The 71,244-nt window shown below is 39.7% G+C and overlaps 2 protein-coding genes across 5 annotated transcripts; both read left to right on the forward strand.

Annotated features, from left to right (window-relative positions):
- Positions 1–4,627: 4,627 nt before the first annotated feature.
- RIPPLY2 (ripply transcriptional repressor 2) lies at positions 4,628–7,493 on the forward strand. Of its 2 annotated transcripts, XM_065056444.1 has the most exons (4): positions 4,628–4,989; positions 5,225–5,300; positions 5,448–5,512; positions 7,197–7,493. In XM_065056444.1, the coding sequence occupies exons 1-4, from the start codon at positions 4,916–4,918 to the stop codon at positions 7,360–7,362; spliced, it is 381 nt and encodes a 126-aa protein (XP_064912516.1). In that variant the 5' UTR covers positions 4,628–4,915; the 3' UTR covers positions 7,363–7,493. The 2 variants fall into 2 exon arrangements, with proteins under 2 accessions (XP_064912516.1, XP_064912515.1); XM_065056443.1 differs by lacking the exon at positions 4,628–4,989 and having other exon boundaries at positions 4,996–5,300.
- Positions 7,494–9,966: 2,473 nt separating this feature from the next.
- On the forward strand, positions 9,967–48,656 carry LOC102088968 (cytochrome b5 reductase 4). Of its 3 annotated transcripts, XM_065056445.1 has the most exons (17): positions 9,967–10,163; positions 11,391–11,544; positions 14,334–14,434; positions 16,487–16,571; positions 20,315–20,356; positions 25,725–25,779; positions 27,357–27,414; positions 27,538–27,631; positions 28,219–28,251; positions 28,925–29,047; positions 39,713–39,853; positions 41,013–41,165; positions 41,822–41,972; positions 45,261–45,407; positions 45,512–45,598; positions 46,979–47,143; positions 48,049–48,656. In XM_065056445.1, exons 1-17 carry the CDS (start codon positions 10,089–10,091, stop codon positions 48,101–48,103), a joined length of 1,719 nt encoding a protein of 572 aa, XP_064912517.1. In that variant the 5' UTR covers positions 9,967–10,088; the 3' UTR covers positions 48,104–48,656. The 3 variants fall into 3 exon arrangements, with proteins under 3 accessions (XP_064912517.1, XP_064912518.1, XP_064912519.1); XM_065056446.1 differs by lacking the exon at positions 45,261–45,407 and having other exon boundaries at positions 9,968–10,163; XM_065056447.1 differs by lacking the exons at positions 45,512–45,598; positions 46,979–47,143; positions 48,049–48,656 and having other exon boundaries at positions 9,968–10,163; positions 45,266–45,407.
- Positions 48,657–71,244: the final 22,588 nt, after the last annotated feature.

A 71,244-nucleotide genomic window follows, 5' to 3' on the forward strand; every position in this document is an offset into this window, starting at 1 on the left:
CACACAAATGTATTGCTTATTCCCCAGCAGATACCAACAATCACCCGAATGTGCTCATGGGTGTAACCACAAAACTTATAATGGCATCAGGGCTGGGATAAATCTGGGAAGCTGGAGGTTTTCAGCCTCATTGACAAAGCGGATGGTAGAGCTGTTCCCCTTCAAGTGAGGCCATTTGCTGTTGAATCCTCTAAACCCAAGCGATGGTGCTCCCCAAGTCACCAGGAACCTGGTTCCCAATAGCACAAAGGGGTTGAAAAGATGTGTGCTTTCCTGGAAATATGCCCCTCTTTCTCACAAAGTTTTCCTTCCAGTATCCCTGCAACCCTTGACGTCCAGTTGAATAGAGGAAGGAGAAAAATAGTTTTCTCCATAAAATGAAAGAATGTTGTTTAATACTATTACAGCCTAATCAAAATCCAGAGAGATGGGAAGAAGTAGGATGGATGTCTCCACAAAAGAGCATTTTGTCTTTAGGCCTCCAAACACACCTCTTGGTAGGAAACAACAAGCACTTTGGCTTAAGTGGAATTACCCTGTTTGAATATGTGATGCATTTTTGTCTATAAATAAGAGGGAAGAAATATGCAACAGCAACAGGACAAGCACCATCTTTATTAGCCAAGCAATGGTTTTATAGCCATTGGTAATATGAATAGACTGACGTACAGATTAAGTTCTATTCCTTGTTTTTTCCTTATAAGAAAACTTGTATATATTTTATTTCTTAGGACCTAGTTTAGATCTCATATAATTTACTGATAAAAAAATCCATTTTGTGGAAATGTTGAACCAACCCCACTTTCAGGTACATTAGTGATATTGAAAATACTGTATCAAGAACAAACAATGGTGAGGACAGAGGCTGGTAAAACCAACTATGCTGTTCTTTGCACTTTACAAACTGATGCTTTACTTTCAAAGTATAGCAGAAAAAGTGCCCTATATGTCATACCACAACTAAAAAATGCTTGATGCCTCATAAGACACTACTGCAAAGTTTTCAGTAGTTATAATTGCACACGGATGAACATCTACCAAGGCGGTGCATATAAATGTCTTATGCAAACTTCGCATTTACTCGCAAAATTGACTCATTTTTAAACTACTAGAACAAACGTGTAAATAAATGACATATGCATGTACAGTCAATATCTGTATGTAAACACCATACATACACTTACTTTCCAAAACCCATCCCTAAAATATTGCAAAAATTGGATGCAACAGGATGAAGCGAGGCTATAAAATACTCAAGATCAAATTTTGTCTGTTAATCAGTTTACTCAGTCTGGTCTCAGTAAGCAGAGCAGTTCCATGTGGTTGACCTTGTCTTTCTCACTAAAAAGAAACACTAACAAGATCAAGCCAATTCTCTCCCTGTATGAACTCATGCAATAATTTTCAAACAACGTCTCTTCTTTACCAATAATTGAGAGTTACCGTGGCCTTCGGAGGGGCTAATACAAAGCCAACTGAGTGTCCCCTGTCCAGATATTCCCATGTCCAAGTGTGATTAGCACTATCTTGTCAAATTTAGCTCTAAACCATTTGTGAACACCTACTTTGTTTATAGTAGCCCACTCAAATCTGCACAGACCTCTTGTGTTTGCTCTTCTGTGTATCCTATTAACAGTGCATCACATTTCAAGATGTCATACTGCAGAAAGCCACTAAAGCACTTTTAATCAATTTAAACCAAACCAAGTGAATTACTTTAATTCTGGATAAATACTGCTAGGTATGCATTCTGAGAAAACAAAATCAAGTGTTTAATTCTACTGTTGTAAATCCAGAATGACTGTACAAGAATTATTTGTACTGCATTTGAAATTGTTCAATTGCAATTATACAAAAATCCCTATAAAAATCAAACTATGGATAAACAGAATTGAACACTGTAAACTGCCAGCTATGACCTACTTGAAAAGTTATATAAGGAAATTCTTAAAATCTCTGATCTTAAGATAAATTTTCAAGCAGCTCAGAACTGATGCAATGCCTAGATATTTTTATTATTGCATAAGAGAGTAAATAAAACTGTATGACACCGTATTTCAGTTTTCATTTCAGTATTATATTTACAGCACAGTATATTTGATCCTGACCCCCTTGCTTTACTAGAGGTAGTCTGGTTATACACATCCAACCAAGGACAACCTTCAGCTCAAAAGTTATACTTAAAAAAAAATTAAACAAAACAAAACAAAAAACAAACACCAAATCTGAAATACAAAAAAGCAGGAACTAAGGCACAGAGAATATTGTTTTAATTAGATGAGTCAAGAACACATGGGGGGTCTGCCTCTATCAGACTTTGTGCTGAATTCAGAACTATGCTTTCCACTACCATATGCAAAAAACCCACACAATTAAACCAAGGCTTGGATAGTCACTTACCAATGCACTGTTACTCTTGCTCTGTGCACAAACTGAAGAAGAAAAAACAACCATGACAAAGAATCTTCTAGCCTCGACTTAATGATTTCTAGCCTATATTTCAAAGTCAGTGGGAAGATAGCAAAATGCTAGGGTTTTGGTGTTTGTTTATTTGGGGTTTTTTTTAATCGCGTCAATAAGAGTAAGTTATTATTTCAAATACAGACATTTGTATTTCTCTCAATAAACAGGACTGTACTACTAAACTATGCAGCCAAGAATAGTCATACAGTGTGAAAACATGTAGAGGAACAACAGCTGTTAGTCATTATTTTCTCCTTATCCTTTCAACACCTCTGTTTCAGTTTGCTCTCTAATGGGTAAATCACACTTTCTCCCTAGGACTTTTTCTCATTTCGGGCAGGTACTAAAAAGAATCCTGAGACAATTAAGAGTAATTGGCTAAAGACACCTCTTTTGTTGCTTTTACTGTAGATGTTGAAACACATTTTTACGCTTTCTCAAACAGATAAAGATAATGTTGTGTTCTCTTAGTCCTTTGCCACTACTAATGTGATAAAAGATGTTTCTGCTTTTCTTCTTTGGACAATGAAGCCTCTATTCTTCTTTTTTTTTTTTCTTACACAGCCTGTGTTATATTTCTCAAAAGAGAAATACCATCTACAAAAATTATTGCTCTCACTTCATTTAGGTAAAAGAAGAATCTATCGTCAAACAGCTTTTAAACATCTGTTTTATGCTTTATCTCATCTGACAAGGTTTCACAACAGCCATTTGCAAACAGAAAAAAATAGATAAAATTTCGCTTATGATGAAACTCAACTTTGTTGTTTTACTTTTCCAAGGTACTTTGCTCTAACCTTGGCTGTAAGATGAATATTTACTGGGAGTTTGAGTCCTCTGTTCATTCTGATTTTAATTAATCTGACTCTATGTCACAGTAAAAGTGAGGCTGGAAAAAATGCAAACAGCTACAAACATCTCAGTGCAGTAAAAATTACTCTGGGAATCTTGTTATTTTAAACATTTGGCTTAAACCTAATGTCCTACTAAGTCGGGTTTTTTACTGTGAAATACATTTTCCTTTAATAACTCCTGAAGTCATAATAATTATAATTTTTTCTAAGTGGTTAAATCTCAGAACCTCCAAAATGACAGAAGGCATCCACTGATGAAGCTGGAATGTATCACGGCATGAGCAAGCTCAAATGTGTTCACTCTTCATCTGTTTCTCTTTCAAAGAAAGATGTTGTTTTCCTTCAGAAAGGCAATTCAGTGCACATCTGGTTTTGACTTACAAGATCTGAAAAAAAATGCTATTGATCTAATGCTATTAATCTGATTACATTTCCCACACAGCTTCTAATCTGTAACATTTTTTACAACTGGTACTGCTGATACTGTTCAGTGGAACAAACTGTGCTGAAGATATTGTAGAGAAGGCCCAAGTTACCTTCTATCTGCAGCTGTTTTTGGATAGTGGTAGGGTAGACGCACTCTTTATAGCTACACTCAAAAAGGCAAAATATTATTCCAAAGGGTACAGGGCCTCTCTCTTTGTGGTGCCCAGTAATGTGAGTAATGGGCCAATAAATTAGCGGGTTTGAAGACCTCCTTCAGAATCTAAGGCAGCTCCATCCAACCAACGCTCCTAGCTTCCCTAGGACTGATATTATTAATGTTTACAAAATCTTATATATGATCACTCTACTGTTTCTGCCCCCCTCACATGCATCAGTGATTGCAATGTCGAAAAGAAAAGGGGAAAAAAAATAATGAAAAAAAAAAAGCTCCCTTGGTACCGGGAAACATGGAAATGGTACAAGTTTGGCATAAAACCTTGTGCATGTAGCAACAGCATCTGATGCTGGCAGCAGAATAAAGTATCGGGACCACGTGAAAAAGACGAAAGGAAGGCATGTCTACTCGGTAAAAATACCCTACCAAAAAAAAAAAAAAAAAAAAAGCCACCACGCTAACTAAGAAAGCAACGTTATCTTGGGGGAATATGTCACAGAGCGTATTGGGGAGTGATGCATTATGAAACAAGGACCCCTCTAAAGAGCGTAATTTCCTCCCCCATCCCTTCGCCCGAGGGGGGAAATTCCTTTGTCTGTGCCCGGGAAGCCCTGTCCCCCTCGTCCCCTCCTTACACCCCCATCCCCCTGCAGCTCCGCTCCCGCCGGTTCGGGCGCGGGGCGCGCCGGGTGCTGCGGGTACCAGCGCGGGCCGCGGTGCTGAGCGGAGTGGAGGCGCTGGCACTCTCTTCTCACACGCCTCGCCGTGCCGCTCTAGGGGAATCAACACATTTTTAACAACAAAAGGCCGCGCTTGCGGCTGCTTTAGTCCCATCACCGGCGCGGGAGGGCGGCCTGGGCACGTACCCGGCGCCGCCTCGCCCTGTCTCCCGCCCCGTTCCCACAGGGGCTCCCCCCCTCCCGGCAGCAGCCATGTGTCTGCTCAAGTGCGATTAACACCGACTTGCCAACTCCCCACCCCCCGGGCCATTTGGGGCATGCACGCGCCCGCGCCCCGTGTTTACACAGCGGAGCCTTTTTGTCGATGGCGCTGGCAAATGAGCCGGGGGAGGTGGGCTCCGCGGCGCGCAGCGGCCGCCGGCGGCTATAAAAGCCTCCGGGGCCGGGGTGTACAGGGCTGGGCGAGTGGCCGCAAACCGGCGGAGGATGGAGAGCGGTGGGATTGGGTGCTGCTGCCGCCCCCGCCCGCTCTCGCTGCTCCCGCAGGGCTACTCGCCGTTCTCCGCCCCCTCCCGGTGCCGGGCGAGGCCCAGCCCTGCTCTGACTGTCCTGCCCTCGGCCCGCAGGTCTGTGCCCTTCTGGCGACCCTGGGTGCCCGTGCCGGACGAGGTGGGACAGCGGACCGGCCCCAGACCCACCGCGGTAAGTGGGACGCAGGGCGGGGGGTGGCACCTCCCGCCGGCATCCCTGTACTAGCGTTTAGGGAGTTCTTGGGGGGGCTGCTCGGGGTGGTCCCCCCGAGGGCTGGGTGCCGTGCCGGCGGGCTGATCTCTGCTCTCTCCCCCCCAGCATCGCAGCCCCTGCGGGCTAGCGGAAGCCTCCCAAAAGCTGGCGCAGTACACGCACCCCGTCAGGTAAGTGGCTGCCCCGGGCCGCTGCCGCTTTCCGCGAGAGAGCTCCGGGTTCCCGCGGGGGAGCTCCAGGCACCCGGTCCCCGCGCTGCCGGGGCCTGTGGCGCTGCATGGCCAGGGGGTAAGAGCTAAGCACTGGTTCCCCCACCCCTTCCCATCCCACCCATGTATTTGTGTAGATATCGAAGTGCCTTCAGCGCGATTTAGCCGTTTAAGTGCTGTTGAACTGACAGATCCTCGGGCAAACGATTGGCAACACTTGTGGATTTACCAGGTCTTTAAGATGTTGGCATGCTTTTGTGGTGTGGGACTTTACGTATGTTTACATAGTTATGTGGGTTGTTGTGTTTTTTGTTTTTTTTTTTTTTTTTGTGGTGGCAGAAGCAGCTTGCTACTCATTCCTGTGCCCAGGATTAATAAAGGGAGAGGAGAGGTAGTTCCTAAAGCTGTCTTGCTGTGCAAACCTCCAGTGTCCTCCTGGGGCAGAGAAGCAGGTGCAGGCATTGGGAAAGAGTGGCAGGAGGAGAGAGTACAGACTAAACCAGCATTGCGAAGAAAAATACTCGTGTAATTACTGCTCTGTCAGTTCTGAAAAGGAAATAAAATATCTGCAGTTGAATCTGCAGGAGAATCTGTTTTCAGAAGTACTAGTAGGTGTTGCAAGGTGCTTAAAATAATTGCATAGGTAATTAATTCTTCCAGACAAGATGCAGCTTTCTCCCAAAACTAGGCTCCGATCCTTCAAATACTATACACAGACTACCTAAGCAATTGCATGCACTCTGACTTCACTGTCACTGCTCTGGTGCTTAGATATGAACAAATACTGCAGGGAACACTGGGAATGAAGAGATGTTATAAAACAAGTGTCAGATACTTTGTGCTGCAAAGAAGGCAGTGTTCTGTTAAACAGTAGCCTGGAAAGCACTTTTTGTAGTTGCTAGAAAATCATCTAGTTCTGTTTCTTAATGTATTTCTATTATAAACAATCCGTAGTCAGCGTTTGTGTTGCAATGTCCTCTTGGGACCTCTATTGTCTGTTTCTTCCTGCTACTTACAAACTGTAAACAAAAGAGGATGCTAGTTGAAAGGAATAGGAGCTGTGAAGTATATTAATTGCAATCTGTTATCTCATTAGCTGATAGCTCTTGCTAACCGCTGTATTATCAGCAATCTTTATATTAATTTCTGGATATAACACAGACTACTTTAAAAACTGGACTTATGGGGCATCTTCCATAAGGAATCTGTTAGGTGATTGTTCTTGGAAAGACAGGTGAAGTATCAAGGTCCTTTCCTCCTAGACCTTTATCATTCCTTTCACTTTGATATTTGTCTTGCGCCATTGTAAATGACCACCTAGGTTGGCAGCCTTTGGTAACAAAACTACTAATGTAATCAGGATATATTGACACCCATTATCTTCCCCAGGAATAGTTTCAGTGAGGGCAGTGTTACTTGAATCGGATCCCCAGGTAATACTGTTAGTGAGACACTCGAGTGGGAAGTTTCAGATGCAGTGAATCTTGGTTTTTAAACCATTTTTGCTGCAAAACTAGCTCTTTAAGTTCATCCTTATCTATGTAGGAAGCTTGTTGTAACAGAATTTCACTGCTGTTTCTTGTTAGTCAACCTCCAAGTAAAATATGTAATAACAATATGCAAACCTATTGTATACCTGTTTCAGACTATTTTGGCCCAAATCAAGGTGCTATGATTACTTATATCAGGAAGCCGAAGCACTTCTGAAAAACTTTCCAGTTCAAGCTACGATTTCCTTTTATGAAGACTCAGATAGTGAAGATGATGAAGATGAACTGGAACATGATTCAAGAACAGAATCAGATTGCTGATTGCAGGGAAGGCCAACACAACTTCTAAGACTTAATTTGAACTTAATATAAAATTGTATTATAGTATTTTTAAAGATAATTTATTTGTATGTAAGTTATTCTTAATAAAATGGAAATGTTTTGTAATTTTATCTGAGCCTTTTTCATTTGTTTTATTCCTGTCCTGTTTTAGGCAGGGAAGGTATTGATTAGTATCTTTAACTAAGGTCCTATATTTTGTGGACTATAACTTGGACATCAATTTTAGGAGCAGAGAATGGCTGCCTTGCTTTAAAGTGCTCTATTGTTGTGTGACTTCCTCAAAGTTTGAGGACACAAGGAAAGATCTTTTGTTGTGATTTAGCAGGCTCTGTGTAGGAAGATACAAAGAAATAATTGGGTTAAGTATTCTAATTATGTGCCTGTTGTAACAATAAGGTTTCAAACATGGGAAAGAAACAGTATAGCTGTTTACCAGATGGAGAAAAGGATCCAAATTCTGCTCTAGTTATACTTTTAGAGAAAAAACCACCAAAACCAAAACAAAAACTCTAGTGTGTTTTTGTCATTGATGCTCTCTCATGTACATGAGCTGTATTGTTATGCATACAGTATGAAACTATCAGTTTTGCTTGTAAAGTGGACATCAAGAACTGAGAGAGTTGTGATGTGAGTTGTTTTGATCACAGAATGATTGGGGTTAGAAGTGACCCCTGAAGATCATCTAGTCCAACACACCTGCTAATGCAGGTTCATCTGCAGCAGATCACACAGGAATGTGTCCAGGCAGGTTTTGAATGTCTCCAGAGGAGATTCCACAGCCTGTTCAGTGCTCTGGCACCCTCAATGTAAAGAAGTTTCTCCTCATTTTCAGATGGAACCTCCTGTGCTTCAGTTGGTGCGTGTTGCCCCTCATCCTGTTGTTGGGCATCACTGTAAACAGTCTGGTCCCATCTTCTAGAGCCACTCTTGAGGTATTTATAAGAATAAATAAGATTCCCCTCTCAGCTTCTCCAGGCTGAACCAGCTCTCTCTGTTCTCATAAGAAAGATGCTCCAGACTCCTTATCTTCCTAGCCCTCTGCTGGACTCCCTCTGGTAATTCCCTGTCCTTCTTAAACTGGGAAGCCCAGAACTGGACACAATACTCCAGATGTAGCCTCACCAGAGCAGAGTAGAGGGATTGTTTGTTTGTGGACTGATTGTTTTGATAATCAAAGCCAAGTTTGATACCAATCATCATGCAGACCAAAGCCCATAAAGGGACAAAAAGATCCAAAATTTTAATTCAAATGCCAGTTGCTACTGTAACCAGTACAGCTTCCCTACATACCTGAACATTTCCTTGCCTGAGTGCTCATGAGTGTTGCTGCAGGCTGGGCTGGCTCAGTGTGGCAGCAGCAGCAGCCCCAGGGTGCCTGCCCTGTCCCACCTTCCCCTGGCGGGCCTGGGCCAGCCCAGCAGGAAGGAGAGAGTCTTCACACACGGCCCTTCTCCCCATCCGACCTTCAGACCGTGGGGACAGCAATAGCGCCCCTTGTCATAACTGTCTGGCTCGAGGAGTGGCTGACACGCCAGAAGGCTGTACTGCCATCCAGCGGGACCTGGACAGGCTGGAGAGTTGGGCAGGGAAAAATTTAATGAAATATAACAAGGGCAAGTGTAGAGTCTTGTATCTGAGCAGGAACAACCCCAGGTTCCAGTATAAGTTGGGGAATGACGTATTAGAGAGCAATGCAGGGGAAAGGAACCTGGGGTCCTGGTGGACAACAGGATGACCATGAGCCAGCACTGTGCCCTTGTGGCCAGGAAGGCCAATGGCATCCTGGGGTGTATTAGAAGGGGGGTGGTCAGTAGGTCGAGAGAGGTTCTCCTTCCCCTCTACTCCACCCTGGTGAGATCACATCTGGAATATTGTGTCCAGTTCTGGGCCCCTCAGTTCAAGAAAGACAGGGAACTGCTGGAGAGGGTCCAGTGCAGTGCAACCAAGATGATTAAGGGAGTGGAGCACCTCCCGTATGAGGAAAGGCTGAGGGAGCTGGGTCTCTTTAGCCTGGAGGAGACTGAGGGATGACCTTATTAACGTTTATAAATAGGTAAAGGGTGAGTGTCGTGAGGATGGAGCCAGGCTCTTCTCGGTGACAACCAATGATAGGATAAGGGGCAATGAATCCAAACTGGAACACAGGAGGTTCCACTTAAATTTGAGAAGAAATTTCTTCTCAGTGAGGGTGCCAGAGCACTGGAACAGGCTGCCCAGGGCAGTTGTGAAGTCTCCTTCTCTGGAGACATTCAAAACCTGCCTGGACGCCATCCTGAGTAACTTCATCTAGGTGTTCCTGCTCCGGTAGGGGGATTTGATTAGATGATCTTTCGAGGTTCCTTCCAATCTTTAACATTCTGTGATTCTGCGAGCACCGTACCTGGCGCTGGGGGACCTGGATGTAAAACCAACCTCACTGCAACGGGAGACAAACTCCCGAGGGTGAAACAAGCGGGCGGACGCGCTGCCCTGGGGCAGCCCGGCACCGCTCTGCAGGGTAGCCCCGCGGGCCCGAGATGTCAACAGGGACGCCCAGTCCCAGGCGGTTCCTATCAACACCCCCCCCGCGCCTGGGCAGATGCCACCTCCACCGCGCCTGAGCCCCGCCCGGGTCTGGGCCCCGCCCGCCGCCGCGCCTGCGCTCTGTGCCGGAGCGCTCCGCCCGCCCGGCCGCCGGGGCGCAGGTCGCGGCCCGGCCCGGCAGGATGCTGAATGTGCCCCCGCAGGCCTTCCCCGCGCCCGGCTCACAGCAACGGGTGGCTGCGAGCGGCCGCGCCAAGGTAAGGACAGCTGGGCTGCCGCCGCGGGGGTGCAGATCACCCGCAGCCGGGGCCTTCCCGGTACCGCGGCCTGGCGCCCTGCGGCGCTGCTTATGCTCCGGCCGCGGGGCAGTCGGTGACCGTCGCTTAGGGCGGGGGGTGTGGAGGGCGCGGGTGCGTGCTGGGGCCGCAGCCCGGTGGGGTCGGCGGCTCCCCCGCTTCGTCTCGGCCGGCTGCGCGGCCTGGCCCTTCCCGGCGGTGCTGCTGTGCTTCGGTGGCGGGTTCCCGGTGGCGGCTGGGGAAGGGCTGCCTCTGCCGCTTCCCCACAGTGACCGCCGAGAGACCGCGGCGGCTGGGACAGGTTCCCCGGGCGAGCGGCCGGTGCTGCCGCGTCCTTGAAAAATACTTCGTGCTTTTCGTTTTTGAAGCCGGTGATGGCTGTGGCACTTCCCGGTCTGCCTGCCCCGGCTGGCGCGGGGATTCTCCTGTGCAGAGACGGAGACTTTCATCTTGAAATTACCGTGCACAGCTTGCATTTCGTGGGTCTTCATCTTTGGAGTAGTTTTGGGGGCACTAGATGCCTCCAGACCTCACTTAGAAGGCAGACTCAGAGTAAAGTCAAGTGATGGGGGTCTATGTGCCCTTTAGTTTTCTCCTTTCTGGTTGTGCTGTGGTTTTGTGAGACTGTGGTTCTTTAACCCTGCTCCCTGCTGTGAGAGCCAGGATCCGAGGGGTTCCCCGTCTGTCATGCTGTTGAAAAGGAAGGTGCTTAAGACACCCTGACGATTTTGCTCTGCCTTTCAGGCAGCTAGAAGACTTTGGCTCCAGCTTTCTCTGGGTGAGACTTCCAGTTTCTGTAGCACTTGCAGAAAGCTTTTATGAATGCTGTGAAGGTGAAATCTCCTACCATGTCCTACCTGGCCATGATTTTCAAATGTCTCTTTGATGCTTGTAGGTTTCCAGGCCATAACTGAAAGGTTGCTTATAAAACTTTTTAGCGACACAGGAGTACTTGCGATCTGTGGTTTGCTTTGGGATAAGTCGTCTAAGTGTTTGTTGATGTTCAGTAATTCCCTTGCCTGCTTCCTTAAGCAGCCTCACTGCTGGGTAGGACTTCCAAGTGTTGGTGAAGAATACAGGTTGTGCTATTTCTTGTTTTGCCCAAGTCCTTCTTGAGAGCTTAAAAAAATAATATTGAATTGCTCTTTCTTCCTTTAGAGTTAATGTTTGTATGCTTTTATTTTTCAGGTACCTTTAAAACCAGGAAGGAGCCTTATGGATTGGATTCGACTAACTAAAAGTGGGAAGGACTTGACTGGTTTGAAAGGGAGGCTAGTTGAAGTGACTGAAGATGAGCTGGCTAAGCACAACAAAAAGGAGGACTGCTGGATATGTATAAGAGGTTGGTTGCTGTGATGTTGCGTTGCTTTGTTTGTTTAGTGTCTCTCTTCTGTACTTAAAGAAGCAACAACAAAAGCCATGCCTCAAAACAAACTATATGCCATCTGATGTTTAGGGCAAGTGTAATCTTGACGTGATAGGACACAACTTTGTTCAAGTTAGAGATTTTATGTAACAGAACTTTTCTTTGCTCTCAAGCCTTTCTTAAGAAATCTTCCAAGTGGGCATATTTTACCCCATTTGCATATGTTTGCATATGAAAATAACAAAACACAATATTGTAGGTGGTGCCTTAAACAACAAGGGCTTAGCAAGAATAAGGTATTGAAAATTCTGATATGTACTTATACTCCTTAGTCTTGGAGAGTTTATTAACCCTTAGCAGTTAAATATTTTTAGGGGTTGCTTTAAAGCATCTAGAGACATGAATACTAATAATGTTACTTGAATTACTTGCTACTTAGGGTTTAATGTTACTCATTACTTTATGTTACTTAAATGTTACTATAGAGAATGGTCTTTGGGAAATAAGTGTGTAAACGCATAGATTGTTTAGTAAGGCAAATGATAGTTGCCATGCAGAGCAATTATAATCTGTATCTTGCATAGCAAACATCTGTGGTAACTCAGCCATTCTATTTATGTTGTTATTTTTATGAAATTTTAGCTCAAGAGTTGAAAGTTTTATATAACAATGTTTGAAAGGTGGTTTGGAGCAGTAGCCTTGGCTAGAAGAGTATTTTCAGTGCTGAAGTTCCTAGTTGCCTTACAGAAATGAGTAATATGTTTACTTTCTAGTTTAATTATTTAGAGGCTAACATACATTAATATCGCCTTAAATTTGTTATGAGTTAACAGCATTTCCTGTGAAGATAGATTAGGAAGATCAGAGCAGCTATATTGTGGCCTTACTGTAGGAAGAGTGCTTCATGTTAGTGGTAAGAGTTCAGAATTTCTTTGTGAGGGCAGCTGTGTTTTTGTTGGGCGTTAAAGGGGATGAAAGTGGTGGTAAAATGTCATTCAGTACTGGCTTTTGAACAAAATAATAGGATTGTTAATGCTCTGCGTTCTGCTCTTGCACATGCTAGCAAAGCTGTAGTGGGAGGAGAGCTAAAGAAAGCTTATTGACTGTGGATGTCTGTTCTTTTTTTCCCCTCACAAAAAGGGCCATCTGCTACTGCAAACAGAATCACAGGTTAAAAGCATTTATGTTTTGGTTTTAATATTTTTCCCCCTCTTGATTGCATCTCTGAGGTTGTTTTTTATAAAAACTCCATCGTGCTGCTTCTGTATTCATCTTTAAACTTTTCCGTCTAAGTCTTGTCTTTGTTCTAGAACCACTGATGAAAAAAACAGCATAACTGAGAATCCTGTTAGGTTATCTGTAGACCTGATATGTGGACAGGTAGTAAAACAACACATTGTGGAGAAGATAAATTAAGTCTTTGCATTGGTAATTAGGCTAGCTGTACACAAAAGAGCAGAAATTGATGAGAGGAATGTGAAGTAGAAGATTAGCAGCTAAATTTGTTCAAAGACCAGTGATCGTCAAAGCTGTCAAACAGGCCATAAATATATAAATTGGGATGTCAGGGGAGCTAAAAAAGTGTGAGAGATACATATATGAGATTTGTTTTGCTCCCGCAAGTTTGGTAAATTGAACATTTGGCTAATATTCAGGAAGTCTTAACTATGCAGATATTAATGTACATTTTCTTGTGTGCAGTAATCAGTGTTGCACACAAGATGGCATAGCAGATACATAATTTAGAAGATCAGGTCAGTAAAATATGCAAATATCCTTCCTTTGTTGTCTGGGATAGTTGTTTTTACCAACTAGGATTGTCCCAAGTATGTCTCCCCCTGGGCCGGTGCTGGATGTCTACCTCTCCTTATGACGTAGTTAATTTACACTTCTTGATGTGTTGAAAGCTTCTTATGGAAGCAGGGGTGCAGTTCCTATTCTGGTAGCTTCCTGTTTTGGTAATGTTGTATATCTTCAAATATTCTTCTAGGTGGGCCTGCAATAGCAGCATTTCTGTGGTTAAATTTGTTTATAGCTGCATTCTCCAGGCTCTAATTACAGTGCTTGCATAGCAACAATAATTAGACTTTGTCATTTCAGGCCTATGGAGTAGCATTGTTTTGTCTCCTTGGAAATACCAAGAATAGTATTCATGTAGAAAGAATGCTGAGCCCTTTTACTGGGTCAAATCTGATACCAGAGTTGTAAGCCTTAGGCTATGTTTAGTTTTTTTGTATTGCTGAATCTGGAGAGTAGGAGTTTTGTTGCTGATGGTAGCAGTTTTTCTTTATGGGAGACAGTACATTCAATAGGCATTTTATTCCGTAGGTGATAGGGAAACAACTGACAGCACTTAGGGAGTAACATGATTGGAAGGGAGACTGAAGACTGTGTGCTAACTGGCTCCATTTTATGTATTTAAAAGAACCAAAGGCTGGTTTACCCCCTAGCTAGGATCCATCATGTTCAAGATCAAGGGTTTATTTTGTTAAAGTCTTACCCCTGCAGGTTTCCCCAGCCGCTCAGTGGGACAAGTAGTATGTCATTGTAGGGTTGTCCTCTCTATGTACTAAGTTACCTCTTGTGCTCTGTATGATTGTGTAACTTAAACTTCTGGTTCTGGAAAGTCATACTATTTGTTCCAATGATGTCTACTGTTTGCCATTACACTGATATGCACTAACCTTTTGGCTGGTTTTGAAGATAGGAGTGGCTGTAGTGGTAGTAGAAATGCTGCTCACATTTTTATATTCCATTTTCTGCAGGGTTTGTGTATAACGTCACACCATACATGGAATATCATCCCGGCGGTGAGGATGAACTAATGAAAGCAGCAGGAACTGATGGTACAGATCTCTTTGATCAGGTGAGAACAACTGGCAGCAAATGACACTTGCTCACTAACAGGTGTTTTGAAAAATGCATGTTTTCTGGTTAAAAATAACTAGGGCATTCCAGTGGAAATGATGATTTGAAATTTTTCAGATCTAAGGAAAGACTATGGGCTTACTGCTCAGAATGGCACCTATGTGTGCTGAAAGGGGCATGTAGTTTAAACTTTGTACCAAAAGGCAATAATGAAAAAGTCACTTTATGTCATTGGAATGGTGCTTCAGTTTGACCATTTTATTAAATTAATTTTTTGGCAGAAATAGCAATAAAGCTAGCAACAACTTGAGATACCACCTTCTTAATAAATTACTACAGTGACTAATTGCTGTCATCTGAGAGGTTTTTTCTTCTCAGAACTTTCTCTTTTTGAAAAATACTTGTCGTATTCTTTTGTGTGTTCACTTGGCCACAGCATTATCAGTGAACAAAGTGCTAAGGAAAAAATGCTGGAGCCACTATGAATTTATTGTGAACAAATCACAAGATGGCAGTTGCTCTCTTCTTTGTTTACCATTTCTTGAAATTATTTGAGTAGACTCAGGAAATAAAAGGTCTGCAGAATAAGTGTGCTTTCTGTAAGGAATCACTTGCAAACCTGGTGCTCTACGAGATGGTTCACTGAGTTGGTATTTTTTACAAACAGACATTCTTTGAGTCTCCTTGGCTCATAAGGTTTATCTGAGAAACTGCGAAAGAGCAGAAAGGAAACTTCTGTTTCTGAAAGGAAATCTTTATCTCTTTACATTTCCTGCATCACAGTGTTATGCCTTTATTTGCAAAATATTTTTAACAACAAATGTAAATAAAGATATGATGATGTTTTAGCTTTGTTAAGTTTCTCTTTTGGGTAATCCTTTCATAAATGAAGTCTTGGGTTCAAGCATAATTCTCTGGTTTCAAGGGATTTTGTGCTAAAAGCTTGTCCAGTATCAAGTTGTGGTCTGGAATTCTGTACCTGGGTCACTGTCAAGTATTGTATGATGTACTCAGAAACAGGAGCCTTGACGTCAAGAATATTTGGGGAAGCCCTCAAGTTGTTATTAAGAGCAGATACATACTTGTTACTCTTTAATTTTGTCATGAGACTAGAAAGCAGTGTTCATATCATTAAAATATGCTATGCACATTTTTGTTTCTGGCTGATGTCTTTCCTGTTCTGGTGGTCTTATCCCCTCTGCTTTAGCATTCTGTGTCTGTTGGATACTGATCTCTTTAAAAGTTTGTTTTTCTTAAATTTCTGGAAAAAAAACAACTGTAATTCAAAATCCTTAATTTCTTTGTGTTATCTGTATACGAGGAGACTATAACTTGTGGATGGGATTCTTTATCGCATCTCCTTAGCTTGTCCAGTTTAAAGTTTTCATTTTTAAATGTCTGCATACCATTCACATTTGTCATGCAGCACTTTGTTTCCTTTTCTCTTCTTGTGCTGTTATCCTGGGTGCCCTTTCAGAATTGGCTATTCTGCCATCCATTTCCTCTGCAAATTGTCCAGTTCTGGTTTGTAAAGCTGCTGCTTTTTCTTCACTTTATTTGACTTCCTGAGATAGGTAATTTCCAGATAATTTGGTGATAGTAAGACAGAAACAAACAGAAATACACCAGCTTGGTAGGAGGTGCTTATGTGTCTAAACTACTATTCTTTATCTCTGTTTCCTTCATCCTTTTTCCCCTCAATTGTATCTAAACAGGGCTAATTACCCTTGTTGCAAAGACAATGCTGTTAATTGCATAGCATCCATCATAAAAATGCTCTTCTGAAATATTTTCTGTAGCTCAAGATTATGATGTTCAGATACTGCAAAGCATAAAATGAATCAATTAAACTATTGTCACTTTTTCATGGTCCTATTCTATTATTTAATTACATGCTATCTGTAGTAGAAGTGAAAATAAGTACTGAATTATGGCAAACTGCTAAATGAACTACATTAACCACTGTACAAAAATGAACTTTTCTATTTCAGTGTGTATAACAACATAGTAAGAATTACAAATTTTGTGAAAACTGATTTTGTTAATATAGGTTCATCGTTGGGTCAATTATGAATCGATGCTGAAGGAATGTCTTGTTGGGAGAATGGCTGTCAAGCCTATTGCTGCTCCGAAAGGTGAGGGGTTTAAGAATTAAATGATGTCTATTATGTTTTATTCCAAAGCTATCTCTTAAATCGTATTTATGAGGAGAGTCTCTTTTTCTTGCATAGAGATGAAGGCTGTTGCATATATTGTCTTTTTACAGCAGATACCTGACGATGAAACTGTTTTATGCATGAAGACTTTTATAAGTAATGTACTGCTACATTTCTTTTGGTCTTAGTAATCAGAAAACAGATGTGTGTGTGTGTTATATGTATACAGAATTACATATATATTTTTTTTTTTTTCCCCTCAAGATCCCTCTTTCCTCTTCTGATCCCAGGGGACAAACTGTCATAGACAGCGCTCTCATCCTGAAATAAAAGTCAGTTTTTCAGTCTGGTGGTTTTAGCATCAGAGATGGATCTGTCAAGTTGCATATTTATTGAGATACATGAATACACTTTATGGACATTTATCCTTTCCAGAACACTATATTAGGCCCTTTAGTTTGAATTTACTTGGAGAAAATTTTGCTGATACAACAGACTCCTGTGAGCCAGGACAGCCAGAGATGTAGTGTGTTGTCTTAAAATGCTTGTGATGGTTTCCAGAGCCTTTAATCTTCAGTATTTGTTTTGGTTTGTAGGCCACAGGAAAAATTTCCCATACCTAGGAAGCAGATGCTATTACTGAATATTGACCCTTAGCAAAACTGTATTGAAAACATGAAGGAATTAATCTTTGCAACTATTGTTGTCTTCTTTTTAATTCACAAATTCTGTTGTTTCTTGTAGCACTTCAGCTTCTGACAAGATGCTTGCTTAGTGCATACTTGTGTAGCGCTTAGATCGCATCGCCCAGCAGTTAGGTTGTGATTGGTCTGTACATGAAGTGGAATAGTATTTTACATTTCCACGTTGCTAGGTAGCTAATTCCAGGTAATTAAGGTAAATGCTGCAAAGTATGAAGAAACCTTGGCAGCACAGCTGCTTCATGGAGGTGAGGTGTTTCAGATAAGTTACTGCCACTTTGTCAGCTGAGTTAGAAATTTAAAAGTAAACTTGACTTTTGCTGATTTTATTAAACTAACTTTTCTGCAACTAGAAGGAATTCTTGTTACAGACAGTTGGTTAAAAAAACCCCAAGTCTTTTCCCCTGCCAGCTATGACAGTCCATTTTCTACTGTTCACTCCTGCTTTCTTCTGAAATAGGACTGCTCTATCTGTTCTACTGTAGTAAGATTTGCAGGAAAAAGAGTTGCCAGCTGGTGTAAAAATGGTTCTGTTGTCTGCATCTCTTTTGGCCACTTCAGGCTTGAAGAAAAGGTGGTTTCATTAATTAGGAGTAAAACTCATTAGAGACTGGATTTGCTGAAGTTCTTAACTGTAGAATTCTTGAAGTTTACTGTGATTCCTGGTATATATCCTCCTATTTGATAATTCACTATTCAAAAGATGTGATTGACTAACCTTATTCTCAGGCAGTGATAATTCTTGTTTTGCATCCTTCCAGAAGACTGAGTTTAGCCAAGTTTGCATTTGAAAATGGAAGAATGAAATACAGCGTTAAGGTGCATGGTTTTGAATATAGGATTAAATGGGCCCATAAGTACAGAGGAAAGACAGGATTTCAAATTATGGAATGCATTGCTTGCTTTTTGTGGCAGAGGGTGAGTGTTTGGCAGTAGGGCAAGCATCAGTGCTTAATGTTTGGTACAGTCTCAGTGCAGTGCAAGTCAGTCACACGTGGGCTTGTCGGGCTGTTGCTGGAAGATTTGTGATTGTTTAGCTTAGTTGTGTTTCCTGTGTTCAGGTGGTTTTTTGGAAGGTTGTACAGTTATTTGCTCGCTTAACTGTTGAAGGAAGCTGAACTTTGTCCTTGCATATTCAAGTTTCCTTGGTTGAGTTTTTTTGTGTTTTGTTTTTTTTTTTTTTTATTATTTTTAAGAAAATAAGTCTTCTCAAGATGCTGATGATAGTTAATGTTTTGTCAGCTTGTCTTTTGGGAATGCTGCCTGATGGTACGGTAGGAAATTCTGATGTGTCCCTTCTGCAGTGTTGCAGAGCAGTGGAGCTCTGCACTCAAGTATGTAGTGTTTGTACTTGCTGAGGCGGACAGTGCAGCAACTACAACAGTACCCAGGCGCATAAGAGATTATTTCAGTGTCTCCCTTCTCCTTCCATGTCCTTTGGCAAACCTGTACAGCAATAAGCTGCTTGCCTTCCCTTCAGGGTACTCAGCTGTAAACATCAGCACAGACATTACTTTGTTGTCTAGTACCCTTTACTACTGCTAATTTTTCTCACAGACATACCTTAGTATCTACGTCCCTATGTTACTTTGGCAGTAACGTAACTTGGGAGTTGGAATATATGTTGTGTTATTGTTACATCAGTGGGATTAGGCTGAGAGCTGTGGTACAATATGAGGAAGAAAGGTAGAGCTGTGTCTGAGAAACGCCTCAAACCATCCTTAAATTTGCAATGCCAGTTTCAGTGCAGTGTGTTAAAATGTACTGCAATGTGAGTAGACTTTTGAACATAAAAAATGGCCTTTAATCAGAAACAGTTTTTTGTGAATGACTTGCCTATCCTGGCAGAAAGCTTGAAGTGGTGTATAGCAGGATACGCAGACAAATACAGCCTCACCAAAAATGTTTGGTGGACTGTCCCATTCATCTTGTGGAGTGTTTTGTTTTCACCTTATAGTGGCACAAACCAAAAGCCTCTGATTAAGGCAATTCTTGGTCAGCTCTGAAATAATTTTGCAACTCTGTATGTTTGCTGCTTTGTTCTGGGAGCCATTCCTTCATTTCTCTCACTGGCATTTTTCCTCTAAGACTGGCTGCTGCGATACAGGGTGCCAGGAGGGGTTCAGAAGGACAGAGGGATGAAACACATGTTGGTTTTCATAAAAGGGAGCAGGAAGAACACACTAGTTTCTCCCACTTCCCCAAACCCAGCTCCCGTAAAGTAGAATATAAAATGGGCCTTCGTACTGGGACATTCTGAGATATGCACATAGAGGAGACAGAAGGGGACCTGCGTACATGCAAAGCACTAGTTTCCCCGCAGATTTGCTATGAAAGGAAGGATATGTGGCTGAGAGGCATAATACCTTTGCCCTAGAACTGGGTGCCATATGTGTGAATTGACAGTATGTAATTCACCTGCTTGGTCTTTATCTTTTTCCTGTTAGTACTTGTTTGTTTGTTTGTTTGTTTGGGAGTAGTTGCAGCATACTGTAGGTTTAATGAAAAACTCAGAAAGTAACTTGTCAAATAAAACCATTTGTCAGAAGGAGCCTCTAGAAAGATTTTCTTTTCACTGGGTTTCTGCCAAGGATTAGATTTAGATAGTTGTACATCAGATTCAGTGTCTGCTATGTGTTGTCTTGACAAATGTCATCTAACGTCTGACAGATTTAGCCAGCTTCTTAGCTTATGAAGTTTAGAATTTCACAAGATAACCTGTGATGTTTGTTTCAAAGTGCCAGATTAGAGTTCTTGTGTTTCCAACCCTTTCGTGCTGTGAAAATTTTGCAATTTTTACCATAGTGTTTTTTAAGATTATACATCATCTTTTGGAATGGAAATCAGTGCTGCAATTTAGTTGCGTCTTCTTGGTGTCTGAAGCATCCTGGCCAATCTGTTAATGTTTTGGAAGATTTGTTTGGAGAACCGTACTTTGGCTTATTTCTTTAGCATGATGTGTGCAGCTGCTGTGCCATAACTTCTTACTGTCATGCTTGCTTTTTTTCCTAATGCTTATAGAGATTTCTTCTACTCTGTCTGAAGAGAAGAAACAGCTTAATGGTAAGTATTCACCTGGAGTGAGGTGAGGAGTAAATCTTAAATTTGTTTGAATATTATTGAATGAGCAATGTCTATCCAGACTTTTGTCTGTCTGTATTTGAACTGATCTTGAGACTGTAGTGATCTGTGGAAAACAGAGAAGGCAAAATCCTAATTTGGTATTGTGAATTCAGTGTTTAAAAGTATTACAAGATGGCAGTAGGGCAATATAGAAAAGAGAGGTACGAAATGCGGGAGGTTTCTGCTCGAGTCAGACGAGATCACAAATAACTGTGTGCTACAAAATCTGCCACTATGAAATTGCCACGCTTTCTGATCTTTCTGTCAGAAAAGCTAGGAGGCCATGGGGCTGCAGTAGCAGATATGGGAAAAAATCTTGGGGAATAATTATGACTATTAAGTCTCTACTAAAAGCTGAAAGGTCATCACTGGTAAATGAGTTGAAGTGGAGGTGAATTAGCTCTTACAGCATGACTGAACTACTTGGGATGTAACTGCGAGAATGACTGGACTGTCTTTTGGTATAGCTCTAGGAGAAGCAAGCGCAGTTCTTTGAACATGTCAGAAGGTTGACAGTAGTCCTCATAGAGACGGGGAAGCATTCAAGCTTTGCACAAGCCTTCACTGAGCCCTTCGTCAAGTACTGGAGGTAGCTTTGATTGCTAGTGATCAACATCTGTGTGTTTGGTTTTGATACTTTAGGGAAATCTTATGGAGTGATTAGTCATCTTAGTACAAGAGTCTTCCTAAAATAATATGGCTTATGGAGTCCCATCAAATGAAGTTGGATGGGAGTGTGTTGGTGAAGGAAATAAGATGAACATCTGTGAAAAGAAATAATACGTTTCAAACTGAAGGCTTACCTTTTGGTGTGAGAGGGAACAGGTGCAAATTGGTCATGGAAAATTCAAGGCTGAAACTTTGGAAGGAGTCTACAGCAGTCAAATTTTGGAGTGGCAGGAGGAACAGAAACCTAGATATGTCTTAAGATGAAGCCAGAGAAGTTTTTCAGGGTGGTATTCCAGCAAGTGCAGGCACAATGAAGGGAAACTTATGCGTTCATGCTTTCTTTGGTGAATTTGAGTTCCCATTTGTTTTTTTCTGTTCTTATACTGTCTTCCTTGCCCTCCCTTTGTGTTCTGTAAAGGTTGTATTTGTCTTCTAAAAGGCAGTTTACCTGTTAGCTTGTATGAGCATTGAGCTACACAGAAAGGTAAACAGAAAAGTAAGCAAGACTGATTTTAGTTGCTTCTGTTTTGCTCTATAGTCTTATAAGACGCTAAGCTGAACTTTGACAAGGTCTGTTGCCTAAACTTTGACAAGGTCTGTTGCGAGCAAGTTGTTGGAAGCTGTTAATCTTGCTTTGAAAGACAGGGAATGAGAAAGCAAACTCTGCTTTATCAGAATTGTAGCACTAGGCAGTAGCTAGTAGTTGTTAAATACGTCATAAATGTTTTTATTCAAGTAGAAGACTAGCTGTACCATATATTCCAGTGTCCTCTTCTTGGTTATGTTGGTTCATGAATTTCTTACTTTTTGTGCTTGTATAGCTGTCCAGAGCTTTCCTATGCATCTTTCATATTCACAGTGGATCCAGGTAAAGAGAAATAAGTGCTATTCTCTTTCTCTTCCATCCTGCTTCCCTTCTTGCTCCTAGCAATAACTTTCCTTGTCCAGGTTATATGACTTGTTGAGAGACATAGGAAATTATTCTTATGGTAGTTTCCAGTAACATTTCCAAAATACCGGTGGTTGCTTGTTGTATTCAGTTTACCTGCCTGGCAAGACTTTACTTTCCAAAATAGGGGAGGTCAGTTCCTGAGGTTACCTTCCATGAGGTTTTTCATATTCAGTTGTTGTGTTCTGGTGCTTAGTTCTTGTACATTTAAGTCAAAATGAGACTAGAAATAAGCATTGCTGTCTGAAAGTGGGAAAGAGAAGCCTATGTCATGGACTTTTGATGTCTTGGAAGTTGTTGGCACTAGTGAAGACATTTTTGTCCAGTCAATCTAAAATATGCAAATAATTGTATTTGGAGTGTGCTCAGATCAATCAACCTAAATGTATCCTTAATTTTATGAACATCAATTCTATATTGCTTGTGATAAGTCAGTGTGGGTGTAGCCTAATGTGCTTTCAACATCTGTTCATAGTTGAGTTTCAAACAAAAGATATAAAAATTTCAAAATGCTGCTATTACTAAAGCATGCCTGAAAAACTCATATTTGTTTGAGCACAAATATGTATCAAATACTTATTTTAAAAAGTGTCTTGCACTGTTGAGCAAAACTGAATTTCTCTTTCACTGAAACAATGATGATGATGGTTTTTGTATTATTAATAGTAAAAAAAAATCAATTACTTGAGCACTTCCGTCATTTGAAAACAAGCTAATGCTTGAGTATATGCACATCAGACCTTGAAAATCTTATGTTGTAGAAAAGGGTGATGGGAGGAGAGTTTGAGCTAGTGTCAAGTACAGAAAACTAAATCTTAAGGTTCAACAAGCTGGAATTCTTTAGGTTAAATAATATAAATATAAATGTTCCTGTTTTTTCTTAATAATATTTGGATTTTACAAATATGGGTCAGGCTTGTTCTGGGCCTTTTAAGAACAAAGAAAACAATAGGTACAGAAAGCTTTCAGGGCATCCTAAAATAGTTTAGATTGGAAGGAACATCTGGAGCTTGTTCAGTGCAGTCTGCTGCTCAAAGCAGGGTGAACTTGCATACTGGATCAGATGAGCAGCCCCACTCTCGTGGGAAGGGAAGAGATGTGGTGTTTTGGGTTTGTTGTTGTTGTTTTGATTAATTTGTTTTTTTTTCCATACACATAACCACAATTTTTGCTGCCGCTTGTCCGTTGCCTCTGTCCTTCTGTGCCCCTCTGAGAAGAATGTGGCTATCTTCCCTCCCATCCCCTTCTCTTTAGGTAGTTGAAGACTGCAGCTGGATTTCCCCCTTAGCCTTTTCTTCTGCAGGCTGAACAAACACATTTTTCTCAGCCTCTTCTCATATATCCTGTGCTCCAGCTGCTGACCATGTTGGTGGCCTTTCCCTGGACTTGATCTGGTCTATCAATATCTGTCTGGCACTGGGGAGCCAAAACAGGATACAATATCCCAGATGTGGTCTTAAAAATGCTGATGGAGAGGTAGAATTGCTTCCTGTGAACTGACTGCTGTGCTCTTGCCCAGGATAAAGTTGGCCTTCATCATCACAAGGGTGCAGTATCTGCCCAACTTTGGCTTGTCTGCTAAGCCCCTGGAAAATTTCCTGCAAAACTCATGTTTAGTCAGTCAGGCCTCCCAATTGCTTTGTTGCATCAGATTTTTTTTTTTTTCCAGGTGCAAAATTTGGCATTTGCTTTTGAGCTTCATGGAGCTTTTGCCAGCCCATTTGTTCAGTCTATTAGGGTCCCTTTTAATGGCAGCCGTGACCTTCTGTGTTTTGACCACTTCCATTGATATGTTATTGCTTACCTGTTTCCTGACAGTGGGACAGCACGTGCTCTTCAGGTTGCCAATGATGATATCAAACAGTATCAACATTTCATGTTTCTGAGGAATAACAGCTATAACTAGTCACCAGTTGGACTTTGTGCTATTGATCACACCTTTTGTGACTGGCAGTCCTACTAATTTTCTCTCCAGATTGTAATCTGCCTGTCAAACCCAGCTGTCTCCGGTGTGGCTATGAGGATAGCGTGAGACTCTGTCAATAGTTTTGCGTCTCATCTCCCACGGGATTCTGCAAAGCAGTTCCCTGAACAAGCTGAAGTTTGATCTTGTGAGGTGCAGAGTTTTAATTCTGCTGGTCACTTCTTTCAGGACCTTAAACTCCCTAATTTCACGCCTGCCATGAGCTTTCAGTTTCACTACCAGTTCTTCTTTATTTGTGACCACCATTACCAGTAGAGCACTTTTCTTAATTGGTTCTTTGATCTCCTGAATCATTGTCTTTTTTTCACATAGTGTCTTACAGTATTTCAGAATAATTCATAAATAAGTTGGTTTGCTATAATGTTCTATTTTATCATGGCTGTTCATTTCTGTTGACGTGCAACAGCAAATAGCAGTGTGTATGACCATGAATTCCTCTACCTGTTGAGGCCAACCTAAGCATTTGGTGTATGTCCCCAAAAAAAAGCGTAGGCTTTTATCATTGGGTGGTTGATTTTCTGACTGCTCTGCCTTTTAGCTTCCCTGGCGGCTGCAGGTGGTGTGTATTTAGGGGTAATTAAGGATCAAATAATAAGTAATTCCAGTGAGTTTTAGTTGCTTTGGGTTAATCTTCCCAATCTGGATGATCAAATAGTTTTGACAGATTGGATTAGACAGAATGGCTTGCTTTTTTTTTCTTTTTATCTACTTCCCACACGGTGGAACCACTCAATTACTGTGTTTAAACTTGTGCTCATAGTACAAAACTTACTGGCCTTTAGAAGATAATGACCTAAGTAACTTAGAATTCATACATTAATTATTTTATGCATAGCCAATTCAGGTTTGCAGGGTTTGCTTTTGGATGGGCTTGAAACTAGCACTTGCCAACTGTTATCTTAGACCTCTGCCAGGAAAACTCCTGCTCTTCATGTGGTGCTACAAATCATATTATATTTCAGCCTGTGCAGCTTTCTCCATCATGATTCGATGTAAATATCTTGTATTAAAATTTATGAAAGATTGGAGTTGCTTTTATCTGTCATCTCTGCTCAAGTTTTTGCCAGGTATGTTCAGTTTCTATTACACCAGAGATTAGTAGGGTTGATGTTTTCAGAGAATGACCAGGTGTTTTCTCCCAGCAAAAGCTTTTTCAGGCTGTTTTGTGTTGTTTAATAGTTAAAAGTGAGTAGTTGGTTTAATGTGAAAATTCCTAGCGAAGTGCAAAATAGATTAAGCCTGATATCTTTGATTAACTGACTGATATGAAATTTTACTTGTGAATTAGGTTAGACTAGACATCCCAAATTGAATTAGTTCATCTGAATTGTATAAGCAAATAATTCAGATAACCTTTTTTTCCATGCTTCACTGTCACAAAGTATGAAAGCACAAGCTAGTAACAGATGAAACTGAGGCCAGGCTACATGTACCAGAAGGGCTGTACGCACAGTGGTATATGGAACTCTTAATTTCTGAAGTAGAACTTCATGTTCTAGGAGCCTGCTCTCCAAGATAAAGTGCTAAATAAAAACAAAATTTAAAAAGTATGTGGATACTTCTGGCTGCCTCTGAAAACGAATCCATTAAATATTGTGGAGAGGTATGTAGGACATTGAATTAAAAAAATAAAAACCCACCTCTGGTTATGATTTCTATTAGTGAGCCTTACAGCAAATATTTTAATGACTCTCTGTTTTTTGTAGGCATGCTTTCTGAGAAGGGAGTACTGGGTGCTTCTACTAAAGATGTAATGCTAAGGTAAACTTTTGTCTTCCATTGTTTGAACATTCTATTTAATGATTCTGTGCAGTTCTCAGTAAATGCTGGCAACTTCTTCCATGGTTAGTTCCTGATAGTTCGGCTAAATGAGTATATATCGTTGCCGTACCCTTCAAGTAGGAGAGTTGAGGTTCAGGTTTAAATGTCTTTCCAAAGGTCATATTATCCCTATAGGCAGATGATGGTGGGAGTTTCTTGGCTTGGTCTGTTGTTTTCCAACACTTGTGCTGTCTTGCATTGTATACAAATGTAGGGCTTGTATTTGCAGGCTCCTCAGCCTTGCTTCTTGAGAAAACTCTTGGAAAGTGATTCCAACTGGGCTGATTACTTTTTTTATTTCAGTTAATTTGAGAGTCAGTGTGCCTTGGAAAAGTACTTCATTTCAAGCTGGAATATATTAAGATGTGATAGCCATATTCAAGCTTCTACAATATGCAAAGCAGGCCCTAAACCCCTCTGTGATATGCCTGCTGTTGTCACTGAGGTATCATTTTACCCCATGATGCCTTGAATCGCCAGGGTTCGGTTTCTCATTTTGCATCAAAATCTTCTGTGAATGTTTAATTTCTAGGATAATTACCTGCAGCCACATAAAATATTGGGGCTTGTGAACAACAGGCATGTGGCTTATCTTCTGGAGCGCTCCCCAGACCTCACTGCCTTTCTTCCTGTGTGTGTCTGTCGTGTCCTGGTGTGTGGCTGGAAGGTATGCAGCTTAGAACATGCTGGTTGTCAGGAGTGTCTGCTGGAGGGGGCATCTTCCCTCTCTGCCTTCTTTTCTCATCCGAGACTCCAAACAGTAGGCAGAAGTGGTTAGGACATTGGGGAAGGTAGAAGATACAAAGGATTAACCTTGTTGTGGGCAGAGAGTTGACTGTCCCTTGCTAGGATTGCAGTCTTCAAGGCACTGGAGTCAGGTGAGAATTGCAGATGATGTATGGTGGAGAGCCACGCATGAGATTGTCAGATGTACGGTCCCCATGGAAAGGGCTAGAGAAAGGAACAGATTTTCTGGGGTTGGTGGGTAAGTTACTTCTTGGCAAGTGTAAAGCAATACAAGCAGTGAGCATTTGAAGGCTTTTTGTTTGTTACCCTGGCTTTATTACAAGGTTCGGGCAGCTTGGGAACATGGGAATATAAGATCTTGATTTGGGAAGATGAACGGAACTGTGGTTTTGTGCTATGTGTATGGAATCTATAACTATTGGAAGTCACCCTGGCTATTTCATGCGTTTGTCTGGAGTCGAAGATTTTAATCATCTTGTTAGGAAGGTTCACATGCTGCAAAGAGGATGCGTATGCTTTTTAAATAAACCCAATGCCATATAATTTTAGCTACAATGTGCTGGCTATCAGAATGCATAATTAGACTGTTCTTATATTAATATTCTTTTCAAAATCATTGGCTCTGGACTTAATCTCTTCAAAAAATAGTAAATAATGTATTTGGCTAGTAAATTTGGAAAGAAACTCTTCTTGAAAACTAGTAGTTAAATATATTAGGGTATGCTCAAAGAAAGTAGATATTTTTTCTTTACTGTATTTTTGTTTTACAGTTATGACTGGTTCCAAACAGACAGTTTGATCACCATTGTCATATATACTAAGCAGAAGGTAGGTCTATTTTACAAAAGAGAGAATTACAAGATCCAGTTCGATCCAGTTTGTATTCCAGGAGAACTTTATTAAAGTGGGTTTTTCTGTCTGTCTGTTTGTTTTTTTCGTTGCCTATGAAAGGATCTGAATGCAGAGTTGGTGATAGTTGACTGTCAAGACAAACGATTGAGGGGAGAGATCATCATAGATGACCACTCATATCTTGTAGAAGTTGGTACGTACTGTGATTTTTGCAGTTGAAAATACTGAATTTTTATTCTATTTTATTTAAACCCTCTAATCAGGCCATATGTGTTTTACATATACCAATTAATATTTTATTCCTCTTTCATTAGACATGAGTACTTTAAAGTACCTTTATGTAAAGGAATTGCATCTTTTATCAGCTCACATCTTCATTTGTTCAGTATGTACTTAATTTTTGATGCATGAAATAAGGTGTAGTAAGAAATTGATGTAGAAGTCATGTAAAGTTTTTCCTCACGTGTGTTTTAGATGGTTATTAAAATGTCCTTATGCAAAAATGGCAAGTGGAATGATTTAGGTAAATGCAGGTTGTTATCTTTACTTGAGTCATGGTTAAAAGTAATGGGAAAACTGATGCCTTTCTTAACATTATATGTTAGGCCTGCAGAATTCCCTGGGACTGATATGATGCATGGGTGAAATTTCAGGGCCAGATAAAGATGCATAGGGTTTTAGACTTATTAGTTAACTCTGTATTTCTAGCTTTAAACTATATATAGAATGGGTAGGATGTAATTTTGGTTTTGCTTAAAGTATAGTTTTCCTCTATTTCAGACTTGTATCATGCAGTTCAAGAAGACTTGGCTGGTAAGTTCTTGCTCTTGCAGCATTTCTGTATTTCTTCTAATATCAGAACATGGAACTTCAACTGATTTTTCTGACTGATCAGACGCTTTAGTTTTGCTTACCACCAGGTTCTGACACATCAACTGAATCAAACCATAACATTAACAATTTTTTTTTTAAATTCTGGCATTTAGGCATGTGAGAGTGATAAGTCGATGTTCCTCTGAAACATCTGAGTATGACTAAATGTTAAAATAATTAGTTCTGTTTTGTACTCATAAACTGTTTGTTGCTTAGACTGGGATTTTCTTGGATTTAGTTATTCATTCAAATGGCCTTGAAAAGAAAGGAAGAAGTAAATAGTGATAGTTGACAGTTTCCAGTAAATGAGGACTCTCTTTAAGCATTCTTTTTGACCAAATGGACTGTGAAGCATTTCACAAAGTATTTAGTAAATATGTTATGTTAATTATGCATATTAAGTTAATGCTTGTTGTCTTAAATTCACTGTAAAACATTATAAAGAGATATCTGGCAGTACTTTTAATTTGATATTTTAATTTACTCGATTAATTCTGTGTGTCTCAAGAAATGACTAATCTTACTAAAATTTCATTATAAGGGAAGAGGTTGGGTTTTTTTTTTGTACAAAATGCAACTCAAAAGTAACAGTGTGAAACCTTTTATCTTTTAGTGAATATTACTGAAAAAGTTGGGAAAGTAGAGATTATACTAAAGAAAAATGATAACATTCATTGGAAAATGCTGGGACAACCCTTGGAGAATCATAATACATTTATCAAACGCACGGACAGAGGTAAGCATTTTCATGGCCACCTTACCAGTTGTTTAAGACTTTTTGGAGCATGTTAGGCATATTTAGTTTCTCCCTGGATTTTCTTTTCCTGTAGTCATACTTTTCTTTCAGGAGTGTTCTCTGGTTTTGTTGGAAGTTTCTCAGGACTTCTCCTGGAAACAGTTCAGCTTAGAGATGTGTTTTTGCTTTGCTTTGTTGATTTGTTTTGTTGTGCAGTAGACTTGGAGGTCATGCAGGTGTGTGGAAAGACTGGAAGAACCTAGTAGGGGAAAGTGAAGACTTGGGTGTTGTTGCATGTCATGGCTGCCTGTGTGCTTAATATCCATTAATATCCATTCTGTCCATATGAAAACCTCAGTGCATGGACTTGTTTCAGTCATTATGGGAGTAACTGTAGTGAAGGAACGAAAGCTTCCACTTCCAGCTGTTACTGCAGATGTAATGACATCTTTCAATGCTGTAATGTTGTTCCAGCACCCTGCATCTTGTAACTTGGGCTGTGATTAAATAAGACACTTCAAGCCATGTATAGGTATCAAAACCAGCTCTGAATAAGCTGATGTTTGTGCAAGAGTCAGTAGATGTTACCTACGAGTTCATTTTGTGGTAACAGAGTAGTATGAATTTGATGCAGCACTGAAGTCTATTAGCCTGATCAGTGTGCTACTTTTTTTTAACAGCTAAATTATAAATTTCTGCACAATTACATTACATTACATTATATAAGCATGCTCCTGATGTTATTGCAGCTGCCCAGTTTCTAAAAATCCCTCTTGGCCCTCAGTCTAATAGCACTCAAAAGTTGACTGACATTAGTCTACCTTATTATGTGTGAAAGAGAATCTGTACACTTTTAAGAGCTAATTAAATGTTGATTGCCATGTCATACACCTCTTACTGTCTCTCAGTTATGCTACTTAGGTCATTAAATTTGAGAGATTACTGTGGTACAAAAAGCAAGACCAACTACATGAAAGCACATCTCTTTAGCTACCTTTAGCTTATGTGGAATGTAATTTTCCTTCTGAGAGTTTCAGAAACTGTTGAGTCATCCACTTTAATATTAGATTGTTCAATACAATTCTCTTTCTTTAAGGTGATACAGCCTGAAGTAATATGTTGTCCACTGTCCGTTGTTCATTTTCTCCCTTATTACTTTTCATGATTATGGAAAGCAGAAAGAGAAAACAACCTGAAAGAACAAGATGTGTAGAATATAGTGGCTTTATAGGTCCTTTGCGAATGAGGAAAGTGAGAATGATTGGAGCTATGCTTTCTAGATTATTATTCTGCATTTTTTTCTAAGAAGTCATTCTCCAGCATAGCTTTTGTCATGTTATGCAAAGAAGCGTTACAGGTGTTGGGTAACTTTATTATGTATCACTGACTGACCGAGTTTAAGTTGAATCCCCAGAAAAGTTAAAGGGCTTGCTGAGCCTGAATTTCTTCAGCTTCCTGATTACCAAGGTGATGAATCTGGTAAATACATTGATATCTATGGCTTTTCAATCCCTACTCCAGAAACTTTTATTCTGTGGTTTTTCAATTTTAAACCCCTCAAATTTAAATTGGATTTGCCAGAAGGTTTATACAGGAAGAATGCTTAAGCTTAGATGTCTTTCCTTTATTCCAACCCTGTGCTTTCAGCTTAGCCCTGAAATCTATGTGTTGGAGCCTTCTCTTTACTCGGTTTAGTCTTAAGTAGCCACTCTCCGTTTCTGCTTAGAATTGTGCTCCCTTACTCTGAATTGCAGAGTTTTCAGTTTTGCTTCCACTTTTGTAGGAGCAAAATAATGTTATGGGTGAAGAAACTCATACCTTGTGCAGTGTGAGCACAGAAATAGTAATTAACAACTCTGGATAACTTCCCTGTCTTTATTGGGTGTGCAGTTGGTTTTATATGCAAAACTACTTTTTCTGAAGCAAAATAACTTTATTCTGGAAATAAAATAATAAATACCACTAGCCTGGTAAGTAATTCTGACCTCATAAATTCATTGATGCAGTTTATATATGAAGTTAAATAGTTCTTTGAAGAGAAGGTTAGATTGTTCTTTGCAAAACTAAGCAAAAACGCTTAGTATGAAGTGTGTTGCAGATACAGAGGTTCTCCTTAATACTGCTTACACTTCAGTTTATTTTGCATCAAGATTGTACACATGTGGTTTGCCTGTTAACCTGTGTCCACACTAGGAGCACTTTTAGTACAGGCAGAACATAATGTCAAGTACTAGTAAAGTACAAGTAAACCCTGCAGCAAGATAGTGTAAATGTGTATGCTGCTGACCAGAGTGTGATTCACATTAGATACTTGATCTCTTACACTATTTCAGTGTGTAGCTGTGCTGAAAGATGAGTGAGGACTACAACAGGGCAGAGGAAGGACATAGTAGCTTTGTAAATAGCTGCACTTACATGATGTATCAATTGCTATTAAAAAACCCCAGTGATGTGTGTGACATAAATGAAGTAACTTACACCCGTTTCACAGAAAAGTAAAGTTCCGCAAATGTTATTGTGGCTGAAAAGAGCAGGTAGAACTTTTGACACAAGGTATATTGGAATTTGAGTATGAGCAGGAGAAGCAGAACCAGTGTTGAAGTAGCCCCTTGTGGGAGCTGCTTTACTTTTACTTTTACTAAGCTGGCCAGTTAAAGCTATTTTGTATCTTTATACCTGGTATTTCTGTGTGGCACTACATAAATGTATATATAGGGTAGCACAGATGCATTGCCTTAAATATTCTTATTGTTTTCACTTGGATTTATGTATCTTCCACTGCTTACTCTCAGCATTACCTTTTGTTTCCCATGGCTGTGAGAACCTTGTTTCAAGACAGCATAACTGATAATTTTCACTTCTTGAAAGTACTGGAAAATCTGGGAACAGATTGGAAAGTACTTATGTAATATTGTTATACTCTTTATTTATTTATTTAAAAAAAATATTTGTAGTTGTTTTGCTAAGTTAGTGACACTTTCTGAATAAAATTATTACTTTTATTAGAATGTTTCCACACTTGAGTTTGGTGGCAAGCTTATTCTGCACCTGTGAACAGTAAGTGCTTCTGGGAGCACTGTTTATTTCCTTGGGTTTTTCTTGCCTGAGTGTTTCTGTAGTATTTCCTTGTGTACCAATCATTTGAAACATTTCCATTGTATTAAAGCACAGGAAGGAGGGCTGAAAAATAGGCAGGGTTGACACTTGAAAACTTTACTTGATTTTATGTTATTGCTTTTTCATATGACAGCGTTCATGAATGAGTTTGTGAAGAGGGGGGGTGACCACTATGCCCTCCTGAGCCCCTATAGTTCTAAGTTATTTAATCTTTATTTTTACAACAGCCAGTTCTAAGTTCTACAAAAAATGATGTTATTTTTCAGAGACAATGACATAATGCCAAGATGATACTGGAAGCCTATAATAACTTTATGCTATGAAGAAACAATTAGCGTAAGCCCCTACTTTTTCCCCTTAAGCTGGGAAAGTCATACTCGCAGATAAATTGCCTATGGTGGACTCTCTAATTTCTGATGAGTTTAAAGTAGCATTTTGGACAGTGTATCTGTTAATTAATGGGGAGGAAAGAAAATAATTGTGGAATTTCTTCAAAATTGAGGGGGATTTTTTTTTAAATGTTAATAGAATTATAAGGAACTGCATTGTATTTTAGGATGTATCAGTAGATACAAAAGAATATTTAATACTGCTTCTGCTCCTTAAGGAGGATTAAGTGCTTAGTTTTCTGGAGGAATAATTTTACCTGACAGTATCGCATAGAAAGCACAATTCAATATAATTAGATTGTCAGTGTAGGGAAGCTGGTGACATTACTCTTAGGTAGCTGTTATGCAGCTGGTGATTAGGAAGCATAAACAAAAACGAATGGTCATAGTGCCAGCATCCTGGGAAATTTAAATGCAGTATTAAGAAAAAATAAGGTGCAAAAAAATAAGGTGATTAAAAAAACAACCAACCAAACAAGAAAAACCCAAACAAACAAAAAACCCACCCACAACATTAGCACAGTGAAAGAGAGCAGTTTTTTTCATAGGTATTCAGACATGGTTTTCTTGTAGGTGCCTTTACTGCGAAATAAGATCGCTCATGAGGGTATAGGTTGTGATCACCACTGCATATCGTGCTTCTGCATCAAGGTGGAATTGCAGCCAAGCCTTGGTGGGGACAGGCCGGCACTGTAATATTGTTACCTAGAACTGCAGGTTATCAAAGATTGGTGAAAAGATACCAACTGGAAAAATAGTTAAATATTAGCTTTTGCTGTGGAATTGTTGAACAAAGATAGCTGAAATTGTTTTTTATCTTAGTTGGTGAAAACAGATCTTTCAACTTTGATTTTTTCTGCATTAGTATGCTAGGGTTTTTTGTGGAAAAAACGAATTCTGCTGAATTTTAAAAAAATCGAGACCTTTACCACTTAGCACTCAAAATTTAATTGAGTACAAATCTGCTCATGATGTCCCTTCCAAACACTTCATGCTCTGAATAGGAAAACCTTGTATGTACATAATAAGTATTTCTATGTATCTAAGGCTTTCATTTTCGACTTGTGGACAGTTGTTCAGCTGTAGTTGTGGTCAACAGAAGGTGAAACTTTGAGTTATTTGAATTACAATTTTTTTACTTATTTTCTGGTTTCTTAGCAGCTTTAGCCAATAGAATAAGCAGCTGATGTTGGGGCTGTATGTGATAATACCAAATTTCTTTGTCCTGGAATTTGTTACAACACAGTAAAAATGAAATTTAAGGGAAGAACTAAGTAGTGAGCGTGCCAGTTTGGCAAATGTTTTACAGTGACTGTGTACGTAAGAGCAGTAGCCATATGCAAGTGAAAAATGAGACATTAATAGGGGTGACTTATGGGGTGTGCCTGTGTGTTTTTCCCCAAGGAGAATAAACTCTACTTCTTCCATCTGAAAGTGATTCTGAACTTCCATTTAGACCCTTGTTTTGGAAACTAACCTAATTACCAACTTCTTCGCTCCTAATGAGCGTGCAACTCTTGGCAGATGCTTAGAGGGTTCAGTAAAGAATCCAGGTGGTACTGCCTCTGAGGACTGAAATGGGTTGTGATTGTGTAATGTGAAAGAATGTGTAAGTGAAAAGATCTTAGGGCTTTTTCTTTTTTTGGAAGTAATAGAAGGGGGAGAATGGTCATGCAGTGCTCTAAGGTACATATGCCAGACTTATGCTCTGATGGTGTGCTGTTTGCTGCATAACCAGGGAAAGTTTAGAAGGCATTAGTTCAGTGAAAACTTTATTTTGGGAAGGGAAGGAGGTGATCTGGGAAGGGCATGGCTGACCCTTTTGGATAATAGGAGTTAGGCTAGGAGATCTAGTAATTGACTGAAGTGTTTGAGGGTAATGATACGTGGATGGTCAGCAGGAAGGGTTCACTGTTGTCATAACTCTGAGACTGGGCTGCTGCCAGGAGTGATGGGCAGGCACCTGCCCTCAGCTGGGTGGGCACTAACACTGTTTGAGGCTCCGTAATCAAGTCACCTGAACAAATTAAGAATTAACTTTCAGTGGGCTGATGGACACTGGGTGGTACGTACTTGCTGAGGATGCTGTGGGACTCCCCTGCAAAAGATGGGGGAGCAGTGGAGCGATGTGGTTTTTATACTTTGAAACTCTGTGTCACAAGCAAACAGGTGAAGTTGCTTCCATAGCATTACCAGGATAGTGGCTAACAAGTAAGAAGGGTTAAGAATTGTCCCTGAAGTCTTATCATTGATGAAAAGCATAAAACATCATTCAAGGAAAATTTCTTAAATTAAAATCCCTTTCATAATGAATAAGAATACAGTAGGAAAAACGATGATGCTCTCCCAAAGGTATGCAGCATGTTTTGTTAGTAAACTACTCCCATGCAGCAGTTTCGTTAGGAAAACTCATTTTGTATGTGTATGAATCAAGGTGCTGTAGTTCTTCAGTCCAGCAGATGAGGAACTTTAGTTTAGAGAGCAGCATCTTTAGCCTGTGACTCTCTAGGCTTCACATGGCAAGGTTTCAGTCACAGGGGGGATGCTGCAAGGGTGGCTTCTTTGAGATCAGGAGCTGTGACACTGACACAGCTTCATCAAACCTGACCTCCTCCCTGATTGCTTTCTCTAATTTGAAAATGAAGAATTGCTACTGGGCACTTGGATGATGCTCCAGAATTAAGGGAGCAGTGCCTTTTGCTTATGTATAGTAGCAATTCATGTGTCTTTGTGATCAGACAGTTAACTTGCTTTCAGGGGATGCTGAAAGCAACTGATGTCCTTTAACTTGCTACTGGAGGCTGATGTTCTCTTGTTGAAAGGCTTCTCTGCATTGCCAGTTGCCTTTGCTTGTGGCTTCAAATTTTATTTGGACCACTGATAACGAACTAATTTTATTTAAGACAACCTAAACTAGCAGGTTCCTTGGGGCTATGAATGTCTCTTTTTTTAAATATCAGGTTGAGTGAATCGGTACAAAATTTCTATATGGCAAATTAAAAAGAAAAAGGGATAGGTAAAGGTTAGTTCGTTGTAAGTGGAAAAGTTTGGAATTTGTCAGGTTGGAAAGGTCAGAAAATTGTCAGGAAACAGTGAATCACTGATGAATCATTTTTTTGATTTCTCTCTCCACTCCCATATACCTGGAATTAGCTGATCAGTATTGTGGGATATATTACCAGTGTCCCATATCCTTTCAAGTAATTCTGAAGAATTGACAGCAGTCTTAGCATATTTATTTCTATCCTGTACTTTGCAATTTTAGTATGTATTGTTTCTCAAAAGAATGGTAGAAAAACAAATTACAAAAAACTTCTTACAAAATTTATTTTGTATAACCAGAGAGCTGATTTTTGCTTTACTTCAAGATTGGTACAAAATGGAATTATTGCCTTTCATTTTTCAAGACTGTAGTCATTCTTTTGTTACATCTGAAATGTTTACTCATTCAAAATAAGCGGTTTGTAGAATGTTAGATGAAAGACATGAGGAAACATTGATGAAGAAAGCTTTATTCCGTGTCAGAGGCTTTACATCGTGTTTCTGCAGGCGTTTGGAGTGGATAAGTCACTAGTAGGTATTTGAATAATTTAAGTAAACAAGCGTGTGCAGAAAAATGCCATAGCCACCTACTCTGGCAGTAGTGGTATGTAATGAATTTGATGCAAATGCATGTGCAGCTGAGATTTAGTAACCTGAATGTGTATTTCCAGGTGTAACTCTACATATTTAGATACGTTTATACCCTTGAAAATAATGCCAATTAGAAAGAAGCCTGGCTGTGCTGCAACATTGTGTTTAAACCCTTAACTTTTAAGCATTTGGTGGATAAATATTGTTTGTTTGAAAGCTTTTCTGTATTTAAAATTCTTTTGTTTCTGTTGTGGTTGAATTGACAGGCTGTGGTCCTGTACTTACTGTAGAAGGGGATGTTAATGGTGATGCTGTTCCTTCAGGCAGCAATTGCCTGCACTGTCCCAGGGGAGTCTGTAACTGGTCTCCAGCTGTCTTGAACTCTTCGGCTGGGTTTTTAATCCAGAATATCTGGGAACAGCAAAATGTTTGTGATAAGGATACTGCAGTACAGATAAATTAAATGGAAAATGATAAGTCATTAGATGAAGTTACCAAAATACTCAAAGTGGTCATTAAATGACTTTTGGAGAATGCTGGGGAAGGAGAATGGACAGGCTAGCTTATTGAGACCCTCTAAAGCCTCTTGTGTTGCTTTTGTTTGTTTGTTTTAAAATTGTTATTATTATTTTATTTTTGTTTGTTTTCTTTCTGTTGTTGTTTTTGTTTTTTAAGAAGTCCTGCAATTGGTGTCTGTTCTTGAACTGTTCCCCTAGTGAAGAGTAAAGCTCAGCCAGCCTTACTGGCTTGGGCTTCCCCTTAAGCGGTGCTGTTGGAGGTGAGAGCAAGGAAGCAATGGCAGTGGTCACTGAGCTGCAAGACTTGCTTAAAAAGAGTTCCTGACTTGAGAGAGAATTTTGTCTGAGTTTGGGATTTAGGCCATGTACAAGTGATGTACATTTATTACAGGCTGTCCATCCCTATTGACAAGACAATCAGCATGTGATTGAAGTCAAGAAGTAAAGAAGCATGTGCTGGTGCAGTGGCAAAATACAAAAGATCAAGATGCTTCTAACAGCTAAGACCTAAAGGAATGTTAGAATCATAGAGTAACTCAGTTGAAAGGGACCTTTGGAAGTGACCTGGTCTGTCTGCTCAAAGCTGTCTAGTCGAAGTTTGATATCTCCAAGGGCAGAGACTCTCTCTGGGCAGCCTGCCCCAGTGTTTGACCAGACCATCCTCAGGGTGATGCCCAGTTGGAATTTCCTGAGTGTCCTTTGCTTGTGTCCTTTGCATCTCATCCTGTCTCATGAGGAGCTCAGCTATGTAAGCAGTGACTTGAGTTCATTTTTCAATAATGTTGAAAAAAAGAGAGGGGAAGAACTGTTGCTTCACTGAAATTGCTTCAATGCAGAAAGTGTCATTAGAAGGGTGTCATGCTCAAGTATTTCTATATATGAATCTGTGAAATTTTGAGAGGCTTCACATGAACTGGGACAGACTACAAATTTTACATTGAAAATGGTAAGTGGCATGATGGGATTATTGTAGGGAAGAGGCTGCTTCTTTCTGCCTCTTTTTTTGGTGTGTTTGTTTTGTTTTGTTTTTTAGAAGTATGAAGTTTAGATAATGCCACTCATGGGATTTTGCTGCTTGCTTGCTTGCTTTTTTTTTTAAAAAAAAATCTTTGCCAGACTGAGCTTCCAATATCTTGTAGCCCATGAAACTTCCCTTGAGTTACTGACCTGTTTAGGCAGTGTGGTATCACCACTCTGGTATTTCAGGTTAGAGCTAAAATACTGCAGTGCTGCAATAAATGCTTAGCTGAAAAATGTTCTCCTAAAGGTAGAAGAGAAAAATTTGCTTCTGTTTATCTTCACTTTACACCTCTCGTTTTGTATCTAGATTTCTACAATATGCTAGCACTTGCCTTATGCAGCAATTGTTATTCCCATTGGTATTTTAGGAAAGCTGGGACACTTGTTCCCAACTACTCAAATAATAACCTATGGTGGCAATGTCAACAGTCCTGTGTCAGTTAATAGAATATTGCAGTGGAGAGTTGAGGAATACCTTCCTGCGTTTGGCATTTGTAGCTAAATTAACCTTTCTAAGCATGTTTCTTTCCAGAATGAAACCACTAAGTGGTTTTGCATCCTTGCCCTTTGTTCTTTGAAGTACTTCTTCCTTGCTGCTTTATCCCTACTTATGCTCTGCCATTTCTGGTTGTAATAAGCAGGGCACAGCCCTCTGCTTGGTTGTGTTTTCAAATCCTCTCATAGAGTGTGAAGTGATATGATGATGCAGATTACACGGATGGGGGTGGCAGCTTAGTTAAACTGGGTGCAGGTCTGGCCAGCCTTAGCCAGGCGCTTTGCCAATGGGATCATCACCAGTGTAAGTGACGAGTTGGTACTCCTGCTGTAGCAGAGGCAGAGTAAATGGCTTATTTTGCTCTGAGTCTATTGTTGGTACAGGGAAAACACGTTACTTTGAGCTTCCATAAGATACTGGTGAAACTATTATAATTAATTTCCTTTTATCCCTGAACAAAGCTAAATGTTCCTGGGTGTTCTTTTTGCCCACTCTTTTTTTTTTTAATCCCCATCATTAATTAGCTATTCTGATTGTGCTCTTTCACTGATTTATTTCTCAGTCTCTTGTCTGAATATCCACTAAAATTTTTCATTGCAGAGTGTTTTGTTTGTTTGTGGAGATTGTTTGTTTGTTTTGTATGTTTTTAAATAGCTTTCTCTTTTTTTCCATCCCCATTTGCCTGGCATTTAGATGCTGCACAAGTTGAAAAGCACTGTATTTGAAACCCACCTCCTTGCCTCCAAAACAGCTGTATCAATAGAAATTTGTGCTGTATATATGACTTTGTAGTTTATTTAAGTAAGCATGTGAACATATAACTGGAGCTCATAATTTCTAGTTAGCCAAAAGGCACCAATTCACGTCTAAAATATTTATTGATACTGCTGAAGCATGTGTTGCCTACATAGGCACAGATATTAGTTGCATTTTATGTTGTGTATAAGCATTGGTATTGCGTACCTGAAAAATTGTGCAAGGCTGTACCAGAAATACTTGTGCTAATAGAAGTGAAACTGCAACACTGAGGGGTGGGCAACCCAGTAAATGTGTGGAATGCCAGCTGGGTTTAGATAGTCTCTTACTGAGAACTGGGGTGCTATGCCTTGCTTACACTTCATTTGCATTACCCAAACTGGTTTTAGTCTGCATATATATATTTATGCTGTAGTCACATGCTGAATTTAGCACAGGTGCAGTGTAGTATGGGGGTTCTGCTTTCTGCTGGTATTTGGTGGTTTTCTACTTCTTCCCAGTCAATGCTGTTAACTCACAGATTCAGTCTATTGTGAGCCTAAGGTAAGGCTATAAATGAGTCCTTAGACCAAAAGGAGAAAAATAATTGTAATTAATTATACAACAAGCATCTGTTTATAGTCTTTTTATAATTGTATATAGTGAAATACAGGTTTTTCTCTATCTCTTATTAAAAAATGTATAAGAATGGAAAGACAGATTGAGGCTCACATAACAAGTAAACCTATTTTTTTAGGACAGTTCTACAGAAAATGCAAGTTGGTTTCTAAGACAGAAGTGACCCACGACACCAAACTCTTCTGCTTGATGTTGCCTAAGAGCACACATCTCCATGTTCCCACTGGACAACATGTTTACCTCAAACAAATCATTGCAGGTAAAAAAAGTAGAATGTATCCATGGTTATATTAAAATAAATCCCTTTTTGTAGTCTTGGTAGAAGGCCACTAATTCCCTGGTTGTAGTTAGAAGGTCTCTGCTTCCAGGATCACAATCAGTGCTTAATAGTGAACTGACTGGATTAATATTGCTGGGAAACTTAACTATGGAGATGGTTGGCATTTACTCTTGAGCTTATCAGCTCTTTCAGTTCTGCCTTTAAAATGTTCTCTCTATTGAAGTAGTGCTGTTCATCTTTGAAGGTGGGGAAGCTCATTGTATATGTGCTATGTATGATTAGTCATTTCCTTTTGGTTTGCAGCTTTTTTTGGCATGGGGAGGGTAATGTTGCAATTTTTTTTTCCTTCTGAGCGATTTATAGCTGTCATAGTAATGCTACTTTACACTTCAGTTGTACAGTATTCATAATAATATGAGATTATAAGAGGAATGCATCTTGAAAAGCATTGCTTAGGTGCTATTTTTCCAAATTTTGTTCAAGGCAAATGTAAAAAAATTAAATGGGAGATGAAAAAAATATCTTGTTTATTTTTTTTTTGAGAATACTTTTAAAAAGTTGCATGTTAATGATTATACTGGTCACTGTACTTGTATCCCTCTGTGCGTGGTAAAGAGATCTCTCAGAAGAATTTTTAAATAGCCTTTAATGGTAAACTGTTTTGTCCTCTTCCCTACCTAATTGTTTGCTGGTGTCCAACTCTTGCAATCTTTCTTTCTGTCATTATACAATAGCTTTTTGAAAAGATAGTGGAAAAAATATAATCATGCAGTACTAAAAATCTGCTATTTCAATTTAGAAAAAGTCAAGCTGCGATACTTGAAAATAGATGCAAATGCTTTTAGATTTTCATGTTCTTTGGGGATGACTAGATATTTTCTTCCTGTGTTTTGAATTGCTAAGTAGTTTCGAAATAATGTACTTCACAGTGGCCTGAAGATTTTAGTTGGAAGTGGAAGGCGACTGTAAGAAGAACTGGTGCAGTGGAAAATAACATACTTGCGTGAAAGCACGTGATGGTGTTATTTTTATGGGATATACAGGTTATTTGTTTATTGTTTGGTTATTTTGGTACTTGTTTACATTTGCTGGATGTACTTTTAATAGTATTTCAGCTACATTTTTGTCTTCTATCTAGGGACAGAGGTAGTAAAACCATACACACCTGTATTGCCTTTTTTGCCGCTGGATTTCAAAGAACCATCTTGCCACGATGGTGCACATATATATTTAATGATTAAAATTTATTCCTGCGGACCATTCACACAGGCACTTGAGCACCTGCAAGTTGGTAAGTATATGTTGAGGTTTTTTGTGTTTGGCTTTGCAGCGATTGCTTTATTGCTTCACATTCACTGTCTGGGTATTGTGATGTTCTTACTGTTTATTTACTTATACACTGGGATGTACTCAACTTTTTTTTGTTAAACCTTATTCTCCATGCCCCAAATGCACAGGCTTATCCTCCCTGTAACTAGGACTTGTCCATTACATGAAGCTCTCCTGACTGATCTTCCAAATGTGTTCGTGTTGAACTGTTGAGATATGTCAACTGTATCACACACACTATATATATATATAGTATATAGTCTTAGAGCACCTTTTTGTATTTTTGAATAAAGAAAGATAGGTCTGCTTTACTAGACTTGAGATGTACTTCCTTTTCTATTTCAGGTATAGTGGCAGGTTTTTAACGCTGATTTGCAAATGTTTGTGTATTCATACAGTGTGGAATCCCTCAAGACAAGACATTTTAATTGAACATCTGTTCTTTTAACGAGAATGATTCTTGTGTGAAATGCGTAGTACCTTTCTGAAAGGAACCTTAATACTACAAAGGTGAAGGCAATATGAAAGGGCCTGTAAAAATCAGACTGCTAATGAGCTTATTTTCACCTCCTTAAAGTTTACCATTCTGTTTGTTTGTTTGTTTGCTTTTTAATAAAGGAGACTATATTTCTGTCAGCAACCCTGAAGGTAACTTCAAGAAGTCACAAGTTCAAACTTCAGAAGATCTCTTTTTATTGGCAGCAGGCACAGGCTTCACACCAATGGTTAAACTGCTGGATTTTGCTCTGACAGAAGTTAGTTGCCTCCGGTATGTATTATTCTTATGATTTAACCCCTAGCGAGATTAATCCATAGGAAGGATAAAGCTTAATGGACAAGCCTCAGTGTTAATAAAACAATTGACAAAATAAAATGGTACGAAAGCATTTTTCCTCAGCTGATGGCAAAGGCTGGTATGCTTTAGGGAAGAGTCTGTCAGAGTCTTAAAGAACTTATGTGTATTTGGTTATCGGCTACCATCTACAAAACTGACTGATTTCCATTGTGGGTTTTAGATGTGATACAAGTGAGCTCACTGAGGAGAAAACCTGAGGTGTTTTTGTTTGGAGTTTTTTTGTATGTGTGTGTTTTGGTTTGTTTTGGTTTTTTAAACTAGCTTTGCATTTGCATGCCTTTTTTTAGTATTGAAATATTTCAGTATAGGTACTGTTTTTTGGACTGAGATTTACAGCTGGTTAGTTATGTCTTCTCTTTAATTTATTAGAATAGCTCGTATATTTCTACATTTTTTTCACCTGCTAAGCAATAGTAACACATTTTTACCAGGTCAGTTCCAGTTTTCACTAAAGTGAGACTTATGTAAGCAAAGCATTTAAGTACATTCAAATGCATTAAAAGTGTGTATTGCATATGCATTCTTTACTCTGCTTGTAAAATCTCCAGAAGGAAGCATTACTTGTTCTTGGTTAAAATAACAGCTTGCTTTGGCTCCTTTTGTCTTTCAGAACCCTAGAACTAGTACTTCTGCTTGATATGATTGTCTATTCACAACCGTAAGAGAGTATACAGTAGCTCAACTTTAAAAGGAAGTGCAAAATGTTTCTGTAGGGGCATACTTTGATAGAGGTGAGGTGTGCTTACAGTGCTTTTAGCAAAAATCCTCCTCTAGAATCACATCTTGCTGAATTTCTTAGCAGATAAAATTTTTGTCAATGTGAACTATTGTAATTAGGAGAGTATAAAACTCAAAAATATTCCTGAGCTGTGTTTTCTTTAAAGTTGTTGCAGAGGACAGTTCAACAAACTTGCTACTGTTTTCCTGTCCCTTTGAATTCGGATTCTTTTAATGGAGATTAATTTCTAAAGCTATGTTTTATTCAATATAAGCACAGGATGTTTTGGCTCATGTCTTCATGAAACACATTTTGAAACAACATAGAGAGATTAATTGGACTTTAATCTCCATAGCAAAGCTAAGAAGGATAACATGTATTGCAGAAATATGTTTCTAAAAAAAATAATCTAATCTCAGGCATTATTCTTTTCTTAGTTTTTGTTCAGCAATTACATATAGTCCTATTTTGTGAGCAGAGAGACTCTGCTGTTTAGGTCTTCCCAAAGTGTCCTGTATTGTCAGTAGTGAATAACATGTGGCTGGCTGACTTTGTGAATCCAAAAGATAAATCTGTCATCTCACAGAAATGCTTGGGAAGCACTACTAAGCGAGTTTGCAATATTTTTTTTCGTTTTGAGGAGAAAACTAGTATGTCAGGTAAAGGTAGTTGTGATAATACAAAAGCAAAACTAAGGAGAACATAGTAAAAGATGCAAATCTTGACATTTTGTCCGTAACCACAATAAACAGAGTAGATAATGTATGAAAGACTCCTACTGCACAGAAGATGTTTTGATCTACTTTTTCCTTGAAAGATGACTAGAGTGGCTTATTTAATTCTCTTCAGCACAGTTTCTTGTGGGATCTCAATGCTCACGGTTAGCTTAGGATGCAGCAACCTCTGTTGTCTTACCAAAATAAATGATTTTTTCCTTCTTTTTGTGGAAGCTTGCTAGGTGCTGGAATGATTTGAAGTAGTACAGGTTCTGTTTATATGCAGACACTTAAAGCTTGGGTTTTCTGACTGCTCTAGGCAACATAATTACTTATATTTGCTCTTTAACTCTCACTTTCTCTTTTGGGAAAATATTACAAAAATGTGTTTAATATATGTGTGTATGTATGTATTTATAGATTTATATATACTATTGGTATACATAGGAATATATGCATATATAAACAATTTGCATAAAATTATCTTACTGTGGAAAGTAACGATTGCTGTGAACTTGGATTGCATGTGCTAGGCCACGAATTGAGAAAGTTGAGGAAGGACCTGAATAATGACAGACCTGTCACTTGAGGTGCAGCAGCCTCTGCCTGTGACGCTGGGCAAGTCCTGCTGAACCTCTGGGGCTGCACAGCGAGTGCTGGAGAATCCATCCCCATCTTCCCTAGGCAGCTTTTGCTGTGGTGTAATGGGCTTGGATCATTGGATTTCCATTCTACTGTTTAGCCAGTCTCCCTATCAACTTTTACCATAGGCAAGAAATTAGAGATTTAAATGTGGAAAAAGGTTTGTTCTCTTCCTGTCTGCAGTATCCTTTGGTGCATCAAGCCATGATGCTTTTCCTTCAGTGTGTGTCTGTTGCTCATCTCTTAGGAGCAAGGTTGGGCTTATGTAAAAGGAGAGGGGGTAGTGGAGTGCCTTGTTTGAGAACAACCAGCAGGTTGAGCTCAGCCTTGGTGCCAGCCCTGACAGGTACCCATGTGGTTCCTCAAGCATTTCTGCACCAGGTGTCCCAGAATTCTGGCTTTCTGCATGTGGGGCACTGAGCTTGCACCTTCTGGCACCACAACAACATGTACTCTCTGCTCAGAGCTGTGCTTGAGGGGAAAAAACAACATGAACTTAAAGCCCTGTGGGGTGCAGGTCAGGAACTGCTTGCATTTAACAGCAGATCTTCTGTCTTAGATCAGTTGTCCCTGGGGTACTATTCTGTTGTTAGCAGTAAAGGAGAAGTTAAGTTTATGTGACTTTATCAAATGGTAGATTCAACTTTGTAAAGTCAGTGTTTTTGTGTTTTACCTCTGTTGTAGTATAAAAATCTGAGGAGATAATAGCACTGACCTTAATGACAGAGCATTTATTTTTATCTGAACTTTCTGGCGAATACAGTGCTTGTAAACAGTAGCTTTCCAGGAAAACAGATTTATAAATCACCAGATAAAGTAAGAATAAGATAACCTGGTACAGAGCTGTAGTTTGCTCTTCAAGTTGTGAGTGAATTATATCTTGCTTCTATGTGTTTAGATTCTGTCTTTATTAAATTAATATTGACATAACCTTCCTGAATTTCTGGTTTCACCTCTACAAGCTGGTCTGTGTAATATTAAAAACATGTACAGAGTTCATGTACGAGATACTAATTGAAGTAGTAGTGCTCAAACAATATTGAGAAACCATTAGATAAAACTTGACAAGCTATACTATATTCTCAGTCAGGTCTTAGTAACCTCAAGAGACTTTATTTTTCTTAGGACAGCAGTTCCTGAACTAGAAGTTGCAACTGCAGACAGGGTTATGACATTTAGAAGAGAGGTCACAAGTCCAACAGACTTTCAGGTACAGCAAGAAAGATACTCTATCGAGTTAGTGACAAAAAAAATTGAACAGACAAACAAAATGTAAGTAAAAGGCTTCTGTATAATGCAGTAAGTTCCGATTCTTTAATGTGTTTCAAATAGAGAAACAATCTGCAATTAATTTTTTATTATTTTTTTTTTTAAAGGACAGTGAAGCTGATCTTCTTCAACAAAACAGAAGATGACATACTTTGGAGAAACCAACTTGAACAATTAGCTCTTAAGGACAAAAGGTATTTAAGAGTCTTGTGGAAAACTTGTACCATCCCAGCATATAGGAGAAGAGGTCTTGCGGCTTAGACTAACCCTACAGCTTTGGCACAAAGACAGATCATGATGCAGGAAACACTTAGCTAAGAATTTAATGAAGCCAAGAGAGATTGGTCACAGATTCATAGCAGCAGGTTGTGTCATTATCTTCTGTATGTCCCATAGGAAATGAGGGATTTGATATGACAGTGTTTAATAGGTGTTTATTGGAGGTGATATGTTAGATGAGGTGATCATTAAGACTGTCTAGGAAGCTTTTTGAAGGTGAAGATAATTAGCCTTAGCAGTAGAAAACAGAGATGTGCAAAGAGAAGCACAGAAGTGATAGACTAGGACAGTGCATACTTGGAGCAACATTCTGAATTTACAGAGAAGTCCTGAAAAAGTCTCTTTGGTGCCACTTAGTTGAGAAAATGTATATATAAAAATTTGAAGTTTAAATTAGGCCTGTACTTTCATTTTTACACTGTCTAATTGTTGCCTTTTTTTTCTCAGTTACAAAGTAATTATGGATTAAAATGCACTAGTGCACGGGTAATGCTAATGTAGTTTAGCAGGTCACATTTCCATTAGGAGACACAGGGGTATCGGGTTCCCTGTTAATTTCAGTACTCTTGCTTTTATCACTGGATAAATTGTCACTGCCTAGATTTTACATGACAGAAGTGTGCTTTGTTTATGCTTAATTCTTAGTTGAAATTGTATGAACAAGTTAATTTCACTTGTTCCTTCACAACATTGAAGAGAAAAATCAATATTATTTCATTGCCTGGTGATGTCTGGCACATTCAAGGCTTCATAGTCTGGACTGTGTGTAAATTTACAGTAAAAACCCTTTTTCCTTTTCATTAGGAGCCACAGATACACGAGTGCTTGGTTTTTATTGAACAACTACTCTGTTATTGAGTTTTTGAAACCAGTTCTAGTATTTTCTCATTAATGAAGTTGTACTGACATTTTCACAAGTTTGGCTAAGCATTTATATTTCACTACTTGTGTATTGAGCTACACCAACATTACGTAAGTGGATAACAGAACAATAAAATCTCAATTGGTACCAGCTGTTTTTCTTTGTAAGGTGAAATATACAGCTAAAACTTTGAAAGATTTGGTTAAATAATTAAATGCACAATACTGGAGGGGATTTGATCGACTTGATTGGTAGGAACAGCGAAATGTCTGTGAGATCTGATACTGTGCCTGTGGGAGTTGAGCAGAACTTCATCGTAGGAAAGCAGAGCAGAAAGTAATCATAGGAAACACCAGTGTCTCAGTCAGCAGCATTTTGGGTGGCAGATTTCTTATCAGAGGCAGTATTTCTGAAATATTCTTCTGCTTTCCAGGTTTGAGGTTAAATTCATTCTTTCACAACCAACAAAGGACTGGATGGGTAAAGAGGGGAAGATTTCTTCATCTCTTCTCTCTGAGTTTGTGAAAAGAAGCAGCAAATATTCCAAAGTGCTTATCTGCATCTGTGGTCCAACACCGTTTACAGAACAAGGAGTACAGTGAGTATTTCAGATTATGAACTGGAGAACAAGGATTGTTTTTTATTTGATCACCTAACCAGCTAGAGTGCTTCTGACTTGATAGTCTTTCAAAAAAGGCTTCACATTTTCTGATTTGCAAGAAAATTTTTTTAAATTAAAAAAAAAAAAATAGAAAACCACCTGGTATTATACTTGGAGTATATTTAGTGTGCAGCTAAGTAAATGTCAGCAACATGGAAGTTTCATGAGCTCTAGTCACTTGTCCAAAAGTTTCTAAGAGCATCTCTTTAACAATGACGTTTTTTCCCCAAAGCTTTAAATACTGCTTTTAATTCATTATTCATAGAAAATAAGATTTCTGTGTCAGTGTTAGCTTGACAAATGAAGTTATTAAAAGTAAAATTCAAAGCAGGTGTTCTATCACAAGCACTTCTCTTGATTTTTTTTTTTTTTTTTTTTTTTTTTTAAGTAACGCATTTATTTATGTCTGTACCTAATACTTTCCTTATTTTTTATGTCATATATTTAAAGATAAAAGACCCTCTAACTTTCTCTTGCCTGGCTTCAAAATATTGAACCAATATGGATATCACTTGCATTTCTGCAGTCCTGCTGAAGCCAGGCGCATGGATCCAGTGGAGGGTGAAATTGGCCAATAATCGTGCTACCTCTGGAGAAATCGGACATAAATAAAATTATATCTGTATTTAGTTTTAGAAATTTTTTCTATATCCTTAAAGGTCATGTAGTACATATGAGTTCCTGGGCATGAAATGTTTTCTAAAAGCGTTTGCAAAGGTAAACTTAATTGTGCATGTCTGAATAAAAACAAGATAGTGGTGCTGAAGTTATGTTTCAGATGTGTCTGTGGTGAGTTTTGGGTTCCAAATATTAATATTATCAACTTGATTTATGACTTTCAGATATCTGAAGGATCTTGGATACTCCCAAGAAGAGATACATGCTTTTACCGCATAAACCCATGTGAGGATATCAGTGTGTGTTTGTATAATTCAATCTTATTTATTTACTTTCGTGAACTTAAATGCAAAGCAATTTTGTAAGACTTGAAATTTCATTCTTGGTACCAAACTGTTTCTTGGAAGAAATGTATCTTTGAAAAAAATTTGTATGATGTTTTATCTTGTTTTTGTAAATATTTTTGGTAATACTTAAGTCATCCAGGGTATTAATTTATTATAGAGGGAAGCAAAAATGTATAGTATACATTATGTAAGATATATCATGTTGTTGGTTCATGAGAATTCTTAAATTTATGACAAGCACTGATTTAGTTTTTGAATTGAAAAAGCTTGTTAGTTTAGTTCTTACTGTAAAAAAGTCTTAAGAGCAATACTGTCTGGAATTAAATATTGTACTGTAACTCAGGTAACAGTTCTTTTTCATCCAGTATCTCTGTTTGACTTGCAAGTGATCTGGATACATTTTTGGCTTTGTAAACAAAGAATTAAAGTACCTTTGGTGAAACAAAATTTACATCAAATAATAAAAATATAATAATTTTACATTACTTTATGTATTTTTGTAATTTTTTTTGTATTTTCAGTTGATAATGTCATATAGAAAGGCTTGCACAAGCTTAGGACACCAGCTGAGAACTCAGAACAGAGGCACAGGGTCATCGTCTCCCCCTAAACTTGCTGTGTGGCCTCACTGATGTCAGGCATCCCGTGTTAGGAGACGTTCTGAGGGTAAAGACACGACAACTTGTGGCCTGCAGATACCAGGGTAAGGGCCACAGAACTACCCAGAAATATTTGACAGATTGCATTAGTATTAAATGAGGTTATTTGAATTGGTAGGGTTTCTTTCTCCATTATTAAAAGTATGTTATCATGAGGCAGTATTCTGGTGTCTAATAATAGTTCAGAGAAAGAAGCAGCAGAGCAGCTTCCCCCTTTGTAGATGTTGTCAGGAGTATCTGTAGGCATTGCTCCATGTGACATCTAGTAGTGTTTACATCTTGTGTTGTGTTGAGTGGGTATTTCTTCCTCTGAAGAAGCCAGTGTTCATGAAAAATGTTTTCATAATACCCTTAAAGGTTAAATTGCTCTCTCACAGTGACTGGCTATGCTAAGCTGAGCTGTCATCTCTTCAGTGCCTTCTGTTTTATTAGTCTTGAAGTTAGAAAAGGATCTGGTTGTCAGTCATTGCCCGTAAGTCACAAGTTATTTGACAAGAGACAGTGGTTGTGTCATCACTTTATCTAGAAGGATCTAAATGTTTTCAGTTATAATTTTGCAATGTATTTTTTGTGGAGATTTTTGCTGCAGAGCTCTGAACAGGTTTCTCTTCTGCTGAGCAGAAATGTCAGTGCTATGCTGGAAAAACAAAACACGCGTTGAATTTGGTCATTTTTTCTGTCACAAACATAAGATCACGGTGACTTTAAAAATTACATTTTTATGTTAATGACTAAACCTTACATCTTCCATAGGATACCAAGGAATTTGTCCTATTCCCGTCTCCCAAGATCTAATGGGATGGTCTCCTTTGTAAAAGAATTTAACTAATTGCCTCCCTTTCAGCTTTCTTGGTTTCAGCAGGTTACTTTTCCAATATCCTGCCCTTTGTGCTCTGATTGTCCTTATCTGTCTTTATCCAGAAGGACAAAATAAAGCATTTAGGATAAGCAGCTGTTGTGACACAGTACATCAAGGGTTTTATCCTATGCCTTAGGGCGTACGCCTTTTTTGTCAATAGATGATGACTTCTCAAAAGCTTTGAGCAGTCCATGTGGTGCTCAAGGGTATGGAATTATCTCAGAGAAGGTCTAGAAGCTTGTGTAGTCAGTGTGTATCTCCTTTAGCTTCTGAAAGTTTGTTTTCAGTCTTGTGTGCTACTGGTAATTGCTGTTTACAGTTGCAGTCTGAAGAGAGTTTTGCTCTCGGAGATTTCAAGACTGTCATCCTGAAGCAGGGAACACTCTGATGCAATTGTTTTATGTTCATTGTCATAAAGGGCTATGGATTTTAAATAACTTAAATATTTGTAGCTGCCCTTGCAAGTCCAACAAGACCTTTAGTGCAGAGGTGTTCTGCTGTGGTGGTTCTTCCAGGACAGATCTTCGTGGGTTTGTAGTAGACTTCTTGGATCTTACACTGCATCTGTCCACAGGGCTTGTTACAACTGTATTTTTCCTGGAAATATTAATACTTCATCGAAAACTGAGTAATACTGAGATGCTGATGTTACTGATGTGGAGCAAAAGAAGACTCTGACATGCAGAAGAGTCGTCCTTGGAGGTCTCAATATGCAAATGTTTTCCCTTTGGAAAATTTGAAGGGTTGTTGTTGGACCAGAAAAGAGCTACATTTTCCTAGGAAATAAGTCTGAAAGTGGAAGATGACATCAGAATAATATTCTCCTATTACCAGGTTAATATTAGATAAACTCTTGAACTGATGCTCTGTCCCATCTCTGGATGGCAGTTCACCAAGAAACAAACTCTCTTTAGTTTTCCAAGAGGAAGTTTGAAACATTTATCAGGAGGCACCAGCTTAATTGCTGTGTTGTCAGAGTGAAACAGGGAATTTGCATGAAAAATCATTTATAGGGAAAAAGGGACATCTGCAGTCTCCCAGCTCTTTGATTGGAACATACTCTTGGATAAACTCATGTAATTCCTTCCATTTGCAGCTGTAGGTACTTATTTTGTGTAATTAAAACAGTAGCTTGAAGAAGTAAATGCTTGAGTACAGCGTATTAATAGTAATTCTGCTAAGAGACTATTCATAAAATATTTGTTTGTCCACACCTGAGAAACATGAAGAATTCAATAGTTAATACAGTGTTTATATTGCATTTCATTGAAGACAGGAGGATTGAAATCCCAATCATACATTGTAATCCATTAGTAAGACTACTTTATAGCTACCTGCTGCATGCTGCTTATAATGGAAAGGGATGATAAATTGTAACAATTATTTGCCAGCTGTATTTTTAAAATCCTAGCTTCTTGGGTTTTGTTGCCTTTAGTAAATGAGGAGGAGGGAGACCATTGTTTACAGGAAAATCCAATTTGCAGCTATGTCAGTTTTGGAATACTTACATATTGAGAGGCTAATTAAAACAAGGTCAGAGGAGCCAATGTGAAGTGGTCTGGTTGATCATTGCTGCTGCTGAGGGAAATATTGGTATGCTCATTAAGAAAGAATTGTTTATAGAAAAGCATTCTTGATAAATCCACCCAGTAAATATAAGGAATTTGAAGAATGCAATTGTTGGCTATGTCTTCATTTACAACAACAAAAAAAATTCTCATGTTTTGTTTATGCAGTGTTTGTTGTTTCAGTGCAGTGATTGTTCTGACTCTTCTGGAGGAGAATCATTACACAGTAAGGGAGAAAAATTGACTGTGTTGTTTCCTCCCATGCATTTTTTTTTTTGTTCTGAGCAAAACTGGTTTCTGGGAGAAGCCACAGAAACCTCCATGTAGGTATATCTTTTTTCATGCTAGCTCTTAGCTGCTTTTCTAGAAAAATTCCTGCATTACAAAACTGTACAACACCCAGCTTATACTAAAAGATGGTCATAAATTTTGTATGTCAGTGACCTCTTAACATCAGTGCTTCATGCTACATGCATTGAAATAAACAGTTTATTCTCCTCCATTGAGGTATGGAAATGACCTTACAACCTTTGAGATTGTAAAGAAGGTATGTATTTACAGCGCGCTGGACACATGGGGGAATAATTCCACCTAAGATGTGTGTGAATTTCCAGTAGCTGTGATCTTGGTTAAACGCTGTAAAGTGTTACATATTAATGAAAGTTTTAGGAACGCCTATACATATTCATAACCTGTCCCCAAGAAGGCGGTTCTTATTACAATGAGTTCCAGGAGATCATTTCCACAGTCTCCACCTCTGGCTCCTCCTGGTTGTGCCTGTGTGGTGACAGTGAACCAGGGTCTTCTCTGTACATGGTTACCTCTGGCCTGGTGTGATGAGTTGGTTGGGACTCAGACTGGCGTATCTCCTGTCCTCTGCCCAAGTTTCTGTTATCTAGTTCACCGAAGGATACATCAAGGATGCATCCAAGGTTTTTTATCTTTGCAAGGCCTGTGAAGTCGTCAGCAAACTCCTGTTTCTCATACAAGAAGTTACACAAAGCTAAGCAAGGCTAGGCAATTGTGATGTGGGTTAAGGGTTAGATCTCTGAGTGTTAGTTCTTTAAGTGTTAGTTAATTCCCTGTATCACCATCACAAGAAGGTATATAATCAATATCTTGGAACTACGTCTTTTGCCTTTTACATGTGGCTGCTGCATCCTGATTTCACAGTTCTAAAAAATAGCCAACAAAAGCCAAACCAAAACCCCACCACACAGATTTGTAGAAGTTACACCGATAAAAACTGCACACTAAATCACAATTTGAATGGGAATTTTCAGAAACAAATTATTATGAATTCACTATCTTATAAAACGCTATTGCAGAAGAATTATGCATTTCTCTTCTCATTTTCTTGCAGACGGGTCTGTCATGTGGGTCTTTGAGCTGTGTGGTTTGGAAAAAGGAGCATAGTCCCCAAATCTTTCAGTTTCACATATGGTCTTCATTGCTCTGACCTTGTCAAGGTTGATATCCCCATGGTGATCCCTTTTAGACCAGGTCAAGCATGGCACTCTACATTTCCAGTTGGGAAGATACCTATTTAAGCATCTTTTTGCAGTGATTGAAATCCAGATCACATCCAAGTGTGTAGTTTGAGAGGAGTCACCATTTGACATCTGTAACGGAGTTAAGCAGAGGGACACTTGTTTCCAAGTTCTGAAGTGGATTCCTGGTGAGATGAGCAGAGTTGCTTGTTTCCCCCAAGATAGGGTCTCAAAATTTCAGGCACTTTGAGGTGTTTTAAGATGTAATTTACGATGAATTGTCACACTTATAAAAGCCTCTGGTTTCCTTTGAAGTTCTGAATAGATCTGTTATTACTCATAACTTGCTTTGCACTAGTAGCTTAGCAACAAATGGCAATTTGACACTACTTCAGCTTCTTAATCTAGATATGATACTATGTGTTATAAGTGGCTGAAGTGTAACTAAGTTTTACTTATTTTTCTAATACTTCAAAGATTTGATACAGATTATAGCTTTTAAAATAAATTCCTAAAGATGGATATGAGGCTGAACATCTGAAATAAAGGCTAGCTTATAATAACAAATGAAAATGGTTTTTCATTTGTTTGTTTTGTTGGGTTTTTTTAAGGCAGTGATGCTCATAGTCTGCCTGTTTGCATTATGTAGGATCACAACCTTATGCAGCTGCTAAAATGGGGCTTCTGAGAGTCTGGTTTTTTTTTTCTTGTAATTAACCTTCATTTCTGCTGATGTCATCAATGTGGTACATTTCTGCAACTGTTCTGCATTCCTGTTTGAGTTCATGTTTATAAGGCAGATTGCAAAGTAGTGTTTGTGACTGTTATTAACCATGCCAGAGAAGTTAAGTGCTTCAGATCTTCAGATCATAGAATCATAGAATATCCGGAGTTGGAAGGGACCCACAGGGATCATCGAGTCCAGCTCTTGTCCCTGCACATGACAACCCCACAGTTCACACCATGTGTCTGAGGGCTTGTCCAGTCTCTTCTTGAACACTGTCAGGCTTGGGGCTGTGACACCTCTCTGGGGAGCCTGTTCCAGTGCTCCACAACCCTCTGGGTGAAGAACCTTTTCCTGAAGTCCAATCTAAACCTCCCCTGGCACATCTTCCTGCCGTTCCCTTGGGTTCTGTTATTGATCACTAAAGAGAAGAGATCAGCACCTGCCCCTCCTCCTCCCCTTGTGAGGAAGCTGTAGATGTGATGAGGTCTCCCCTTAGTCCTCTCTAGGCTGAACAAACCAAGTCACTTTAGCCATTCCTCATACAGCTTCCTCTCCAAACCCTTCACCAACTTCATACCTCTCTTCTGGGGACTCTCCAGTAGCTTAATACCTTTTTTAATACTGTTTTGCCCAGAACTGCACATGGTACCCCAGGTGAGGCCACTTGCAGCACTGTTCTTGAATAGGAATATGTGGAAACATTGGCTGGAAGAGCCTGCTGGAGATCTGGTGTGGTCTCTGCCCTTGGGGGCTTTCAAGAGCTGACTGGATACAGCCCTGAGCACCCTGGTTTGGACTAGAGGCTTCCTGAGGATGCTTCACACACAAATTTTCCTTTGATTCTATGAATGCATGTACAAACTTTTTCATGGTAACAATTCCTGTTAATCCATAGTTCAGTTTCATGCATATTCTGGTTTTAGAGAGTATAACCTACCCATCACATTCTGAAGATACCTCCTCTGTTTATCATAATTGTTCACATCTCTATTCACGTGACTTGTTTTGCAGTAATGATAGCAGCAGCAGTAGCTGATTTTTTCCTTGAAGTATACAGCCATTGGAGTGGTGTAGCCACATGTGTGCTTTCATAAAGAAATAACAAGCAACTTTGCTTACAGTTCTGGATTACTGGACACAATTCATAAATTTGGATACTCAGGTATCCAGCACAATGTGTTTTCAGCATAATGTCCTTTATGGTATGGTAGCTAGTCTACTTAGGAAAAATTATATTAATAAAAAGGAGGAATTCCTATGATTTTGAGTTGTATGGATGTTCAGTGGCTGTGTCTGGCTTTTTTAATGTGTCGCTCTTTTAATACCTGCAGATCAGATTAAGACTATGTATCATTTAATGGTTTTAGAGGTAGAAATAGTTAATAGAAGGTAGAGATTATTTAAGGAATTTTTTAAAAAAAATAATTAACAAAGTAAGTAATTTTCTCTTTGCTCAACGGCATATAATGTAGGTATTGTTTGTGTATACTGATGACAGGTTTCTACAAAAGAAAATCCTAATAGAATAGGACTGGGTGATTAGAGATTACAGGTGAAAGCTTGCAGAGACAGTAGTAATAATAAAATAGCATAGCTGGAAAGTAATGAGTTAGTTTATATGAAACTGTATTCACGTATTACAAGTAAGGGGGCAAAAGCCTTGTCAGTGAAGTCACTGGGCTCAGCCAAACAGTTTTCCTTTGATGAAACAGCGAAGGATAAATGGTAACATGCAGATCAAAGCAAAGATGACCATCAGCAGGAACCCATGGCAGCTGCAGCAGGGGAACTGCCGCCTGGGTTTCCTCGTGTCACTGTGCTCAGCCCATAGCTGGGTGCTGGGGAAACAGGGGGTGCCATCCCCCAGGGCCACTCCTGCACACTGGGGACAACTCTGCTCAATGGAGAGCCTTGAGGACGTCCTTCAGCTCCTTAAACTCCTGCTTTCTCATCTCTTTTCTTCTTATGGGTAAGTTCTTTACCACCTTGAGTTCATTCAGCTCGCCAAGAGGAGTGAGATGAATGTCAAGGCTAAAAGGGGAAGGGCCAAGTGTGTGGCTGGGATGTGGAAATGATCAGTAACCCCACAATGAAGGACTTGTGAGTAACTGGGTTTAAGTAACTGCACAATTGTGATGGGGGTTTTTTTGTTTGGTTGCTTGTTTGTTTGTTTGTTTTATTGTTTGCTTTTTATTTGTATTTGATTTGTTCTGGTGTGGGGTTTTTTGTTTGGTCTTTGTTTTTAATAGGACTGAGCATCAGTGAGGCAGGGATGTGGCAGCCCCCTGCTATGTGAGACGGAGTGATCTACAAGCTTCCCCACCATATTTTGCTATCTTTGACACAATTTTTTCAAAAATATCCATAACCTGTTTCTGAACCTCTATAAACAAGTGGATGTACAGACATTGTCCACGTGCAGAAGTGATTTTCCAGCATATGTCACTAAATCTCCTGTCTCATTTAGGTTTTTGATCACTTGTGATATAAAATAATATCTGATTAGAACTGAAGCAGAGATGTTTTCAAGTGTACCTGCAGTCTGGATGTATCTCTTTGGAGTCTTTCTGTGACAATACTTGCAAAGTAATGTGAAATGAGGTTTAAGTTTTCTTTTTTTTTTTTTTTAAAAAATTCTTTTTGTAACTGTCTTCGAGGTAGATTTCTCTTGTATTTTTTTCAAGATTCAATATACTACTAAAGGATTAACAGTTTTCTAAATTTCCTTATTTTAAGTGGTCTTATTAATATACCCATTTTTACAAAATATTTGCAAAAATAATCTTGCTTCATTTTCTACAGGAGAGGCTATGTGATTTTCCTAGGTTGGCAGCATAAATGTGGAGAAATTTGGATTAAAACAAACAAAAAAAAAACCCTCTTCTTACCCCAGAGCCATATTTCAACTTCTTGAGCAGATATTGTAAATATTAAATTTGTCAATAACTGAGGGGAAAAAAAACTCAATTAATGTTCTTATAGATCTGTCTTAGCATGTGCGATCAGTGATTTCACATAGTAGTCAGAGTCCAGATTTATGTATTCCTGGGACAGAGTAAGTATTCTCTGGCTGTCTTTCCATACGGTCCTACGCATATGCAATACAGATTCACTTCTTAGTTAACTACCTGTCTCTCACTCTTTCATTTTCCTTTTCTTGACCAAATTTCATATTTTCCCAAGCTGAAGTTTCAGCGCAGGCCAGGATGCTTTGTTCCTATAGCAACAGGGAACTGTCTTCACACAAACTGTGCATGCTCAGTCGCTGTGGCAACACAGGTAAGAAATTCTGGTAGGTGCAGAAAAGTGCCAAACCTGTGCCGGCTGCTAAGTCCAAGCATCTGGCATCTGCCAAGAGCCGATGTTAGATGCCCCAGAAGGGAGCGAAGGGCTCCCTAGGATGCAGATGATGGTATTAAACCTTAAAACTGTAGAATATTCCTCCCAGCTTGCATATTCTTCTGTGTTTAAGGATGAGGAGTGTGCTCACCTGGTGTATTTTGTAAATTCCAAGGGATTTATTGATTCTGTTACTGATGATTTGGCTTGTGCAGGTCAAAGAGGAATGTCTTGTTTTTGTCATCAATCTGCAAATATTTCCATCTGAAATGCACTTGCTTGGCAATTCTGTCTGTATTTGTATCTGTAGGTAGAAAACAAGGTCCCGTTGGAAGTATTTTCTCCTCGTTGAAATAAAGAACCCATTTAAAATGCACTGAGATGAGGCAAGGAAGAGTCATTGTGAATTTAAAAGCAAGGAAAAAGAAGAAGCTTGAGTCCTGTGCGGGAAGGTACACAGATATGTCTATATCCACCCGGCAAAAAGTGGCAATGAGGGAGGGACTCAAGATTATGTGGCAGAGGAACAACTTCATGCTGCTCAAATTGAGTAGACTGTTAGTTATGCAAGAGAAGCTTTTGCCAGTGTATATTTAAAGCCAGTTATGTTAGTTCAAACACATTATGAGATGAGCTTTCTCCTCACTAAATCAGAAGAAATGCCTGGCTCAGTCCCAATAAAGATGCAAAAAAGTTGCTAAACCAATTGACCAGCTCAGGATGGGGAAAAGGGGGTTGTCCTGCTTCCTCTTCTGGCCTTGCTGATCTTTGCTTTGAACTATGTCCCTCACCATCAAATGGAGGTCAGTGTAGAAGAACATAAAGCAAAGTGCTGAGCATCAGCTCCAAAAAAAGTCAAGGGAAGACAATTTTAGTGAGAAGTCATCTTCTTCGGTTAAAGCTGTGAAAACTAAACCCCAAATGGTGATTGTGTCAAGGAAAAGCATGCAGGAGAAGCCAGGCTGGTGCTGCTCTACCACATGCTCGGAGATGAGTGACAGCTGTAAACATCACTTGTTTGGGAGATGAAAGGAAATGAAGACCAGAAAGGTTATAATTTAGGGGCTCCTGTGCACTATAAAATGAAAAAAAAAAAAAAAAGCCTTTACTATGTTGATGGTCCATACAGTTGTTAATGCTCTAAATGATGAAAGATGCTCTTAGACCGCTGGCAGGAGGATACATAAAATGTAACTGTGCTTTACATTTTTGGGGCAAGACTTCTACAAATTGGGAACCTGAGTGCAGGGGCAGAAAAGCTAACTCTAAGAGGCACAGAGAGCAGCTGAGCACCTCAGTGCCCACCGTCTTGAGCAATGCCATGTGTGTCTTAAGGAAGAGCTACCCTCCTATCTCCACAGCAGGCTGAACCACTGTTCAAAAGCCCATCTGATGCCTCTAATAGCTCAGACTGTTTGGACCAGTGGAGTTGGCTCCTAAATGCCACATACACTGTGAGTCTAAGGTAGACTAAGGTGATCTTCACCTACCCTCTAGCCCATAGCAATTTAAGAAGACGAATGAAAGCACAGTAAATTCTATATGGCAGCAGGTCTAAGTCCAAAAAAAGTGTTCAAATAACCATCTTAAGTGTATCTAGAGCCTGATCAAGATTCTACACCATTCCTCCTAGGAAAAACAATTCTGCTAGCAGGACTTCTCCAGTACACTTGCTAAACAAACAATGTTATTTTTCTGTGCAGAAAATCCTGTGAAATTATTTTCCTCTATGGAATACCAAATACTGAAATCCTAAATAATAGATTTCCTGGGTAGTAGGACCTCTATGTGAAGATTCTTCTACATATTTTGAAACAACCGAATCAAGTTAAATAATTTAATAACTTCCCTGTTGCTCTTTTCACAAATGGTAGAAAAGTTGCCAGCAAAGCTTCAGAGTTTACATGCTGAGTTGTGGCTTTGGCCTTTTCTTGAGAAACAGCCAGGGACTCAACCAGCCCTCCTCAGCTTGCACCCTGGAAACAACACAGCTCTGTGGAGGCTGCCTTGACTCCGCTCAGGCCCTTAATGTGGGGGATATGGATACCAGAGGACTTGTACTTCACCACCTTGGGACTTTGTGAATACGGTGAAGATGGACCCTGCCAAAACGGTTTTGCAAACCTCGCACCTTCTCTTGCATCTACTGAAGAGTCGTCAGCTGTGTAAGGAGAAGCGCAGGGTTTGTCTCACAGTCTGATGCAGACTGGAGAATATATGCAGCATCCCAGCTTGCAGTTTGCAGAGCAGGTGTTTGGCCCACCATATGCTCTGATTTGAGGAAATCACTCATCCCTCTAAAAGACTGGACCTAGTGGATTTTTAGGTGTATAGTTTTGGTCTTCCACCTAACTGGAACCAGCTTGTTCTCGCATTTCTCTTGGTTGATGAGGCAAGCAGCTACCAAGGCTTTATCAGGTGTTTTATTTTTATTCACATTAAACAAAAGTATTGGTTGTTTTAAATGTGAATGTATGAGATTTTGGTTGCCTTTTGAACTCATCTCCTAGACTCTCACAAGGACAATCTGAGAAATGTTTTACAACTTATACTGTTTACCTAAGTGACAAAATCAGGGGAATCGCAGTAGTAGGTTTTCCTGTCTCCTTGCACGTACAGAACTGAATCTGCTTAATTTGCTAAACCCAGCTCAGGTGAGCAAGACTTGCTGTAAGGGCTTTACATGCCGTGTGGGAGCAGAGGCAGTCCACCGTAGTTTTGGAGTTGCATCAACCCCCTTTCAGGGGGAAATTGTTTACCTTGCCTCTCCTCTTTTTGCAGGACAGTAGCACTACATTGAAAGCATTTAGGATTTTCTCTGAGCTTTAGCCTAGATTGAAAGCGTTTACTTTTATTGGAAACATTGCCTCTCTAAAAACTCAGCTTAACAGGACCTTTGATGAGTCCTTCACAAGGTGTCCTGCAGAACTGCACATGATCAGTGAAGAAGGACAAGAGAGGAAGGGAATTCTGTATCGAATAACGTACCAGCCCCTGCTTATACAGGCTGTTAGGATGAATTGTTTTTCAGACTTGTTGTTTATATATCACTTTGTCCAGTGAGACTAATCTCTAGCTTAGCTTACCTCATCAGTGCTGTTGTCTCAAAATGTCTCTCAGCACCTACTCCCTCCACTTCAAAGGCTCCAGCCACCTCATATACACGAATGTAGCTTATGTGCTTCACAGCACTGGTGACTTGTGTGTGCCTGTCCCCTGTGACTAACACTGTGCTCACTGTTCCCTCGGCAGTGCTCTCCTCTGCTCCGCGCTGCTCTCTTCCCTTTCCCCTTAGGCTGAGTGACTGGCAAACAGAATCATTTATACTCAGGTCAACCATCTCAAATTTCAGCCTGAAGTCTCCTCTTTCTGTTTCAGACATAAAGGATACTTCTGATTGCCATCATTTTTTTTTTGCCTATTTCAGTTTGTCTAAGAGAAGAAATTGCATCTCCAGCAAACCGTATCTTGTTAAAATTAAAAAAAAAAAAAAGCCACAACCAATTAGCACATGGTGAGGATGTAGGAACATGGTGACTTGCCTATGTAAGGGGGAGATTTGCCAATCTCTCTCTTGAAAAGCCCTTATAATGAAGATAGAACTTACCTTGGTGAACACTTAAATCAGTGTAGTGTTCCCTGGCATTCTTTTGGTAAAATAGGAATAATTTTGTAATAAAATGTGTCAGTGTATCTATAGCTACTAAAGAGCTTTTCCCAGCCCAGAAAATAATTATTTTGGAAAATAATCTTTTAAACATTTGTAACTAATAAAGATCTGGCAACAAAACTGGTAAGTGAAGGCCAAACTGTTATGTAGGCTCTTCTTGATTGTTACTATGACAACTTCAAAGTGACGGCAAAGAAAAATCAAATACAGCTCCTTTTTCTTTTCTTCCTTTGTCAGATCTGAAGAAATCCCATGTACCTTGTGCATAATTGCTTATTTTTCTATAAGAAATTATTTTTTTTTATTCTTCGGGGTAGCAGAAAAATTAAAGAAATTTGTATACTGCAAGCAAAGGATGATTAAAAATAACTGAACTGCTTGAAATATATTTTCATCAGTTATTAACCTTTTAATGACAACTAGTACTACAAAGACACCTGTTTCGTCTTCACCAGCCCATCAGTTACCACGGAGAGAACCTACTGTGAACTCTATTTTTATATCCCAATGTGTCCTCCAGCAAAATCGGGCGGCAGATTTAATGCTTCTGCTTTTGTCTGTCCTGCGTCAGCAGTTGGTTTCGTGGTGTCATTGAAATGTAGTTGTTAAACTGGAAGCCACAAACTAAGACTGATGGACAGCTTGGATTATACTGAAACAGTTAAACCTTATAGAAAGCCAAATGGTCTTTCAGAGCAAGACAGTGAGGTGTCCTGATCTGACAGGCAGGGTGAATGCACCAGAGCTTTTTTCATGCGTCTGGCTTTGATTCTCAGGTTTAGTTTCTGTAGTCCAACCCTGAAACCAAGTTTATGCCATGAACCTGGAAAATCCATGCAGCCTGCCTTCTGCATGTGGCAGAGATCCCTTTGACAGCATGGGATGTGGGTTTCTTGCCAGCTGCAGGGCTTTTTTTTTTCCTCCAGATTCAGTAATTAGTGAATATCTTTGCTCCCCAAAACTTATGTAGATACGGCAGTATAAGCAAGAGTTCCTTTGGATTTGAGGAAATTAAGAAATGATTATCAGAAGTTATTTGCTACCCTAATCCTGTAACAACTGGATAGTTACCATAGTAATGAAAGTGTTATTCAGTATAAGAGAGAAAATAGCTAGAATGTGCCATGGGTGTTTTGGAACAACACCTAGTTCAGATTCCCCTCACTGGGAATAAAGCCAACAGAAGAACGTCACAGTTAATAAAACAGGACACTGACAAGATGAGAGTATTTCTCAGGTGGGCAAAAAGAAAGAGTCACAGAACACATTTTTTGTCTGTATTCCATGCACAGTTGTATTGTTTTGGCAGTCCAGCCAGTTTCCTGCATGAAACGTGTTTTGCTTTTATTTCCTCTTTCAAATAGACTGGTATCATGGCAGTGTTTGCAAATAAATTTTACGTAGTCAAGAGGGTATGAGGCAAATTCAGAATTTATGTCCTTTTAAGCTGTGTACAGTGAAACTCAAAGGTAGTGAATTTTTACTCAATAAATAATGATTATACACATTTTTAAATGCAGTAGAATCTCCTCTCGGTAAAGCTATTAAGAGTTAATGTAACTCTGAGCAGAGCAACAATGCTTAATTGTGTATTGGGATGGTCACACAACCTGAACACTACAAAAAGGAGCGGATAGACCAAGGCCCAGAGAAGGGGGGTTATTCTGGGAGCATCTCTTTGTATGTGCTGCTTGACAGGTGAGTGTGTGCCTCATGCAGGATAAAGTCCATCACTCAGGCACAGAGGTTTCTCCTTTCCTGTTACACATTGGAAGTGGCTCATCTAGCAACTGCAGGAAGTCCTCTTGTTGTTTAGGCTGGGGGTCTATGCCCATTCAGCTCAATGCACGTTGAGTCTAGGAAGCAAAGGTTATTCCTGCGCTGATGAGATTTTCTGACCTTGCCGATCTTTTGTGAGGCTGCAACATCAGCAGAACATTCCCCTTTCACCCTCAGTCCCGACCTGCTCAGATCTCAGATTTAAAACTAGGTTGAGTACTTGGTTTAATGAAGATGCTTCAGTCTTCTCATACTTCCTTCATGAAATAGTCTACTAGTTCCTCACAAAATGGAAAACTGCTGGCCATTCCTTGCCTAATAGTTACTGGGGAGCTTTGCCAGGATGCCAAGAAGGCAAGAATCCTCTGACAGCATGTGGGATACAATGGGCTTAGCCTGCTTCTGTGTCCGCTAGTCACACAGGGTGGGATTTGAAACCTGTCAGTGAACTTACACAAAAAGTCTTGGGAACCAAGACTCAGGCAAAGCTCTTAATGGAAGGAAGACAGGTAGTCTCTTGGAAGGAGGGTCCTCAAAAACAGCCCTGTTGTAGAGAAGGCCTTTCCCCTAGGCTTGTTAAAAACTCTGCTTCTGTTAGCCCAAAGAAGATGCTGCTGCTCAGCAAAGCTTCTTGTCCTGTTTCTGCTTTGTCAAGCAGCTGTTGTACTCATTGCTCTCTATGATGGAAGATAAGGCTGGCCCATATTCTTGTTTGGCACTGTTTTCAAAAAGGGACAGGCCTGAACAAAGATGGATGCAGCCTGTGTGTTGTGTTCCTCAGCAGGTGCTTTGGCTTTGGACTCTTGAAAAGCAAACTGAAGTACAGCTGGCTTAGCCTGCTTCTATGTCTACCAGTCATCCATCCTTCTGGAACAAAAGGATGCTCCTGATTGTAAGTTTTAGTAAATTAACTTTTCTTTCCAACCCAGGACTGTGTGTTGCAAAATGGTAAAAATACTTTTAGCAGTAGTGGCACCAGCAACTAGAATGTGAACCCCTTGGCACTGGAAAAAATACTTCTAGCTGATGCTGTGATAGTTTCTGTCCTAGTACTTGTGAAACTGTTTAGTTTGAAAAATGCTGCTCCTTTGGGGTGAGGAACCTATTAGCCACTAGTGAGCAGGGCAACATCCTTAAATGCAGGAGACCTTCAGTCCCTTTTGCTCATGGAGAAACAGCACCAGCGTGTCCTGCTTCTCAAAGCACTCATGGCCGATAGGTCACTGTAGGGTAGCAGGGACCAGCCCGTGACCTTAAAACAGTCCAAGTGTGGCTTCTGTCCTGGGACTGTGCTGGCTTAGACGTGGAGAGCGGCATTCAGGTGAGGCACCACGGCTGGGACTCCTTAGGGGGCATGGTGTTCCCTCATTTAGTGCCTTTTTGAGAGGGACTGTCTTCACGTGCATCTATGGAATCATCAGCTAGCTCATTTCCAGATGAGCACAATGATTATAGTGAATCATTATAGTGAATCATTTTTGGAGTAACAAAATGGACTGTATATATGTCTGTGCTGGGACTGAATGTACTTCCCAGCCTGGCTAGGAGATAAAATTAGAATGAAACAAGGGTGAGAGCTGCACTTATCTGAAGCTGACTTGGGCTCTCCAGTATCTGTCACTGATGAAAATGTGGACTTGAATATAGTGCCCACTATCTTGTTCCTAACTTGGGATGATTTCCTGTGTTGGTGGAGGTGAAGGGTAGCAAAGCTTATTTCTTCTCTCTTCCTCCCCCAACAGCCTTCACTGAAGAGAAGGAACAGCAGCATAATAGAGAAATAATAGGTGTTGAGGAAAACATGAACTTGACACAACCCCCAGTTTCAGAGTGCCTCACAGCATTGCTTGATAAAATGCCAAGCTGAATAACCAGAGAAAAGAGCTGAGCTAAATGTAAATGTTTTGAACAGTGAGTGTTACTTTGCTGACAGGTTCACCAGGGTGTTTAGAGATGGGAATGGGATGTTCTAAGAAGGGTTTGAAAAAGAAAATGAAACCAGCCTGAAATTCTCTAATGCCTTCAGAAATCCAGCGGTGAGGCCAAGGTGCAAAACGTTTCCTCCTTTTTTCCTTTGGTTTCAAGGGGCCTAAGGACAGGCCCTGAATTCATAGTCTCCCGTTGTCATCTGGGCCTGTGGGGAACTCTTTTGATGAACATAAGCAGTAAATGTATGTCTTCTTCCTCATCTCTTCCCGTTGAGCAAAAACATATTTGGTATGAGAGAATTTAATCAAATTGCTGATTTGTCCCTTGCTTCTTTTGTAAGAATGGTGAATGTTTTTTCAAGTCTAGGCTGCTGTTGAAAACAAACCTCAAAACTGCTTTTTAATAAAAACTATCTCATTTTTGATAATAATCTGTTCTGCACTGCTGAGGTATAATTACCACAGACACTGTTAGAACGGCATAATTTAAGTGCTTTATCTCACGGAAGAAAAAAACCTAACGATTACAAGCATTTCCATTATTTAGAAAGTGCAGACTTCTTAAAACGAATTCAGTTCTTTGGTGGTGAGTGACTGCTCTCATCCCTGCAGAATGTACACATACTCGACTGCATGAACCCCAGAGAAAGGTGGGTGCAGGGCCTTTGTTTCAGCTTTTGTTACAGGTAAGTGCAGGGATCTGATTATGTATATGGTATTTTCAGAAAGCAGACTCTGTGTGCATTATTTTCTAAAGTGGAGTTTCTGCAGGTGCTCCAAGATCACAGTAAACCTTGTTCTCCTGGAGCAGTGGCAGGACGCAGACTAGGGCCATAGCTTCTGGTGAGGTGTGTTTGGGCTGAGTAATGGAAGATTTGCTTCTGTAATATATTCCATCTTCCCATCAAATCTGTTCTTGGATATCTTATTTTATTGCTGCTGTCAAGAAACTGTGACCTGTTCAAAGGGCCTGGAAGTCTGAGGTGAGCATCTTGTATGTCCTGCCTGCCCACCACTGGTCATTGCCTCTGTCTCTGCAAGGGGCTAGATCCAAAACCTCTTTATTCTGCCATGTGGCTACACCTCCTGGAAAGCTGTCTTACATTTACTCCAATCACTCTACATGTCCCTCTTATGCTCCACACTCTCAGTAAGGTACTTAACATAACAGTGCACATGTGTCAAGATTGTTTACGCTGCTCTTTGTTGCTACAACCTGCCATTGAAGAGTTGTCACTGATACTGTGCACCTATCCCCACTGTCTGGTCAAGTCACTTTCTGAAACATCTGGTAAATAAATTACTGGGCTGGTATTGCCATTAGTTCTATTCAAGAAACACCAGCATGATACTTACATTAAAACTGATATTTTTTTCTGCTATGCAGCATGATAAAACCACACTCTGGTAGGTTGCTTCTGAAGGGTGACATCTGCAATAAGTTTCCTTTCAGCTATTTTCTGTCCTCTTTCAAGACAAGGTATTTTTTCCAAAATGATCACTGCCCTGTAGTGTGGACTATTTAAAAAGTCTTTATTGGGTCTTGCTGACCTGGAGCTAACTGTTCTGGAAGTCTGTTCCATAGTGAACCTTCAGTTACAAGGTGAAGCTTAGTTTTGGGTAGATCTTCAACCATAAGGGTTTTTCTGGAGCTTACTATCCCTTCTGATTTTCATGTTCCCTTCCCAGCTGTGATTTTAACAACCTTCGGCAGAGTGAAAAGGGTAAGTACAGGACAGATCCGTTTGGACAAGGAGATGGGATGCTGGCAAGAAAAGGCTGAAGGAATGAAAAAGTGCTGAGTGCCAGGACACACACAATCTTTTTTCATCAGCTGGTTTTGACATCTTTAAGACTTTTTCTATTAATGTCAGTTGTATCCTGTAGTTATTTCTGACAGCTAACACTTGTAAATCTGCCTTTGCTATTAGTTAGGCAGTACCCAGACACTGTCCATTAACTTCATTGATAAATGAAGATATTCAGCAAGAAGATGAGTCGACAACTGCTGTTTGTTGTTAAATTGGATAGAAAATCTTTGTGTATTGTATGGGGATATAGCGGAAGATTTGGCGAGGACATTAATTAAATGTAAATACGCTCAAGTGACTTGCACTTGTCTGTAGAAAAAGCACATACATCACACTAATTGTTTTACTGACCTTGTGTGCTTGATGAGTAGAACCTCTGTGTTAGATAACATAAGCCTGTGAGAAACTCTAGGCACCTTATCACTATGTCTGAGATTCCTGCTTTGTTGTGAGAAAGAGCGGGAGGCTGCGCCTGCCTGAAGCCTTGAAATACAGGTGAGCTCAGCAGGCCCAGTGATGTTCCAGCGGGGCTGAACTGACCAGCGCCTGCGTCCCCGCTGGTGTCACCTCTGCCTGGGAGCTCAGGTGTGGCTTTGGAGATCCCCCAGTAGAGAGGTAACTAAAATAAACTTGCTCTTTGCAATGCATTCGTGGCCTCTGGCTCTTCTTGTGACGTGCCCGCGTATGTGTACACATGTATAAATCTACTAGCTGAAGAACCCAAACTGTCAGATTTAAACATCCATGAGTTAAAATTGGCATTGAGGTGTAGGCAAAAAAGATGCTTTTGCTGTAATAAAGATTTAACAGAAATGCAGCTTCTTATTCACATCACAACATAAGAAGCATTTCCTTTCCCTTTGGAATGGGAAAATCATAAGATGTGCAACATACCTTCCTCTTTTTTAAGTGTTATGACATCCTTAACAGCAGTGGAAAAAAAAAAAAGAGGCTCATCCAGAAGTAAATCTAATGTTACTCTTCCCTTCTGGGAGGGTAAGATTTGAATTTAAACATTTCTTCAGCAGTTGCATAGCAAAGTAATCTGCTTGCTATCACATGGTGTGTGACCCTGAGTTTTTCATTCAGCTTCTGACTACAAGTGCCCCAAAACTGGGACAATCCTCCATTTTTTTCTAATACCAAATGCAAGGTTTGAAAATATTGTTCGCAAAGATATATAAGTATCTCAAAAGACACAAGTACGGAAAATAAGTTCATATTGTGTCTCGGCGCAAGAGCACTTCAGTGGATTCTGTAATTGGCCGACCTCTTGCAGAATACACATGATGTCTGGCGATGTCTTGAGAACAGTGAAAAGTCTCTGCTTTTGCAATCCAACACATGGAGCTTCATCTGTATCTTCTTACTGATGGATACATTACCCTGCAGACTGCATGCGAACTAACCACTTAATCTATATCTATATCCTAAGAGGTACAAGCTCATGTTTACCAATAGTACTACTGTGGCCAAGTAACTCCTGATTGACTTAGTAAGCAGGCAGAAATATGGTCTTTTTTGGATACAAAAAGCAAGTGAACATGTGTTTAACTGCCCTGATCTTCTCCCCGTGCATACTGGTTTTGTCTGGGATAGAATTACTTTTCTTCATAGATGCTTATATGATTTTATGTTTTGGATTTGTGACCAAAACAAGGATGTTTTAACTATTGCTGAGCAGCACTTTCACAGTGTCAAGGCCTTTTCTGCTTCTCACGCTGCCCTGCCAGCAAGTTACACAAGAAGCTGGGAGGGGACACAACTGGGACAGCTGACCTCAACAGACCAAAGGGATATTCCTTCTCATATTATGTCACACACAGCAATAAAAGCTGGAGAAAGAAGGAGGAAGGAGGAAACATTCAGAGTTAAGATGTTTGTATACCCAAGTAACTGTTGTGATGAAGTTCCTCTTTCTTGGAAATGGCTGATGGACAGTAGCGAATGAATTCCTTACTTTGTCTCACTTGTGTTCACATCTTTTGCTTTCCCCTTTAAACTGTCTTTATCTCAACCCATGGGTTTTCTCACTTTTAACTTTTCTATTCTCTCTCAGATTCCACTGAGAGGGAGTGAGTGAGCAGCTGTGTGGGACTCAGCTGCCCATTGGGGCGAACTCACAAGTGGGCAGTGAAATTTCAAGTGAGTATTTGACCTGCTAGACAAAGCTTTCATGGTCCAAAGAGACTCTAAAGTGAGCTTCAGGCTATATTTCAGACTTGGAGAGTAAAGGTTGATGATCTCATGTTTGAAGTTGTCAGGCTCCCTGAAACTTCAGGCTTGGTTTGCAGCAAAAGCAGCTTCTTGTGTCATTTAGATGAAAGAAAGGATGGCCCGTCTGCCCCTGAAATCTGAGAGAGGTGTTCTTAATCATGGGATTCACAAAATCACAGAATGGTTGGGGTTGGAAGGGACCTCTGGAGATCATCTAGTCCAATCCACCTGCTAAAGCACATTCGCCTAGATTATGCTGGTATCTCCAGCCTTATGTTCTCCCAACATACCTTGGTTTTGTGTTCTTGTTGCTTCTGTAAAGATGGTGAGAAAATGAAGTTTAAATATATTGTAGTCCTATATTTGACTTTTTTTTTCTCATGAAAAATCACAGAAATATTTGATACCAGCTGAAAACAGTCAGTGCAGCACAGAGACAAGACACATCCATCAGCAGTTCAGCAGAGTTTACTTCTCACTGCTAGTGATGGAGAATTTAATCATACTCACAAGCTAAGATTTGGGAACAGATTTTCCAGTGCATTTTAATACCTCCCCCTTGGAATTGATATCTGTGGTTTCTTTCCCTGGACACAAAGTGTGACTGTATTTTTCTGCTTTGAGCTTCTCAATTCTCTCTTTGGGCATCTTGCTATAACATCCCCCCTCTCCCATTTAAGCTCAACATGCTTCAGAAGAGGACCTCCCCCATTGTATGGACTTGTACTATGCTTCCTACAACGAAACTGCAATATCTGGAGCTACTGCCAAGGCCTATGTTGAAAAAAAAAAAAAAACAAACTGAAGTTCTTCAACTTCATTTGAAGTTCCTTAACTATCACTTCTTGTATGTCATGTATTTTGTTCTGGTTTGGGGTTTTTTTTTGTCTTTTTTTTCCTGGATGTTGTACTTCACAAAGTCAGAGGACATCAGTCGCTTTTCATTATCATAATGGCCTTATTAAAAGATGATAACTTGATTACCAGGAACTTGATTTAAAAGAAAGATGTAGGGATATTATCAGTTTTGTTTTCATACCCTCCCATGTAATCTGAAAACTATTCTTCTTGGAGATATGCAAAACTGACAAGAAGTTAATAATTAGCTCTTGCTGGAAAGAAGTACCTCAGCATTAATTGTGTCTCTCATGAGGAGACTTCAGGCATATCGCTTCCACCCACACTAACCATAAAACCAATACTGTGAATTTTTTCACAATTATATCCCTGTCAAGCTGATACAAATTTATGACTGTTGTGCTCCTTTTAAATATTAAAATGACTGCATGAATCTGCCTATTATTTATATTATTGAGCTGTTTGAACTTCACTCACTGCTCAAAGACCACTCTAGTACAAGAACTAGCATATCAGGCCTATTGTCGCAGGAGGGCTTTTTCATATTTGATGGTTTAAATGTACCTGGTATCCAACTTTTCACTTAGCTTTCTAAACCATATGCTTGACTATAGTATGTTCTTGTGGCAGTGGTTCTTGCTTTCCTCTTTCTTGGGAATGGTCATGCACGTGTATGTCCAGAGTTCACAGAGGGCTGAATGGTGCTTGAAGCTGTTGGCACCCACCTCTGTCCTTTGCTCCATCCCATTAAGTTCCATTTGAGAACAAGTTGCCAATGAGGTTCTCAGGAACAGCCCTGAGTTGGAAACACAGTGTTGCTTGTACTAGGTCCAACAGAGCCACTGGACTGACTTTTTGAAAGGTGTTTTTCCCTACCAAGGAGAGATCTTCGATGGATACAAAAACTTATTGAGCACAGACTTATAAATTCCACACTTGTACAGCCTCTGACACAAGGGACTTTCACTGAAGTAAGGCTGTGTGCTACCTGTTGAGGTTTTCAATGCTGCAAAGCAAAACTTTTCCATACTACAAAATAATCTTTGAGCCGTTGGATGATCCAAGTTCCAGACCCTGAGTGAAGTGAAGAATGGCCTGCAGGTTAGCAAGTGCAGCCTTTTTCATTCACTAGAAAGCCCTCTATGATGTGGGCAGCCTCATTCAAAGGAGCAGGAATGAATACTCCACACTTACTTGCTGGAAAAAGGTTCTGACCTCCTGTCCTTGTGCTGGCCAGCAGGATTCCTATATCGATCATCTTTGCTCTCCATGCTCTCCATCTGCTGAGATTGTTTGGCTTCTAGAGCACTTTAGTTCTCATCATGCAGAAGATAAAACAGTGTGAGCTCTTCTCTCTGACACAGCAGGCAGCTTAAACGTACTCTGTTGAACTCAAGAATCAGATTTGAAGCTGGCCAAAAGTCTGAGGTCTGCAGATGAAAGGCACTTTGCTATTCAGATAGCACTTACTTAAATATTAATAGCTATTTCTGAATCCTATCCTAGTCCAAGCAGAAAGATTATTTCTTTGAAGAAACATGACTCACAAAGATTAGGGGCTAAAAAACCCAATCCTAGTGGAAGTAGATCTAGTTTTATCAAAGGAAACTTTTCAAGGCCGAAGGTGGATAAAAGCCAGTATATTACACATAGACTTTAGCGAGCTGTGGTTTTATACCAACTGAGGATCCAAAATGATTTTTTTAAAACAGCAAACCTGTTAAAAAGCAAAATTTTCGCTGGAGGTTAAATAAGAGATGAGTTCTAAAGTTATGTTTGGTATTTTAAGTGCCTAAGAGAAATGGAAACTGTTAAAATTTTAGGACTGTCTATCGATCACCTTGACGGAAGGAGGCAATTCCTTCCCAGCAAGGATTTTTTCTTTCGCTAGAAGTGGTGATTCAGTCTTGGTTGCATATTTCTTCCATACACCCACCAGTACTGGTGCTACATGACAACTGCCCAAATATCATAAACAGGGTTTGCTTTTGTAATATAGTAAACTGTATTTAAGGGGCTCCCCAAAAACGTGATGCATAACCATAGAAGAACATGCTTCTTAAATGAATGATATTACAGTGACTGTTCAGTATCTGTACTATTTTGTTGGACAGTTGGTGTTCTTGTAGAAGTGGGGGTGTTGGCCTAAGAATTTTGAAGAAATGAAA

This window comes from Columba livia, chromosome 3, assembly GCF_036013475.1.
Source record: "Columba livia isolate bColLiv1 breed racing homer chromosome 3, bColLiv1.pat.W.v2, whole genome shotgun sequence".
In the NCBI taxonomy this organism is placed as follows: Eukaryota; Metazoa; Chordata; class Aves; order Columbiformes; family Columbidae; genus Columba; species Columba livia.

What these genes read in the sequence shown, in the direction of transcription:
- RIPPLY2 (XM_065056443.1), top strand. Translation starts at nt 5,085, where the DNA reads ATGGAGAGCGGTGGGATTGGGTGCTGCTGCCGCCCCCGCCCGCTCTCG. An exon ending in CCGGCCCCAGACCCACCGCG is followed by an intron (nt 5,301 to 5,447) that starts GTAAGTGGGACG and finishes TCTCCCCCCCAG; the next exon opens with CATCGCAGCCCCTGCGGGCT. An exon ending in CAGTACACGCACCCCGTCAG is followed by an intron (nt 5,513 to 7,196) that starts GTAAGTGGCTGC and finishes TACCTGTTTCAG; the next exon opens with ACTATTTTGGCCCAAATCAA.
- LOC102088968 (XM_065056445.1), top strand. Translation starts at nt 10,089, where the DNA reads ATGCTGAATGTGCCCCCGCAGGCCTTCCCCGCGCCCGGCTCACAGCAA. An exon ending in ACAGAAGTTAGTTGCCTCCG is followed by an intron (nt 41,973 to 45,260) that starts GTATGTATTATT and finishes TATTTTTCTTAG; the next exon opens with GACAGCAGTTCCTGAACTAG. An exon ending in ATTGAACAGACAAACAAAAT is followed by an intron (nt 45,408 to 45,511) that starts GTAAGTAAAAGG and finishes TTTTTTTTAAAG; the next exon opens with GACAGTGAAGCTGATCTTCT.